The following is a 72,089-nucleotide window of genomic DNA, read 5'->3' as shown; positions in this document are numbered from 1 at the left end:
GCCCGTAAGGTGACTGTTACTGTATATTGTCTCTGTTCTTGTCTGATCTACTACTTTTAGGCTCTCTCTTTGCTTAGAGGACTGCTTTCAATATTTCCTGTAGAGCTGGTTTCATGTTTGCAAATTCTTTCAGTTTTTGTTTGTCCTGGAAGCTTTTTTTTTTTATCTCTCCTTCTATTTTCAATGATAGCCTAGCTGGATAATATTCCTGGCTGCATGTTTTTTCTCATTTAGTGTTCTGAATATATCATGCCAGTTCTTTCTGGCCTGCCAGGTCTCTGTGGATAAGTTGGCTGCCAATCTAATATTTTTACCACTGTATGTTACAGACTTCTTTTCCCGGGCTGCTTTCAAGATTTTCTCTTTCTCACTAAGACTTGTAAATTTTACTATTAGGTGACGGGGTGAGGACCTATTCTTGTTGATTTTGAGGGGGGTTCTCTGCATCTCCTGGATTTTGATGCTTGTTCCCTTTGCCATATTAGGGAAATTCTCTCCAATAATTTGCTCCAGTATACCTTCTGCTCCCCTCTTTCTTTCTTCTTCTTCTGGAATCCCAGTTATTCTAATGTTGTTTCATCTTATGGTGTCACTTATCTCTCGAATTCTCCCCTTGTGGTCCAGTAGCTGTTTGTCCCTTTTTTGCTCAGCTTCTTTATTCTCTCACTTGGTCTTTTATATCACTAATTCTTTCTTCTGCCTCATTTATCTTAGCAGTAAGAGCCTCCATTTTTTATTGCATCTCACTAATAGCTTTTTTGATTTCAACTTGGTTAGATTTTAGTTCTTTTATTTCTCCAGAAAGGGCTTTTATCTCTCCAGAGAGGGTTCCTCTAATATCTTCTATGCCTTTTTTGAGCCCAGGTAGAACCTTGAGAATCGTCATTCTGAACTCTATATGTGACATATTACCAATGTCTGTATTGATTAGGTCCCTAGCCTTTGGTACTGTCTCTTGTTCTTTTTTTGTGGTGAGTTTTTCCACCTTGTCATTTTGTCAAGATAAGAGTATATGAAGGAGCAAATAAAATACTAAAAGGGTGGCAAAGACCCCAGGAAAATCCGCTTTAACCAAATCAGAAGAGACCCCAAATCGTGGGGGGGGGGGGGGTGGGTAGAAAGGGGATAAAAAGAAATTCAGAAAAAAAAATTAGAAAAAGAAAACAAATAAAGAAAAAATATATATTAGATAAACTAGTTAAATAACATTAAAAAAGAAAAGGGCAAACGTTAAAAAAAATTTAGCAGAGGGAAAAAAATAAAATTAAAAAAAAATTTTAATTAACCGCAAGACTAAAGAATCATGGGGAGAAATCCATGAGTTCCATGCTTTGCTTTTCTCTTCTTTTGGAATTCTGCTGCTCTCCTTGGTAGGTGAACTTGGTCTTGGGTGTATTTCTTGTTGATCTTCTAGGGGAGGGACCTGTTGTTGTGATTCTCAAGTGTCTTTCCCTGAGGCAGAATTGCACCGCCCTTACCAGGGGCCGGGCTAAGTAATTCGCTCAGGTTCGCTTTCCAGAGCTTTTGTCCCCTGAACGCTTTCTGTAGAGTTCTGGAGGACGGGAATGAAAATGGCGGCCTCCCAGTCTCTGGCCTGGAGGAGCTGAGAGCTTGGGGCCCCACTCCTCAGTGTGCCCTCAGAGAAAAGAGCCAAATCACCCCCATCTCCCTGGCCTCTGGCCGCGCTCCGAGCTCACCCAGCCTGCAACCGGTTCAAGGTAACCCCGAGCTGAGAGCTCACTCCTCGGCTCTGTCTCTGTAGCCAGCTTCCCCAGTCTAATACCTGCGAGCTCTGTGACACTCAGACACCCCCAATCCTTCTATGACCCTGTGGGACCTGGGGCAATACTGACCCCGCATGGGCTTCTCCCCAGTTTAGCCTCTGGAGCGATGTCCCTCAGTGGAGCAGACTTTTAGAAGTCCTGATTTTGTGCTCCATTGCTCCGCCACTTGCCGGGAGCCGGCCCCTCCCCCTGGCGGTCCATCTTCCCATCACTTTGGATTCACTTCTCCGCTGGTCCTACCTTTCAGGAAGTGGTCAATTTTCTGTTTCTAGAATTGCTGTTCTTCTTCTCTTCGATCTCCTGTTGGATTTGTAGGTGTTTGCAATGGTTTGATAAGCTATCTAGCTGATCTCCTGCTACCTGATGTAGTCTCATCCTGCTACTTCTCCGCCATCTTGACTCCTCCCCCTATTTCCATGAATTTTTTAACTCTTCTTTAATTTCCTGGTTGACCCTTCATTGTTTAGTAGGATGCTTATTAGCCTTCATGTATTTAAGTTCTTTCCAAATTTCTTCTGTGATTGAGTTACAGTTTAAAAGCATTGTGGTCCAAAAATATGCAGGGAATGATCCCAATCTTATACCATTTGAGAACTGGTTTGTGATCCAGTATGTGATCTATTCTGGGAAATATTTCATGTGCACATGAGAAGAATGTGTATTCTGTTGCTTTAGGATGGAATGTCCTGAAAACATCTGTGAAGTCCATCTGGTCCAGTGTCATTCAAAGCCCTTGTTTCCTTGTTGATCTTCTGCTTAGATGATCTGTCCTTTGCAACGAGTGGAATTTTAAAGTCCCCTAGTATTATTGTGTTATTATCATTGTGTTTCTATAGTTTTGATATTAATTGGCTTATATATTTGGCTGCTCCCTTGTTAGGGGCTAAATATTTACAGTTGTTGGATCTTCTTTTTGGATAGACCCTTTCATTATTATAGTGTCCTTCTTTGTCTGTTATTACAGTCTTTGGTTTAAAATTTAGTTTGTCTGACAGAAGGATTCCCACCTCAGCTTTCTTTTGATGTCCATTAGCATGATAAATAGTTTTCCATCCCCTCATTCTAAATCTGGAGGTGTCTCTGGGTCTAAAATGAATCTCTTGCAGACAGAATAATGATGGATCTTGCTTTTTAAAAATCCAATCTGATAGCCTGTATCTTTTCATTGGTGTATTTGGCCCATTTACATTCAGAATAACTGTTGAAAGATACGAATTTATTGCCATTGCATTACCGATATACTGACTGTTTCTGTACATTGTCTTTGTTTCTTTCTGGTCTGTGTTGCTTTAGCACTCTCTTTTTGCTTAAAGCATCCATTTTAATATTTCATGTAGGTCTGATTTGGTGATCATAAATTCTTTTAGTTTCTCTTTGTTCTGGAAGCTTTTTTATCACTCCTTCCATTTTGAAAGACATCCTAGCTGGATAGAGTATTCTTGGTTGCAGTTTTCTCATTTAGCACCCATGCCTTTCTGGCCTGCCAAGTCTCTGTGGATAGGTCTTTGGTCAATCTAATGTTTCGACCTTTGTAGGTTACAGACCTCTTGTCCCAAACTGCTTTGAAGATTTTCTCTTTGTCTCTGAGATTTGCAAGTTTCATTATTTTATGTCAGGGTGTTGACCTATTTTTATTGATTTTGAGGGGGATTTTCAGTGCCTCCTGGACTTGGATGTCTCTTTCCTTCCCCAAATTAGGGAAGTTCTCTGCTATAAGTTGCTCTAATATGCCTTCTGCCCTTCTTGCTCTTTTCCTGTTCTCCTGGGATCCCAATTATTTTAATATTGTCTCACTTTATTATATCACTTATTTCTCAAATCCTCCCCTTGTGACCAACAGTTGTTTATCTCTCTTTTTCTTACCTTATTTACTGTATATCATTTTGTTTTCTGTATAACTAATTCCCTCTTCTGCCTCATTTATCATAGCAGTTAGAGCGTCCTTTTTTTTTTTTTTTGCTGTATCTTATTAATAGCTTTTTGATTAGATTTGGTTAGATTTCAGTTCTTTTATTTCTCCAGAAAGGGATTTTATTTATCCAAAAAGGGATTCTGTAGTATCTTCCATGCTTTTTTCAAGCCCAGCTAGCACCTTGATAATTGTCACTCTGAACTCTAGTTCTGACATGTTACTAAAGTCTGTATTGATTAGGTCCCTAGCCATAGGTACTGGCTCTTGTTCTTTCTTTCTTTTCTTTTCTTTTTTTTTTTTTTTATGAGTTTTCCTGCCTTGTCATTTTATCCAGATAAGAATAGATGAATGAGAGAACAAAATACTAAAGGGGTAGCAAGGACCTCAGAAAAATATATACTAACCAAATCAGCTGAGACCCGAAACTGTGGGGAGAAGAAAGGGTTAAAAAAAGAAAAAAAAGTATATATATTAGAGGGTGAATAGAACAGAGCCACACACTTGATTTTGGGGGTGTTTTGGTCTGTTAGAAGAAACTACCTCCCAAAATTTTAAAGAAAGAAAAAAAAATATATATACACACACACACAAATAAGGGTAAACACAATGAAGGGATGGAATATGACTATAGAAATGAAAATTTAAAAATATTCTAAAAAGGAATTGATAAGATAAGAAGTTGGTTGAAAAAAGGCAAAAAAAAAAAAAAGAAGGAAAGAATATGATCAGTCTGGAAACTAGAACAAAGCCATGCACTAGATTTAGGGTATATTTTGATCTATTAGAAGAAACAGTATCCCAAAATTTTAAAGAAAAAAAAAACCTATATGTATACAAAAAATAAGTTTAAATACAATGAAGGGATAAAATATGACTATCACAACAAAAATTAAAGATTTTTGAAAGGGTATTGATCAGGTAAAATGGTTAAAAAACTTTAAAATAGGAAAGAGGAAAAATTAAAAAAAATAGAATAAGAAAAAATAAAATTAAAAAATTTAACTTTAAAAGACTAAAAGATCATGGGAAAGAAGCCATAAATTAATTCCATGTGTTTGCTTTCCCCTAGGTCTGGAATTCTGCAGTTCTTTTTTTTTTTAAATTAAATTTTTAATTTATTTTCAGTGTAACAGTATTCATGGCTTTTTCACCACACCCAGTGCTCCATGCAATCTGTGCCCTCCCTAATACCCACCACCTGGTTCCCCAACCTCCCACCCCGCCCCTTCAAAACCCTCAGGTTGTTTTTCAGAGTCCATAGTCTCTCATGGTTCACCTCCCCTTCCAATTTCCCTCAACTCCCTTCTCCTCTCCATCTACCCTTGTCCTCTATATTATTTGTTATGCTCCACCAATAAGTGAAACCATATGATACTTGACTTTCTCTGTTTGACTTATTTCACTCAGCATAATCTCTTCCAGTCCCGTCCATGTTGCTACAAAAGTTGGGTATTCGTCCTTTCTGATGGAGGCATAATACTCCATAGTGTATATGGACCACATCTTCCTTATCCATTCATCCGTTGAAGGGCATCTTGGTTCTTTCCACAGTTTGGCGACCGTGGCCATTGCTGCTATAAACATTGGGGTACAGATGGCCCTTCTTTTCACTACATCTGTATCTTTGGGGTAAATACCCAGCAGTGCAATTGCAGGGTCATAGGGAAGATCTATTTTTAATTTCCTGAGGAATCTCCACACTGTTCTCCAAAGTGGCTGCACCAGTTTGCATTCCCACCAACAGTGTAAGAGGGTTCCCCTTTCTCCACATCCTCTCCAACACACGTTGTTTCCTGTCTTGCTAATTTTGGCCATTCTAACTGGTGTAAGGTGGTATCTCAATGTGGTTTTGATTTGAATCTCCCTGATGGCTAGTGATAATGAACATTTTTTCCTGTGTCTGGTAGCCATTTGTATGTCTTCCTTGGAGAAGTGTCTGTTCATATCTTCTGCCCATTTTTTAATATGATTATCTGTTTTGTGTGTGTTGAGTTTGAGGAGTTCTTTATAGATCTTGGATATCAACCTTTTATCTGTACTGTCATTTGCAAATATCTTCTCCCATTCCGTGGGTTGCCTCTTTGTTTTGATGACTGTTTCTTTTGCTATGCAGAAGCTTTTGATCTTGATGAAGTCCCAAAAGTTCATCTTTGCCTTTGTTTCCTTTGCCTTTGGAGACATATCTTGAAAGAAGTTGCTGTGGCTGATATCAAAGAGGTTACTCCCTATGTTTTCCTCGAGGATTCTGATGGATTCCTGTCTCACGTTGAGGTCTTTTATCCATTTCGAGTTTATCTTTGTGTACGGTGTAAGAGAATGGTCAAGTTTCATTCTTCTACGTATAGCTGTCCAGTTTTCCCAGCACCATTTATTGAAGAGACTGTCTTTTTTCCACTGGATATTTTTTCCTGTTTTGTCAAAGATTATTTGACCATAGAGTTGAGGGTCCATATCTGGGCTCTCTACTCTGTTCCACTGGTCCATGTGTCTGTTTTTATGCCAGTACCATGCTGTCTTGGTGATCACAGCTTTGTAGTAAAGCTTGAAATCAGGTAACGTGATGCCACCAGTTTTATTTTTGTTTTTCAACATTTCCTTAGCAATTCGGGGTCTCTTCTGATTCCATACAAATTTTAGTATTATTTGCTCTAGCCCTTTGAAAAATACTGGTGGAATTTTGATTGGAATGGCATTAAAAGTATAGATTGCTCTGGGCAGTATAGACATTTTAACGATGTTTATTCTTCCGATCCAAGAGCATGGAATGGTCTTCCATCTTTTTGTGTCTTCTTCAATTTCTTTTAGGAGTGCTCTGTATTTCCTCGAGTACAGATCTCTAACCTCTTTGGTTAGGTTTATTCCGAGGTATCTTATGGTTTTTGGTGCTATAGTAAATGGAATCGATTCTCTAATTTGCCTTTCTGTATTTTCATTGTTAGTGTATAAGAAAGCCACTGATTTCTGGACATTGACTTTGTATCCTGCTACATTACTGAATTGCTGTATGAGTTCTAGTAGTTTGGGGGTGGAGTCTTTCGGGTTTTCCATATAAAGAATCATGTCATCTGCGAAGAGAGAGAGTTTGACTTCTTCATTGCCAATTTGGATACCTTTTATTTCTCTTTGTTGTCTGATTGCTGTTGCTAGGACTTCTAATATTATGTTAAACAAGAGTGGTGAGAGTGGGCATCCTTGTCGTGTTCCTGATCTCAATGGGAAGGCTGCAAGCTTTTTCCCATTGAGGATGATATTTGCTGTGGGTTTTTCATAGATAGATTTGATGAAGTTCAGGAATGTTCCCTCTATCCCTATACTCTGAAGCGTTTTAATCAGGAACGGATGCTGGATTTTGTCAAAAGCTTTTTCTGCATCAATGGAGAGGATCATGTGGTTCTTCTCTCTTCTCTTATTGATTTGTTCTATCACATTGATTGATTTGCGAATGTTGAACCATCCTTGTAACCCAGGGATGAATCCTACCTGGTCATGGTGGATAATCTTTTTAATGTGCTGTTGGATCCTGTTTGCTAGGATCTTGTTGAGAATCTTAGCATCCATATTCATCAGTGATATCGGTCTGAAATTCTCCTTTTTGGTAGGGTCTTTGCCTGGTTTGGGGATCAGGGTAATGCTGGCTTCATAAAAAGAGTCTGGAAGTTTTCCTTCTGCTTCAATTTTTTGAAACAGCTTCAGGAGAATAGGTATTATTTCTTCTTTGAAAGTTTGATAGAATTCCCCAGGGAATCCGTCAGGACCTGGGCTCTTGTTTTTTGGGAGGTTTTTGATCACTGCTTCAATCTCGTTACTAGATATCGGTCTATTCAGGTTGTCAATTTCTTCCTGGTTCAATTTTGGGAGTTTATAGTTTTCCAGGAATGCATCCATTTCATCTAGGTTGCTTAGCTTATTGGCATATAACTGTTGATAATAACTTCTGATGATTGTTTCTACTTCCTTGGTGTTAGTTGTGATCTCTCCCTTTTCATTCATAATTTTATTAATTTGGGCTTTCTCTCTTTTCTTTTGGATTAGTGTGGCCAATGGTTTATCGATCTTATTGATTCTTTCAAAAAACCAGCTTCTAGTTTCGTTGATACGTTCTACTGTATCTCTGGTTTCTACCTCGTTGATCTCTGCTCTAATCTTGATTATTTCCCTTCTTACGTGTGGAGTTGGTTTGATTTGTTGTTGATTCTCTAGTTCTTTAAGGTGTAGAGACAGCTGGTGTATTCTGGATTTTTCAATTTTTTTGAGGGAGGCTTGGATGGCTATGAATTTCCCCCTTAGGACCGCCTTTGCTGTATCCCATAGGTTTTGGAGTGAAGTGTCTTCGTTCTCATTGGTTTCCATAAATTGTTTAAGTTCTTCTTTGATCTCCTGGTTGATCCAAGCATTCTTAAGCAAGGTGGTCTTTAGCTTCCAGGTATTTGAGTTCCTTCTGAACTTTTCCTTGTGATTGATTGAGCTCCAGTTTCAAAGCATTGTGATCTGAGAATATGCAGGGAATAATCTAGTCTTTTAGTATCGGTTGAGCCCTGATTTGTGACCCAGTATGTGGTCTATTCTGGAGAAGGTTCCATGTGCACTTGAGAAGAATGAGTATTCTGTTGTTTTAGGGTGGAATGTTCTGTATATATCTATGATGTCCATCTGGTCCAATGTGTCATTCAATGCTCTTATTTCTTTATTGATTTTCTGCTTCGATGATCTGTCTATTTCTGAGAGAGGCATGTTAAGATCTCCTACTATTAATGTATTCATATCAATATGACTCTTTATCTTGATTAATAGTTTTCTTATGTAATTGGCTGCTCCCATATTGGGGGCATAGATATTTACAATTGTTAGATCATCTTGGTGGATAGTCCCTTTAAGAATGATGTAGTGTCCTTCTGTATCTCTGACTACCGTCTTTAGTTTAAAATCTAATTTATCTGATATGAGAATCGCTACCCCGGCCTTCTTTTGAGGCTCATTGGCATGAAAGATGCTTCTCCATCCCTTCACTTTCAGTCTGGGTGTATCTTTAGGTTCAAAATGGGTCTCTTGTAGACAACATATGGATGGGTCCTGTTGTTTTATCCAATCTGCAACCCTGTGCCGTTTTATGGGTGCATTTAGGCCATTCACATTGAGAGTGATTATTGAGAGATAGTTTTTATTGACATTGTGTTATCTTTGAAGTCTTTCTTTCTGTCGATTGTCTCTAAATTTCTGTTCAATGCTATTCTTAGGATTTTTCCTGTTTTATAGAGCCCCCCTTAATATTTCCTGCAGTGTCGGCTTGGTGGTTGCATAGTCTTTTAAGCCTTGCCGGTCTTGGAAACTCTTTATCTCTCCATCCATTTTGAATGTCAGTCTTGATGGATAAAGTATTCTTGGCTGCATGTTCTTCTCATTTAGTGCCCTGAATATATCTTGCCAGCCCTTTCTGGCTTGCCAGGTCTCTGTGGACAGGTCTGACGTTATTCTGATGGGCTTTCCTCTGTATGTAAGGAGCTTCTTTGTCCTAGCAGCTTTCAAGAGATTGTATCTACAATTATGATTCCTCAATTTTACTATGAGGTGCCTGGATTTTTTTTTGAATTTATAATCTTGGCGGGGGGACCTTTTTACTTCTAGTACATGAACACTTGTTCCATTCGCAAGATTGGGAAAATTTTCATGAAGAACTTGTTCCACTATATCTTCTAGACTTCTTTCTTTCTCCTCCCCTTCAGGGATTCCAATAATTCTGACATTGGAACGTTTCATGGCATCATTTATTTCCCTGATTCTGTTTCCGTGGCTTCTAAGCTGTTTGTTCCAGGCTTCCTCCTGATCCTTTCTCTCTATCTGTTTGTCCTCCAGATCACTAATTCTATCTTCTGTCTCAGTTACCCTAGCTTTTAGAGAATTTAGATTAGATTGGAACTCATTGAGAGCGTTGTGAACCTCATCCCTGGTGGCCTTCAGCTCTGCCCTAACATTATGAACCTCCTCCCTGGTCGCTTTCAATTCTGCCCTAATCAATTCTGTTTGGTCATCCATGGCTTTCTCCAACCTAGCTATTGCCTGGATAATTGTTAGCCTGAATTCTCTTTCTGACATATTGTCTATGTTGATAGCTGTTAGCTCTGTTGCAGAAGGCCCATCCTCTGTATTTTTCTTCTGTTGGGGATTCCTCCTCCTAGTCATTTTGGTGAGAGATGACTGGACAGATGTAGCTGGATGTATCGACCATGGTACAGTCAAGGTGCACCCTGGAACGCTTCTGAGCACTCAGGATTCCCCACCCAAACGAGTGAAAAAAGAAAAGAAAAAGGAAAAAGAGGGAGAGAGAGAGACAGGAAAAAGAGGGAAGATAAAAGAGAAGGTTCAGCCCAAATGGGCCCCAGGGTAAGATTTATGACGTATACAAACAAAAACAGACAAACAAAAAGACTGATAAAAGTATATGATGAGAGAAAAAAATATATATATATATAAGCAAAAAAAGGAGGAGCCTTGCCAAGAAGAACCCCGAGGATAAGATTTATATACTATCAGGACAAACATAAATACAGAGACACTGGCAGAAGAAAAAGGTGGGAGCATGGTTATAGATTCTCGGTGTGGGCGAGGAAGGTTATTTTGATTCTTCCTGGATCTATCTTGATATCTTTGTTAAAGGACTCAACTTTCCTAAGAAAAAGGGGGATTAAAAATTGGTTCACCTATAGGGGTAGCATTGCTTGGAGAAAGGGGGTTACCTTGAAGTTTAACTCTATATGAATATTAGAAAATAAAAATAAAAAAGGAATAAACTGGACTAAACTAAACTAAAAATTTTTTTAAAAATTAAGAAAATAGAAAAGCAAAAGAAAAACACATGTGTATGTATCAAAAAATTCAGGTTAGAAGTTTATTATGGAATTTGATGTACTGGACATCTCACTGTGATTGTAAATAGGTTAAAAAATTATCTATATAAAAAAAGAAAAAAAGTGAACCAGAATAGTGGGAAAGAATTAAAAATAAAAGTTGTATCTATGAAGTAGTGGTGGTTGTTCTCTTGTAGTCTTTTTTTTTTTTTTCCTTTCCTGATTTGTTTTCTGGGGGAGGGGGCTGCCACGTGGGTTTTCAGTCAATGATGATCCCTGAGTTAAGTCCTCCCGACCCCCTCAAGGGGGTGGGCTCTGAGAAAAACAGTTTTTTCAGGTTTTTGTTCTCTGGAGGTTTTTATGTTTGTTCACTTCTTTTCTCTTGCCTTGACAGCTTTTGATGGTTTTTGGAGGTTTAGAGGAAAGAAAACTGCACCCCAACCTCCCTCTCAGAGAGAAGCCTCAGTCTGCTCCCCTGCAGGTGCTGCAGCCGCTGGGCCGCTAGCAGAGCAGGTTCTGAGTCGTGGTCCCTGGGGACGCAGGATCTCCTGCTTATACGCAAAACCAAGGCAGCTGTGGCTGTCTGGGCAGCTCCAGACCGCTAGAGAGGTTCCAAGCAGCGATCGCACACTGAGATTTTCCCGCTGGCTGGGGCTAAGAGCGCCAGGCTTGCGCGCACCTCTCCCAGGGGAGGGTTTGGGGCGTGGTGTCTCCAAGTCTATCGGCTCTATCGGCTCTATCACCGCATGGGTCCGAGAACACTAGGCTGGGCGTTCGTGCACCTCTTTCAGGGGAGGGTGAGGCACGCGAGCATCTCCAGTAAGGTGCGTGTTCTGCCATCTGGTGTGGCTCCCAGCCCCTCACGGGAGCCGGACTCCACCCGTTCTCGGGCGCACTGGCCGCTCAGGGACAAAGACCAGGTTTCTCTGCCGCACTCTCTGGCTCAGCGCCAGGGGAGGCTGTCCTGGGTCTGGGGACTTAAGCCCCTGTCCCTAGCCGCCCCGATTCCCACAATTTCCCTGCGCGATCCTCTGCTCTTTTGAGTGCTTTCAACAAGACTCCAAGTTAATGCTGGTCCCCAGATGCAGGGCACTCTCGTATTGGGGTATTATTTTCCAATCGGTTGCCTCTGGTGGCTCCCTCCCCCTTTTGTTTATCTTCCGATATCAGTCCGACGTTCCCACTCCACTTTACCTGCCCACTGGCGTCTTCTGGCCCCCGTAGAGATCCAGACGTGTATAATTCTGATCTCAGGCTGATTTCATGGGTGATCGGAGTTCTTTGGTAGGTAATCAGCTCACTTTAGGGTACAGGTTGAAAAGGCGTCTCCTCCTATTTCCCCACCATCTTGTCTCCCCCCTGGAATTCTGCAGTTCTCATTACTCAAGGAACTTGGTCTTGGCTGGATGTTCTTGCTGATCTTCTGGGGGAGGGGCCTGTTGCAGTGATTCTCAAATGTCTTTGCCCAAGGCAGAATTGCACTACCCTTGCCAGGGGCTAGGCTAAGCAATCTCCTCGATTTTGCTCTCAGTAGCTTTTGTTCCCTGAAAGCTTTCTTTACAGTTTTGGAGGATGGGAATGAAAATGGCAGCCTCCCAATCTCCCGCACCTTAGGAGTTGGGAGATCAGGGCCCTACTCCTCAATGCGTTCTCAGAGAAAAGCAGTCAACCCCTCCCCTCACCCTGGTCTCCGGTCACACTCTGAGCTCACCCAGCCTGTGACTGAGCTTTTCTATCTCTGGCACAGGGCCCTGTTTGGAGTCTCCAAACTCAGATTCCTGAGTGCACTCCTTAACCACTCCTTCCAGAGGAGGAAGGAGGGGGTCTCTCTGGATCTGCCACTTGTGAGGTTCCTCCTCCAAGAACAGTGGCCTGACTCCCTCGGATCATGGTTTAAGGTAACCCCAAGCTGAGATCCCAGTCCTTGGTTCCATCTCTGCAGTCGGCTTCCCTGCTCTGATACCTGGGAGCTCTGCCACACTCAGACACCCCTGGTCCTTTTGTGACCCCATAGGTTCTGGGACCACACTGTCCCTGCAAGGTCTCCACCACTTGCTTAGCCTAGGGAGCGACATCCCTCAGTGAAGCAGACATCTAAAAGTTCCAATTTTGTGCTCTGCTGCTCTCACTTGCTGGGAGCTGGCCCCACTTCCCATGGTCTTTCTTCCCATATGTTGCCTCAGATTCACTTCTCTGCACATCCTACCTTCCAGAAAGTGGTTGATTTTCTGTTCCTAGACTTGTGCCCTTCTCTTATCTCTCCTGTTGAGTTTGTAGCTATTCAGAATGGTTTGAAAACTATCTAGCTGAACTCCTGGAACCTGATGATATTTAGATCTCCTACTCCTCTGTCATCTTGCTCCTCTGCTAATTCTATTTTATGTGTAAAGAAGTTGATGCTCACTGTGAGCATCATTTGGTCAAGGTCAGAGAAGCTAATCTTTGGTAGACCCTGGATTTAAATACAAACGCATCTAATTCCAAGTCTGAGCTCTAACAATTATGCTGTGGTAGCAGTTAGACGATGTTTCTGTGATGTGTCTCATGCACTGGGAATGATTGGCATCAGGGTACAGATTCAGACCCTGGGGGATTATGTAGAGTCTCTGGTTCTCCCAGCAGTGGCAGGCAGGACACATTCCTCAGAGAGATCCTAGATGCCTCAGTGACCATAAGGAGAGCCACAGAGAAAGGAGGACACTTTTTATCTTCCTTTCCTACCTTGGCTCCAATCTGAGAGATCTGCTTAAACATTATCTTAGAAGTCGTGTTTCTTGAAATTTCCTGATGCCTGCAGAGTGGAAGGAAGACCAAGTAGATGTTCAGACTGAGGACCAAGGACATCCTCTACATGAATGGGGTGTGGTGGTTTCCTAGAGAAATAATAAACCAAAACCATAACCGTGGGTGAGATACCCAGTTCTTCTATTTACAAGATTCTATGTATGTCATTTCACTTACTAGAACCTGAAAAAGAGCCCTATATAAATGGACATTATTGGGAAGAATACTGGAAGATTGCATATTAGTTCATCTGATGTACATTCATTCTATGTATAACACAGAACATAATTAGAAAATATTTTCTGAAATGAATTGAGAAAAATTTTTGCATTTTCTACCATTGTGATACTGTTGCCTAGTATTCATTGAATCCTGGCTAAGCTTTGGGAGCTTGGCTATGTTACTTACCTTCCATATGCATCAGTTTCCTTTTCTGAAAAATAGAGATAACATTATCTCATGGAGTTGTTACAAGAATGCAATTAGTCACTGAGTGGAACATCAGCCTGTGGGTGAATATTTTTTGGGAAGGGTGAAACCTGATATGTTGACATGCCAGGGGATAAATCTAAGAAGGAAGTGTGGGGGGTGGGGGAAGGGCAGAGAGAGAGATAGATTAGAGACGTTGGGAGAGCAGTCAGTGGAGGCAAATTAGGTGTGGCAGTCACTGTCACCCACAGAGTGGCTATTTCCCAGCTTCTTTCTTTTCTTTCTTTTTTTTTTTTTTACTGTTTAGGTTTTTATTTATTTATTTATTTTTAAATTTATTATTTAATTTAATTTTTCAGTGTAACAGAATTCATCGTTTATGCACCACAACCAGTTCTCCATGCAATACGTGTCCTCCATAATACCCACCACCAGTCTCCCCCAACCTCCCACCCCCACCCCTTTATAACCCTCAGATTGTTTTTCAGAGTCCATAGTCTCTCATGGTTCATCTCCCCCTCCAATTGCCCTCAACTCTCTTCTCTTCTCCATCTCTCCATGTCCTCCGTGTTATTTCTTATGCTCCACAAATAAATGAAACCATATGATAATTGACTCTCTCTGCTTGACTTATTTCACTCAGCATAATCTCTTCCAATCCCATCCATGTTACTACAAAAGTTGGGTATTCATCCTTTCTGATGGAGGCATAATACTCCACAGTGTATATGGACTACAATTTCCTTAATTATTTGTCCGTTGAAGGGCATCTTGGTTCTTTCCACAGTTTGACGACCGTGGTCATTGCTGCTATAAACATTGGGGTACAGATGGCCCTTCTTTTCACTACATCTGTATCTTTGGGGTAAATACCCAGTAGTGCAATTGCAGGGTCATAGGGAATCTCTATTTTTAATTTCTTGAGGAATCTCCACACTGATCTCCAAAGTGGCTGCACCAACTTGCATTCCCACCAACAGTGTAAGAGGGTTCCCCTTTCTCCACATCCTCTCCAACACACGTTGTTTCCTGTCTTGCTAATTTTGGCCATTCTAACTGGTGTAAGGTGGTATCTTAATGTGGTTTTAGTTTGAAACTCCCTGATGGCTAGTGATGATGAACATTTTTTTCATGTGTCTGATAGCCATTTGTAGTCTTCATTGGAGAAGTGTCTATTCATGCCTTCTGCCCATTTTTTGACATGATTATCTGTTTTGTGTGTGTTGAGTTTGAGAAGTTCTTTATAGATCCTGGATATCAGCCTTTTGTCTGTACTGTCATTTGCAAATATCTTCTCCCATTCTGTGGGTTGCCTCTTTGTTTTGTTGACTGTTTCCTTTGCTGTGCAGAAGGTTTTGATCTAGATGAAGTCCCAAAAATTCATTTTGGCTGTTGTTTCCTTTGCCTTTGGAGACATATCCTGAAAGAAGTGGCTGTGGCTGATATTGAGGAGGTTATTGCCTATGTTCTCCTCTAGGATTCTGATATATTCCTATCTCACATTGAGGTCTTTTATCCATTTCGAGTTTATCTTTGTGTACGGTGTCAGAGAATGGTTGAGTTTCATTCTTCTACACATAGTTGTCCAATTTTCCCAGCACCATTTATTGAAGAGACTGTCTTTTTTCCACCAGCTTCTTTCTTTCTAAGGAAACTCCATTTCTTCCAGTGTTGGGGAAAGTGTGACCTATACTCAGGTCATAGTTGTGACATTGGATTAGTCTAAAAAAATTATGGTAATGCCCTCCTCTTTTCAGTGATCAGTTTAAGGGCAGGCATGTGACAAAATTTTGGCCAAGGAGAGAAAAGAAAAACTATAGGATTTCTTCTGGGTGATGCTTCTCTGTTCCTAAAAAGAGAATTAGGAGAATAATTTATCTTTCCTAGTAATGCCTTCCAGAAGGGATGTCAGAATTGCCACCCAGAGATGCATCAGTGGGGCTTTTGAACTGGGAAGTTGCCTCAAACAGCCAAAGAGTGTACAGTTTACAAGGTGATGGCTAGGTTGTTACTGGACTTTTTCAAACTGCTTTTATGTTTACTGAAGGATATAACTTTATTTTGAGATGTGAAATACCCATAAGTCCCGGGATATATCAGATAATCATTCTAGTAGGGAGGAAAATGAACAGAAAATTTATTTTATTAATTAGAAATATAAGTACAGGATTTGTGAAAGAGGGAACCCATTGCACACATGAACAAGTGACTGCCTTGCCTTTGAGCCCTACATTAGATCCTCCTGTGGAGTTACTTACCCTCATAGCTGAATGGGTCCTTCCCTATGATCAATTTATGGTGGGTGCCTATTTCGTGTATAGATGGTGTCTTCAGTGTGGGGAGCCATCACTCAGTCTGAAAAGTGGCTGAATGGAAGCTGATTATTGAAAAGGAAACTATAGATCCACTCAGTGTGTTAAGAATGGTGTTCTTTTGGTACCAGAAGATCCAGATTATAACTATAGTGATCTAGTATGACTTTTCTTAGGTTTGGGCAATAGTCAATGGGCTGGCAATGAAGTCTGTGACAGGAGACTTGGATGACTGGAAGATGTGGAAAACCCAGGGTTATATCAAATGAGGGGTCTGAGTGAAAATTAAATCGATAGCAAGAAGTAATTTTTGTTAGAAAGGGAGCATCCAGGGCGCCTGGGTGGCTCAGTGGATTAAGCCGCTGCCTTCGGCTCAGGTCATGATCTCAGGGTCCCGGGATCAAGCCCCACATCGGGCTCTCTGCTCCGTAGGGAGCCTGCCTTCCCCCTCTCTCTCTGCCTGCCTCTCTGCCTACTTGTGATCTCTGTCTGTCAAATAAATAAATAAAATCTTTAAAAAAAAAAAAAGAAAGGGAGCATCCAATCAGTAATAGTGTAACTGTTATTTGGTTTAATATTATCATTTATAATTGGTAGGATTAATTTGATTTCAACAAAATCTGTAATACTTAAATTGATGATCAAATGTATTAGGAAGTGGAATTAACATCTTTCATGATGTTCTTTCAATGAAATCTGATTGGTTAGAGGAGGAACTAGAGTTAGTTAACAGCTAATTGTTACACTAAATCTACCAATTGATACTTTTCATACAATTTTAATTTCTTTAGTCAAGGGAGATTAAATAGTTCTCCAACTTGTGCTTGTGATTAAGTTTATGGTGGAATATTTGGTTAGCTGAAATGCTTCTTTAAACAATACCAATCCTTTATTTGATGATACAAGTTATTAACACTTTGCACTTGGTCTATTATTTTACCTGCTGCATAAATCATGCAAAACTTGCAGGAGAAGGAATGATTATGAGTGATTTAATCTTGACCAAGAGTCAGAGAGTGGAGTGTGTAGGAAAGGGTTATTTTACTAGTCAATAGGAAAGTCTTAACTCTGGTCATGCAGGGCTTTGACGATTATATAGGATAAGACGAGTGGAATTTTTGATATATTTTTAAAGTCCCAAACTCCCCTGATGATGCCAAGAATCTTTTCTTTTCTTTTCTTTTCTTTTTTTACTGTTGGATTTTACTTAGCATGACTGACTTGACCAGAGGGCCATGAATACCTCATGGCAAACTTCTTCCCTGAGCTTTCACGAAGCCCAGGCTTATCTCATGCTGGTCTTGATGGTTCAACTAGAGATGAAGCTTGTTTGTCTGTGTGAACAAAGACTGTTGGGCAATTGTTTGGGCATCTCTTCGACCTTCAGTGCTTGCCTGTACTCTGTTTCTCAGTTCTCAGTATCATTGTTCTTCAAAAAAATGCATTATATGATTATGCTTTGTGATTTCTTGTGAGTCCCTTCAAATATGCCAACTTGTGCTATCTTTGCAGTTGATGTCTCCACAAAAAGTGATTTTAGGGTTAGTTTGGATAAAATGAGATGCACAAAGATACAATTCCACAATGTTAAATCTTCACTCTTTCACAATATTTTTGCTTTGTGTTGCCTGACACAGATCACCATTACTTGTTTAAATTTATGTATACTGAGGGAAGCTAATATTGATGCCCAACTCACAATATCTTTGAAATTAAATTTGAAAACAGTTATTCCTAAGATATTTTAGGGTGGATCATAACCTCATCCCAACTGCAAATGTAGCCCCATTTCCAAGTGTCAAGATCAGTCCTTTGATTCCTTTGTTACCAGAGATGAGGATATCTGCCTGGGTGCGTGCCCAAAGATGTATTAGCATAGCTCCTGTTATAGTCAGTCCCGTGGAAAAATGGAAAAATTTTATGGTTGAGCTCAAAAATGAAGGGGGGTAAATCAGAGGGGGAGACAAACCATGAGAGATGATGCACTCACGGAAACAAAGTGAAGGTCTCAGATGGGAGGGAGGTGGGGAAATGGGTTAGCCTGGTGATGGGTGTTAAGGAGGGCACATGTTGCATGGAGTACTGAGTGTTATATGCAAACAATGGATCATGGAACACTACATCAAAAACTAATGAAGTACTGTATGGTGACTAACAAAACAGAATAATAATAAAATTTTTTAAAAAAGTGAATAAGCCACTTAGCAAAAAAGAAAAAAGGAATTTAATATTGAAGTGTAACTGATGTAAAATGTTATCAAGGTTGACCTGTACCATGTAGGGATTTGACAGTTCTATACTTTCAGTGCTCACCAAGGTAAGTATAGCCACCCATCTGTCACCATACAACAGTATTACAATATTATTGATTATATTCCTTATGCTATACTTTTTAACTCTTTGACGTATTTATTTTATAGTGAAGTTTGTACCTTTTAATCTCCTTTACCTATTTCACTCTTCTCCCCACAACCACCTCTGGCATCCACCCCTGGTAACCACCACTTTGTTCTCTTACTTGAGTTTGTTTGCTTGTTCTGGGACAACATATATATGAGAAGGGAAAGGGTCAGAGGGAGAAGCAGACTCCCCACCAAGCAGGCAGACTGATGCGGGACTCGATCCAGGGATTCCAGGATCATGACCTGAGCCGAAGTCAGTTGCTTAACCAACTGAGCCACCCAGGCACCCAGGACAACATATATTTTTAAAAGGCCTTCATGTACAGTTAGATATAACCTGATCTAAAATCCTGAGAACATGAGAAATGTCAGCATCACATGATGTTCAATCCCTGGTTGTGAAATCACCCTCTGAAGACAAGTTTCTGAGCTCTTCCTCAGGAATCCCAAGCTCTGTGCAGAGATATGTCTGTTGGTTTCTGGCACTGCATTGGCTCTCCCTTTTCCTCCCTTGAGAGCAGCAGTAGGGGGAATCCATTATTAGTGAGAGCTTTTGAAATAAGTTCCGCTTAGACATGTCATGGTTGCTCCAGCTAGCTCCTTGATTGGTTATTGCAGAGATGTTTAAGGGCATTTGTATCCCACACTAGAGAATTGGTGGTGGGCTAGCTTTCAGTGTCCAGAGATCTGCTCACAGGTCCCATTAGTTTCCTCATATACAGATGCCTTTTATGACATTTGAAGTACAGTGAGGTGGCATAGATGTTTGGCCTTCCTGTGATCATGGTTAGTGAATGATGGTTGGTAGTGATGTTCTTGGGCTCCTCTTGTCAGCAATCATTGACCCTGGCTTACTTTCTTTACTGGTGACATCTCAGAAGGCTGTAACTGTATCTGAGCAATATCACTAGTTTTTAGCCGATCCATTTTTTCAATCTAAATTGTTTAATTCTTACAACCAGAGATTAGTTGTTCCAGTAACACCCAGTAACACCCAGTGCTCCATGCAATACATGCTCTCCTAAATACCCACCATCAGGCTAACCCATTTCCCCCACTCTCCACTCCAAGAAACAAACCCTCAGTTTGTTTCTTGGAGTCCACAGTCTGTCATGGTTGGTCTCCCCCTCCATCTCCCCCTTTCACTTTTCCTTTCCTTAACCTAATATCCTCCATGTTATTCCTTATCCTCCACAAGTAAGTGAAACCATGTGATAATTGGCTTTCTCTGCTTGACTTATTTCACTCAGCATAATCTCCTGCAGTCCCAACCATGTTGATGCCAAAGTTGGGTATTCGTCCTTTCTGATGGCTGAGTAATATTCCATTTAAATTAATATTAATATTAAAATTAAAATTAATATTAAATTAATATTCCACAACTTTAACATACAGTTATTTTCTGCCTTAACTCTACAAACTTGATCAGTTATATTTCTTTTGCATCAGCCAATTCTGCCTCTAATTCTTCTGTAGACAATTGTATACTGCAGGGAATGGTGGTGATGTAAGTTTTTAAATGTACCTTTGTGTCCAAGTGTTCTCTTATTGGGACTGCGAGAAATAAAGAATTCTTTATTGCTGTGGTGCAGGAATATTTATTAACATCTCAAATTCAGGAAGATAAGAAAAAGTATATTTGGATGTAAGTACTTGAAAACTCACTGGCTTTCTATATATTATTGTATATATAGTACTTTTCCTCTTATAAAATAAAACTTCATTCTAGCTGTAGTGCAGGGTGTAGAGAGTATTGAAAATATTGCTGCAGAACCATTTCATACCAACAATCAGGGCAACATTATGACTTCTGTGGCCTCTTTCTACTTTGGCCTCATGAGTCCTTTTCCATAAAAATTATTAAAGGCTGTATTTTACGAATGCATTGGTATGATGATGACATACTCCAAGTTGAATTTGGATTATATTCATTTTTTTTCTTCTTATTTAAAGAGAAATTAAGCATTTCAAGGGATCCTAGAATTATTGTGGGCTCTAGGCACTATGCCTGCTCTTTCTGGATGGATATGTTGACCCTGTCCACAAAATATATGATCCTGAAGAAAAGTGATTCAGACAGGAAAATTGACTGTCCCATGTTTCATCAACTAGAAAAGTGAATAAATCTCTCTAAATTACCACCTGATATTTTTAATGTAAATACTCTAATCCCAAGTTTCATTATCACCAATTTTCGTTATTTGCCTCCAGAGTTTCTTCATGACATTTTTCACTTCTGCATTTCTGAGGGTGTAGATTAAAGGGTTCAACATGGGTGTGACTAGGGTACAAAACACAGTCACAGCCTTGTCAGCGGGGAAGGAGGTCATGGGTCTCAGGTACAGGAATGAACAAGGTACAAAGAATAAGATGACAACAGTGACATGAGAAGCACAGGTAGACAGGGCTTTGCGACGCCCTTCAGAGCTTTTAGTCCTCAGGGAGCGTAGGATGACAATGTAAGAAGCAACCAGCATAGAAAAAATGAGCAGACATAGTGACGCACTGTTGGCAGCAATCAGGGGCCCCAAAGTGTGAGTATCTGTACAGGCTAGTTCCAAGAGAGGTATTAAATCACACATAAAATGGTCAATAACATTGGGGCCACAGAATGGTAACTGGACCATGAACAGAACCTGGATCCCTCCATGAATAAAGCCTGAAAGCACAGCCATTCCCACCAAGAAAGCACAGACAGGTCGGCTCATGGTGGTCGTGTAATGCAAGGGCTTACAGATGGCTACATAGCGGTCATAGGCCATGGCAATTAATAAGATGATCTCAACTCCCCCAAAGAAATGTTCAGCAAAGAGCTGAGTCATACAGCCACTGAAGGATATGGTGTTCTTGTCAGAGATCAAGTCAAAGATCATTTTGGGTGCTATGGATGAAGAATAGAAACCATCTATAATGGATAAATAGGACAGAAAAAAGTACATGGGAGATCCCAGAGCTGGGCTGATGAAGATGGTGATGGAGATGAGGAGGTTACCTGCCAGTGTGATCACGTAGGTGATTAAAAGCACAGCAAATAGGAATTTCTGCAGTTCTGGATTCTGGGTCAGGCCCAGCAGAATGAATTCTGTTACATTGCTCGTCCTTCCCATGGAGTCAGCTTGAGTTATGAGCCTATGGTCCATCTGGAAGGATCAACATTTCTGAGTAGTATTTTGAATTCAACAGTGAAATCTTCCATCACCTCTTTAGTCCTGGCCTCTGGGGTTGCTGGAGCCACACTTTCCACTCACCTCAACCACTTTGGAGACTGTTATAAAAGAGAGTCGATAGAGGTAGATAGAGGTTAAGTTTCTCTTACTCACCTAAATTTTATAATGACAATATGTTTCAAACACCAGAATAAAAGGAAAATGATATTATGACGGTTGACTCCTGATTGACTTCAAAGCTCTGGCTCTAAAATCTTATGGATGTCTCTTTTTCCTCTGCTTTTGATACAGATTTCATCAATAGCAATTATTCTGAGGTTATAGTTGCCCATTGACATGAATATTTATGGGTATATGAATACAATATTCTTTAAAATGTGAAATGTACAGCAGATAGGAAAGTGCCATCCTTTCTATATCTATACTATCAGTGCTTTTTGAGCTACATTTCCTGTCAAATGAATGCACATGCACACTGAGAAACAGACTTACAGATGGTATGTTTCCCCTTCAGGATGCTAAGGGCCCATTTTTATAACAGCTCTTTGAGCTTCATTCACTCCACTGCCCTGGATATTGTATCTGACTCTATACTCACTCTTTTCACATCCTTGGATGCAGATATGGAAGCGGTCCAAAGTTCTCTGAAAACCCCTCAGTAGTTCTTAAGTTAATTTTCTGTGCAACTGGTCTTTCATCACATAGAATAATGGTCTGGTGCAGAAAAGGTGGTTTTATTAAAGCACGGGCACATGGCCTGTGGGTAAAAAGAACTGCTGCACCAGTTGTGAGGGGTGGTTGCTTGTATACTTGGGAGTTGGTGGAGATAAGGAAAGAGGAGGTTTCAAAAAGATTTTCCTATGTTAAAGACTCAGGATCCTGGAGGCTTTGCCTTTGTCAAGTTAATGTTGTTTTTCCCTCTAGCAAGGCATTAACATTAAGACATTTGGGAGCTTCCTGTCACCCATATCCCACCTCTGAAATAGATGAATAATTATTATTAATAATAATTAACAATCCTAGTCATATTTTACAAATGGGATTAAATGAGTCATGAAGTTTCCCTGAATTTCCTATTGTTTTGGGAAAAGTGTTATCTAAGATAATATAAGTTTTTCTTTTGACACTAAGTTTAATCATGTAAGATGCACTTGAAAGTTTCATTGCTGATTGGTTGAAAAATTGAATATAGACAAGAATATATTCTTTTTTTGAATGATCTGTACAGGGATTTTCCATAGTGAGTACATGTTACACATGATCATAGGAGATTTAATTCCTTCTACCCTTCTCTTTCTCCTTTCCTTATCCCTGCTGAAAAAGTAACAACTTATTTTTCCTCAAAAGTTTCTGGACACAGAAGTCAGCAGTCAGCATCGTGACCTTTCAGCTTCAATTAAGGTGAAGAGAGGTACCTGGTTGGCTCAGTCTGTCAAGTGTCTGACTTTGGGTCAGGTCATGATCCTGAAATCCCAGGACTGAGTCCTTGGATTGAGTCTCGCATTGGGCTCCGTGCTTCTCCTTCTGCCCTTCACTGTGCTTTGCTCTCTCTCTCTCAAATAAATAAATAAAATATTAAAGAAATAAAAGTGAGGAAAGCATCTTTTGTTTTCCAGAAAGCTCAGTCTCTTTAGTTTGTTCTCTATCCATGGCTGCTATAGGTGGAAACTATGTGCTTTATCATTCCTAATAGATTTACTCTACTAATTCTAACTTTAGTATGGCAACAGAAGTCGTGAAAAGGGGAGCCAACTTGAAATAATCACATATAGAAACCTACCAAAGCGATCCACTTCTACATACACATTAACCATAATATGTTAAAAGTGACCTTAGTTGTTCTCAACAGCATCTTGTGTGGCAGCATTACAGATCACGTTTTAGTGGTATTTTCATGTCATCATGTTCAAATTCATTTGAAGAGAAAAAGGTTAACTTCACTTCATAGAATCTAGCTATAAAAACTATTCATAAATGTTGAAAAAGAAAAACAAAACTTTGGGCATCACGTTGCCTGATTTCAAGCTTTGCTTCAAAGCTGTGATTACCAAGATAGCATGGTACTGGCTCAAGAACAGACACAGAGACCAGAGGAACAGTGAAGAAAGCCCAGATATGGGCCCTCAAATCTGTGTTCAAATAATCTTCGACAAAGCAGGTAAAAATATCCAGTGGAAAAAAGACAGTCTCTTCAATAAAAGGTGCTGGGAAAATTGGACAACTATGTGTAGAAGAATGAAACTCAACCATTCTCTTACACCATACACAAAGATAAACTCAAAATGGATAAAAGACCTCAACGTGAGGCAGAAATCTATCAAAATCCTAGAGGAGAACATAGGCAGTAACTTCTTTGACATCGGTCACAGCACTTGTTTCAAAATATGTCTCCAAAGGCAAAGGAAACAAAAGCAAAAATGAACTTTTGGGACTTCATCAAGATCAAAAGCCTCTGCACAGCAATGGAAATAGTCAACAAAACAAAGAGGCAATCCACGGAATGGGAGAAGGTATTCGCAAATGACAGTACAGACAAAGAACTGATAACCAAGATCTATAAAGAACTCCTCAAACTCAACACACACAAAACATATAATCACGTCAAAAAATGGGCAGAAGAGATGAACAGACACTTCTCCAAAGAAGAGAGACAAGCGGCTAACAGACACATGAAAAATGTTCATCATTATTAGCCACCAGGGAGACTCAAATCAGAACCACATTGAGATATCACCTTACACCAGTTCCAATGGCCAAAATCAGCAAAACAGTAAACAACAGGTGTGGAGGATGTGGAGTAAGGGGATGTGGAGAAAGGGGAACCCTCTTACACTGTTGGTGGGAAGGCAAGTTGGTGTAGCCACTTTGGAAAACAGTGCGGAGATTCCTTAAGAAATTAAAAATAGAGCTTCCTTATGAGCCTGCAATTGCACTACTGGGTATTTACCCCAAAGATACAGATGTTGTGAAAAAAAGGGCCACCTGTACCCCAATGTTCATAGCAGCAGTGGCCACAATTGCCAAACTGTGGAAAAAACCAAGATGCCCTTCAACGGACGAATGGATAAAGAAGACATAGTCCATATATACGGTGGAGTATTATGCCTCCATCAGAAAGGATGAATACCCAACTTTTGTATCAACATGGACAGAACTGGAGGAGATTATGCTGAGTGAAATAAGTCAATCAGAGGGAGTCAATTATCATATGGTTTCACTTACTTGTGGAGCATAAGGAATAACCTGGAGGACATTGGAAGATGGAGAGGAGAAGTGATTTGGCAGAAATCGGGATTGTGGGGGGCAAACCATGAGAGACTGTGGATTCTGAGAAACAAACTGAGGGTTTTTGGGGTGGTGGGGTGTGGTGTACAAACAATTAATTTTGGAACACTGAAAAAAATAAAAAAAACTAATCATTAAAAGTAATTTGGGAAAATTAAGTTAGTCTATTTAAAATTTGTGGAAAAAGGTTTAATTATTACTGACCTAGATCTAGTTGGTTGTGGATTCCAGTGTTTTTACATTGCACCCAGTCACTGTTTTCTTTCCCTGAGAGCATAGCCCCATAGCTGCAAATATACTTTAAGAACTAACAAGTGGGTCACTAGAATTCTCCCTCTGAGAACTCTCCCAGTCTTGGTCAATTTAGTCTATTGTAGTTCCCATTATCAATCTGAATTTACCCAGAAAATGAGCTGTTTTTGTTAGGAAACTTCAATACTTTAGGATAAATTTCTACTCACTTTTTGGCCTCCAATGAAAGTGTAAACACATCTTCAAAATACATATATTTTTCAAAGATCAGAAGTACATGTAATCTATAGTAAGAATAACGGAACAAAGAAAAAGCTTCATCAGAAAAAGCTAGTATATAGAACTATAACGTAGAAGGGCAACTGCTTGATTGGATATATATATTTTTTCAAATCTTGCCAAATTTATGTTTCCCAGCAAGTCCAAGAATAGTGTGGAGAGAATTCTTTTTATTCCCACTTTTAACCTGCTAAGGTTGAGAGCATGTCTCCTATGAATCTCAAGCTTGTTGGTACATGCTCTGCCTCTGTCATTTACTTAAATGTCCTGTAATTCTTCCTCATAGACTCTAGAGAAATATTTAAATAGACTTTCATGAAGTGCAGGATTTGCTAACGCATTGACCTCATAAGTCCTCAGAGGATTAGTAATTGGTCCTGTTGGAATCTTTACTGGAAGCCTCAGCCACAGTTTTTTGCTTTCCCTACTTGGCACTCAGAAACATCATTAGAAGCCAGTTTTAGAAATGGGGGTGTGCTTTGGTGAGACAGTGTCTGTGGCTATAGTTTAGGGTGAGATTTTGTTAAGACAATAGGAAAGCTTCCTGATAGGGCTTTGTTGCTCATTTCGGCATTGTTGAGCCTGGCACAGGATGGGGGTGGTTTAGGCATAGGTCAGAGTTCAGAGGATGGATTTCTCTCTGAACATGTGACTGTTCTAAGTTTATAGTTGTCCTGAGAGTAGAAATGCCAGTTTTCAAGGTTATGTGCTATGTCATTGTGGGAGACTGACATTTTTATTAGTTGCAACAATGGAGACTCATATGGAAGAATTCTCAGCTACCAAAGATTGGATAATTTATGAGCCATAGATCTGTCAACTTCCTTTGGTGTGTGTATCTAGGTGAAGGATTCTCATGATTTGTTCATGGGAATATAGCTTTTCTCTCTATAGCTCACAGAAGGAATTGTGCAGATTTGCAGGAAAGAACAGTATTTCCACATGGTAGGGGTTGAGAAAATCCCACTGAGCCAAACATTGTGCATGAAGACATTCAGAGGTAGAGGATGGAAAAACTACAGAAAGGAGGCTCCAGTACATTCTTTTCTCCCTCAGCTTCTGGGGTGTTGAGGAGCTGGTTGAAATCCTGCACCAAATCACCTTGAAAAAGTCAACATTGGATTGGGATTTCGATAGGGATTATACTGACTCTAGATCACTTTGGACAGTATGAACATTTTGACAACTTTGAATCCTACAATTCACAAAGACATGATGTCTTTCTTTTATTTGCTTTTTTATTTTTGTTTTAACTTTCTTTCATAAATGTTTTGTTGTTTTCAGTTTGCAAATCTTTTAAACTTTTTAGTTCTGTTTCTTTCTTTCTTTCTTTCTTTTTTTTTAAAAGATTTTATCTGTTTATTTGACAGAAATCACAAGTAGGCAGAGAGGCTGGCAGAGAGAGAAGAAGGGAAGCAGGCTCCCTGCTGAGCAGAGAGCCCTACGTGGGGCTCGATCCCAGGACCCTGGGATCATACCTGAGCCGAAGGCAGAGGCTTTAACCCACTGAGCCACCCAGGCGCCCCAGTTCTGTTTATTTCTAAGTATTTCATTTTTTTGGTAATAGTAATTCTGGCCTTATAAAGGAAGTTCAGGTGTGTTCTTCCTTTTCAATTTTTCAATTTCCTTTTCAATTTTTTAGAAGTGTTTGAGGATTGGCATTTATTCTTTTTTAATGTTGTATTGTAGATTTCACCAGTGAAGTCCTCTAGTCTTGGGGTTTTCTCTCTTCGGAGGTTTCTCCTTATGAATTTAGTTTTCTTGTTCATTATTGATCTGTTCAGGTTATATATTTCCTCATGCGTCAGATTTCATAGATTCTATGTTCCTCGGAATCTATCTATTTCTTCCAGGTTCTTTAGTATATAATTTTTTAGTATATAATTGTAGTAGTGTCTTATAATCCTTTTATACTGTGGCATGAGTTTTAGTGTCCCCTCTTCCATGTGTGATCTCTTCTTAGTCCACCTAAAGTTTGTCAATTTTGTTTTACTTTAAAAACTACTCTTGGTTTCAGTGATATTTTTCTTCTGTTTTCCTAGTCTCCATTTCATTGATTTCCACTGTCATCTTAATTATTCCTTCCTCTGGAAACTTTGGACTTATTTTTTTTTTTTTCATACTGTTAGGTCACTTGAGATCTTTCTAAATGTAGGTGTTCATTGCTAAAAATTTCTGCCTTAGTATTGCTTTTCCTGTATCATGTGTAGTTTTCCTGTATAGTGTGTAGTTTTAATTTTTTTGTTTTGACATATTTCTAAGTCTGCTTTTTATTTCTTCTTTGACCCAAAGGTTGTACAATAATGTGTTATTTAATTGCCGTGCTTTTGTGAATTTTTCAGTTTTCCTTCTGCTATTGATTTTGTTTCACTTCACTGTGCTCAGAAAAGATACTGTATATGGATTCAACCTTCTTAAGTTTTTGAAGACTTATTTTGTGACCTAACATATAATCTTTCATAATCTTCCTTGTACACTTGAGAAGCATGTATTTTCCACTGCTATTGGATCAAGTGTTCTATACGTGTTTGCTAGGTTCATTAAGGAACAGTTTTATTCAAATCCATTTTGTTCTTAGTGACCTTTTTGTCTATATATGTTCTATCCATTGTTGAAGGTGGAATATTGAAATCTCTTACTATTACTGTGGTGTTGTCTATTTCTGCACTTATATCTGTTAATATCTGCTTGATGCATTTAGGTATTCTGATGTTGGGTGTATAAGTATTTATAATTATTATATCTTGCTGGCAAACTGACCCTTTTATCATTATATAAAGTTCTTATTTTTGACAGTTCTTGTTTTAGAGTCTATTTCATCGGACATAGGTATAGTCCTGCCCTCCTGCCCTCTTTCATTAGCCATTTGCAAAGAATGATTTTTCTCATCACTTTACTTTGAGACAATGTGTGTCCTTAAATCTTAAGTAAGTCTCTTGCAGACAGCATAGAATGGGATTTAAAAAATCCATTTAGCCAGTCTAAGTCTTTTGACCGGGGAGTTTAACCCATTTACATATAAAATAATTATTTATAGGTAAGGACTTAGTCTTGCCATTTTGTTTTCTGTGTGTCTTGTAGTTCTCCTCTCCTTTTTCCCCCCTTCCTTCCTGTCTTCATTCCTTTGTATTTTGTTGATTTTTTGGTATTGTTATGCTTTCATGATTTTCTCTTTCTTTTGCAGAACTTTTGTCTTGGATCAAATTTGGATCTCCTTTTATTTGAGTTCTTTCTCTTAGAATGGTACTGTGTCTTTATCTCAGATTACTTCCCATTGCATTGATCTGCAAGTGTTCTAAATGCTGGCTTTCCAATTTGGATGTGTAGACTTTTTGTCTTCTTACTCAATTATCATTAACTCTCTCTTTTTTACTGGATACTTTTGTTCCTATCACCTAAGGCAGAAATCCCTATAATAACAGCTAGTTCAGAGGTGAAGTTGTCTAGAGTATGTCTTTGATAAAAAATATTCTACAGTTGTCTTCTGCGTAGCAAACGTGCAAGATTGTGCCATTGCTATATCAAGAAGAATTTTATATTTCTTTTTGGCTGTAGGAAGGGAAAATAATTTGTTCTAGGAAGAGCCCAGATTTCAGTATAAATGGTGCCCACGGAATTGTGCAACAAGGCAGCATTAATTTTGGGATGAATCCTCTTGCATGATTCAATACTCATTCATTTCTGGTTAATCTTTATTTCTCAACCCAATAAATATTCTTTGACTACATAGTTGGGAGTGAAACCATGAATTTTCAGCAGAATACTTAGACGTTATGCCTTTTGTTTAAATATATTAGCTGTCCTATTGGTATATAATCTAACCCAAAGCTTTATAGAGAATTATTCCACTAAATACATAACTCAGAGATTTTTCTATACATGTGACATTTTTATGCTGATTAGCAATGTCCCTTTGATCAGCAGCTTGTAAATGCATAGAGGTTTGTAATTGGAAGAGACTAGAGTCATCATTTAGTCAAATATTGATATGAAAGAGGAACCATTAAAGATTAAAGAAAGCAAGGGGAGCACACTATACTTAAACTCACTAAACTCACGTAGTTTGACGTCAAGGCCATCATTCTTTCTATGAGTCATATTGTTCTTAATATATGAATGAAGTTTTTGTTTCTTCTCTGGTCACGTGAATTATTACCCAAGATTACTCTGTGGCTCCCAAGCTTCCTCATGGCATTTTTCACTCCTGAGTTTCTGAGGGTGTAGATTAAAGGTTTATTAACATGGGTGTTAATATGGTCTAAAACACCGCCACTGCTTTGTCAATGGGGAAGGTGACCATGGGCCAAAGGTACATGAATAGGCAGGATACAAAGAACAGGATAACTACAGTAACAGGGGAGGCGTGGGTGGACAGGGCCTTATGCTGTCCTTTATTACTGTGAGTTCTTAGGGAGTAAAGGACGAGGACATAGGAGGTGGCAAGAATAGAAAAAATGAGAAGACACATCAGCCCACTGTTGGTGGCAACAAAAAGTCCAAAAATGTGAGTGTCAGTGCAAGAGAGTTTTAGTAGAGGGAAGAGGTCACAGATGAAGTGGTCATTGACGCTGGGGCTACGGAATGGTAAGCAGACCTTAAAAAGAATTTGAATCAGAGTGTGAAGAGATTCCCCAGCCCAGGCCATGGCTACCATGTGGCCACACATTTTCCTGTTCTTTGCAATCCTGTAGTGTAGGGGCTTACAGATGGCCAGGTAGTGGTCATAGGCCATCACTGTGAGCAGGATGATCTCCACTCCTCCAAAGAAATGCTCTGCAAAGAGCTGAGTCATGCACCCACTGAAGGAGACAGTTTTCTTTTCCGTGAGTAAGTCAATTATCATTCTGGGAACCATGATAGAAGAGCAGCAGCTGTCTACAAAGGACAAGAAAGACAGAAAGAAATACATGGGGGAGCCCAGGGCTCTGCTGGATTTGATTGTCATGTCAAGGAGTATGTTGCCTGCCCCAGTGAGAAAGTAGATGATTATAAACATGGGGCGCCTGGGTGGCTCAGTGGGTTGAGGCCTCTGCTTTTGGCTCGGGTCATGATCCCAGGGTCCTGGGATCGAGCCCCACGTCGGGTTCTCTGCTCAGCGGGGAGCCTGCTTCCTCCTCTCTCTCTGCCTGCCTCTCTGCCTACTTGTGATCTCTGTCTGACAAATAAATAAATAAAAAATAATAAACACAGTGCACAAGAGTTTCTGCACATCTGGGTTCTGTGTCAGGGCAAGCAGGAAGAATTCTGTCACATTGTTCATTTGTTCGTAAATCCACTTTGGCATCTGGATAATTGGTTTGTCTATGAATAGCACAGGGACTGCAATTGTGGCAGATGAATTCTGATCAAGCAAATCACTTCTGTCAGGGTTGCTTTCTTTGAGACTAAAGGCAACTCCAGGCAGTTAAACTCAGACTTAAAGTTGGGCCTTGTTACTAACTATAATGAACACATTGCCTCTTCACCCTCTGACTGACGCACAGACATATGTGTGCATACATTCATGCATACACTCATTCATATCCACAAATACAGTTTTACAAATGCACGTTCCTTTTTGTAATTACACATGGTTGGATATTCTTCATACCATCACCAAAAAAAAAAAAAAAAAGAAAAAGAAAGAAAGAAAGAAAAAAAAAGGGAAAAAAAGGAGAAGAAAGAATAGAGTGCATTAATGCCTTCAAATAAAATAAAGATTTAAGAAAAAAAGTATATATGTAATTTCTGGCTGAAGAAGAGCACATTAAGCAGATGCAATGGTATGAGAAACAGGACAGATTAACGGATTCAGTTACATCAAGGTCGTGAACACCCTGGAAAAATACTTGAAACAAGTAAAACAAGTATATGGAAGTGGTTTTTACAAAAAAGGTCTACTTACACCATTGTGAAAATAAGGGCAAAACTAGTAAGTAGAAAACTCTAAGATTTAAGGAATAGATCTAAAATAATCCTCTATTTCACAAGTCATCAAAGAAGTACCATTTAAACACAGTGAAATGCATTTGACACAAAACTTGGCTAAGATCTATGATAGTTATGTTACCCAGTGCTGGTGGCTGTGTGTTGATATAAAATCTTCTGGAAAGAATTTTGACAACATGTAATAAGGTTTATAATGTAATGTAATAAGGTTTATAACTGGTTATGTCAGGTACTCCTTCGGCTTGGGAATCTATTCCAGATAAAAAATATGGATAAAAATTAGTCATACAGGTTGTATTCCATAATTTTTTGATGATAATAAATAAGTGAACATATTCCAAATATTTGCATTAATATGAATAATTAAGTGAATTATGGTAATGAAATATCAGGAGGACATTGAAGTTATTTACAAGAGTTTATAGTGTGGAAAGATCCTTCTTCCAATATAATATGGAGTGGAAACCACAAAATATAAAACAGTTTATAATGATATAATGATATAATGATATCATTATATCATTATAGTATAATGATCTAAAATGTCTAAAATGTCCAAAATGACATGTATACATAGAAAAGTATCTGAAACAAAACACAATATAAAGATTAATAGTGTTTACTCGAATTATGAGTTAAGGGCATTTTTACATTCTTCAAAAAATTTTTTGATCCAGGTTTTCTCCAGTAGATTACCTTTATAATCAGCGAAAAAATTTAGTAAAAGTAATGTTATTTTCTTACCTCTGGTGTGGGTTCATAATCTCCTGAGTGACTGTGCTTTTTTTAATAGACTAAGTATAGTCATTATGCATAAAATTCTGTGAAAGTAGGTACACATATTTAAATCTAACTCACCTTAGGGACCTAGTATTACCTTGATAAAAAACTGCTAATAAAAAATCAGTGTACCTACCTGTCTGTATGCCTTTGAGAAAGAAAGAACAGATTCATTCCAGAACAGGTGTCTTCTCTTAGAGCACACTTGGTATGGAGGTTGCTGTCACTACCCATTCCCAGCAACTGCTCTGCAAGTTCAACCATTTTTATCTTAGGTCTCTTTCTTTTGCTCACTTAGTTCCTTGAAAATTATTGCTGAGAGAGACTTCCTAAATAATCGAGTTTATTAGCTGGGTTTAGTTTTGGATTCTAGGGTCACACCTTCCTGTGAGTGTCATCCACGTGCATCGTAGGTCAGACACTTACTCTTTACTTAGCTTCTAAAGTGTTGGACTTCATAAGAAATTGAGGGGGAAAGCCTAACAACTGGGGGGACATCTCTCTCCAGCCCACCGTACCTCACATTTGCCAGTATTTTTTTGTGTATGTGTGACAAGATGAAGTATATTATAAAGACTACTTGATCTGAGATCCACACTGATATAAAGCCCTGAAAATGGTATACTGTGTTAAAGCACAAACATTAGGAATTGCAAGCAGCATACAATCAGCAACAAATGCAAGATGCCTTGGAGTAGCAGGCAAGTTTGCTGCAGTTAGCTCTTATAAGTCTTTTTTCCTTAGTAAGCCTGTGCTCAGCCCAGAGTTATTTTTTTGGTCCTTGGGAGACTGGATCCAGCTATGTTGGAAACTCAGAACCAAACAGCTTCTGTGATGTGTGGCTGGTTATTTTTATGTGGTCTTCCTGGGTCCATCTTTATTAATATTTTCATAGATGGTTTTAGGGAAGTTTTAAAATGGATATTAGGCATGAGGGAGGCTCTGACCTCTCAGCTCCCAGAGGATTAGAATTAGCAGCTTCAACCAAGATGGCAGCCAGGTCAATTTTTCATTTCTCTCTGGGGGCCATGGCATCTGTGACAAAGGGTGTTGGGGAGAGCCATCTGGGCTGGGCTAGCAGCCCCTCTATGATTGTGTTTAGGAAGTGGTCCTTGGGGCTGGGATAAAGGCACAGAATGTTCTATTCATGGGGGCATGGGTGCATGAGCCAGTCAGAGTCTATAAAATAGCCTTAATAGGGATGCCTGGGTGGCTCAGTGGGTTAAGCCACTGCGTTCGGCTCAGGTCATGATCCCGGGGTCCTGGGATCGAGTCCTGCATCAGCCTCCTTGCTCAGTGGGGAGCCTGCTTCTCTCTCTGCCTCTGCCTGCCACTTTGCCTGCTTGTGCTCTCTCTCTCTGACAAATAAATAAAATCTTAAAAAAAAAAAGCCTTAATAATACCTATCTCACAGAGCTCTCGGGGGGGGGGGGTGGTTTGAGCAAGATGACACAGGATAACCTCTAAGCCAGTGAAAAATGCTATTCTAATGCTAATGCCCCAATGGTCTACACCTGTAGGCTAGAGAAGGTGCTCTTAAAATAGAAATCTGAATCATTCTGAAGAGAAAAATTTTGCTGGTTCTTCTCTTTGCTAACTGTGTGACACTGGACAAGTTCCTTAGCCTTTTTACAGCTGAGTTCCCACATTTGTAAAAAGGGGTTGATAATGGTACCTATCAGAGGACTGTAGTAGGGTTCTACAAGATAAAGAGCAAGGATTCACTGCTGTCTGTTTTTTCTGTGCAGATATCAAAGCTCATGGTGTGACCAGTTTGGGTTCCTGACAAGAATTGTTTCAACTACACACACACACACACACACACACACACACACACACTATCTTATTTTCATTAGTCTTTTGGTTGTTAGAATCTGTGCATATACAGAAAGTAGAGAAGATCTATTTAAAGTATCAAATACTGATTCATATAATTCTAAATCTTTCTAAAATCTAATTTTAGAAATTATAATTCTAAAATCTTTTTTTTAAATTTCTTTTCAGCATAACAGTATTCATTGTTTTTGCACCACACCCAGTGCTCCATGCAATATGTGCCCTCCCTAATACCCACCACCTGGTTCCCCCAACCTCCCACCTATGCCTCCATCAGAAAGAATGAATACCCAACTTTTGTAGCAACATGGACGGGACTGGAAGAGATTATGCTGAGTGAAATAAGTCAAGCAGAGAGAGTCAATTATCATATGGTTTCACTTATTTGTGGAGCATAACAAATAACAGGGAGGACATGGAGAGATGGAGAGGAGAAGGGAGTTGAGGGAAATTGGAAGGGGAGGTGAACCATGAGAGACTATGGACTCTGAAAAACAACCTGAGGGTTTTCCAAAATCTTTTAATGAACATTTGATTTGTCATGACTAAAGAAATCTGACAGTGAAGTTGGGAGTACCTGAAAAAACTGTAGGAATAAAGGAAAAATGGACACAATGAGAACTGACAAGTAATAAATTAATGTCACTCTGCTAAGTATGGTATTTTATATAATTCTTAAATAATCCCAAGAGGACAGTACTGCTAATTCTGCTTTATGTGTAAAGAGGTCGATGTTCACTGTGAGCATCGTTGGTCAAGATTGGAGAAGATAATCTTTAGTAGAGCTTGGATTTAAATACAAATGGATCTAATTCTAAGCCTGAGCTCTTACAATTATGCTGTGGTACCAGGTAGACACTGGTTCTGTGATGTGTCTCATGCACTGGGAATGATTGGCATCAGGGTACAGATTCAGACCCTGGGGGATTATGAAGAGTCTCTGGTTCTCCCAGCAGTGGCAGGCAGGACATATTCCTCAGACAGATCCCAGGTGCCTCAGTGACTATGAGGAGAGCCACAGGAAAAGGAGGACATTTTTTAATCTTCCTTTCCTACCTTTGGCTCCAATATGAGAGATCTGCCTAAACATTGTCTTGGAAATTTTCTCTCTGAAAATTTCCTGATGCCTGCAGAGTGGAAGGAAGACCAAGTAGATGTTCAGACTGAGGAGCAGGGACATCCTCTACATGATTGGGGTGTGGTAGGTTCCCAGAGAAGTAATACATCAAAGCGATGAGCCTAGGTGTGAAACCCAGTTCTTCTATTTACAAGATTCTATGTATGTCATTTCACTTGCTAGAGTCTGAAAAAGAGCCCTATATAAATTGACATTATTGGGAAGAATACTGGTAAAATGAGTGTGTTATACATAGACCATACTTAGAAAATACTTTTCTGAAATGAATTGAGAGAAATTTTTGCATTTTCTACTATTGTGATACTGATGGCTAATATTTGTTGAATCCTGGCTAACTTTGGCAGCTTCGTTATGTTATTTACCTTCCACATGCATCAGTTTCCTTTTCTGCAAAATAGAGATAACATTATTTCATAGAGTTGTTACAAAAATGAAATTAGTCACTGAGTGGAACATCAGCATGTGGGTGAGTTTTTTTTTTGGGGGGGGTGGGAGAAACTTGGTATATTGAAATGCTGGGGTATAGAGCTAAGAAGGAAGGTTGGGGGAAGAGGATAGAGAGAGATTGATTAGAGATGTAGGGAGAGTGGTCAGTGGAGGCACATTAGGTGTGGCAGACACTGTTACCCACAGAGTGGCAATTTCCCAGCTTCTTTCTTTCTAAGGAAACTCCATTTCTTCCAGTGTTGGGGAAAGTGTGGTCCATCCCCAAGCCATAGTTGTGACTCTGGATTAGTCTAATACAGTTATGGTAATACCTTCCTCTTTTTAGTGATCAATTTAAGGGCTGGCATGTGACAAAATTTTGACCAATGGGAGACAAGAAAAACTGGGATTTCTTTTGGGTGATGCTTCTCTGTTCCTAAAAAGAGAATCAGGACAATAATTTCTCTTTCCAAGTAATGCCTTCTGTAAGGGATGTCAGAATTGCCACCCAGAGATGCATCAGGGCGCTTTTGAACTGGGAAGTTGCCTCAAACAGCCAAAGAGTGTACAGTTTACAAGGTGATGGCTAGGTTATTACTGGACTTTATTTGAAACTACTTTTATGTTTACTGAAGGATATAACATTATTTTGAGATGTGAAATACCCATAAGTCCTGGGATATATAAAATAATCATTCTAGTAGGGAGGAAAATGAACAGAAAATTTATTTTATTAATTAGAAATATAAGTACAGGATTTGTGAAAGAGGGAACCCATCGCACACATGAACAAGTGACTGCCTTGCCTTTGAGCCCTACATTAGATCCTCCTGTGGAGTTACTTACCCTCATAGCTGAATGGGTCCTTCCCTATGATCAATTTATGGTCGGAGCCTATTTTGTGTATAGGTGGTGTGTTCAGTGTGGAGAGCCATCACTCAGTTTGAAAAATGGCTGAATGGAAAATGATTATTGAAAAGGAAACTATAGATCCACTCAGTGTGTTAAGAATGGTGTTCTTTTGGTACCAGAAGATCCAGATTATAACTATAGTGATCTAGTATGACTTTTCTTAGGTTTGGGCAATAGTCAATGGGCTGGCAATGAAGTCTGCAACAGGAGACTTGGATGACTGGAAGATGTGGAAAACCCAGGGTTATATCAAATGAGGGGTCCGAGTGAAAATTAAATCGATAGCAAGAAGTAATTGTTGTTAGAAAGGGAGCATCCAATCAGTAATAGTGTAACTGTTATTTGGTTTAATATTATCATTTATAATTGGTAGGATTAATTTGATTTCAACAAAATCTATAATACTTAAATTGATGATCAAATATATTAGGAAGTGGAATTAACATCTTCCATGATGTTCATTCAATGAAGTCTGATTGGTTAGAGGAGGAACTAGGATTAGTTAACAGCTAATTGTTACACTAAATCTACCAATTGATACTTTTCATACAATTTTAATTTCTGTAGTCAAGGGAGATTTAACAGTTCTCCAACTTGTGCTTGTTTGTGATTAAGTTTATGGTGGAATATTTGGTTAGCTGAAATACTTCTTTAAACAATACCAATCCTTTATTTGATGATACAAGTTATTAACACTTTGCACTTGGTCTATTATTTTACCTGTTGTATGAATCATGCAAAACTTGCAGGAGAAGGAATGATTTTGAGTGATTTAGTCTTGACCAAGAGTCAGAGAGTGGAGTGTGTAGGAAAGGGTTATTTTACTAGTCAATAGGAAAGTCTTAACTCTGGTCATGCAGGGCTTTGACCATTGTATAGGATAAGACGAGTGGAATTTTTGATATATTTTTAAAGTCCCAAACTCCCGATCTCAATGGGAAGGCTGCAAGCTTTTTCCCATTGAGGATGATATTTGCTGTGGGTTTTTCATAGATAGATTTGATGAAGTTCAGGAATGTTCCCTCTATCCCTATACTTTGAAGCGTTTTAATCAGGAACGGATGCTGGATTTTGTCAAAAGCTTTTTCTGCATCAATGGAGAGGATCATGTGGTTCTTCTCTCTTCTCTTATTGATTTGTTCTATCACATTGATTGATTTGCGAATGTTGAACCATCCTTGTAACCCAGGGATGAATCCTACCTGGTCATGGTGGATAATCTTTTTAATGTGCTGTTGGATCCTGTTTGCTAGGATCTTGTTGAGAATCTTAGCATCCATATTCATCAGTGATATTGGTCTGAAATTCTCCTTTTTGGTAGGGTCTTTGCCTGGTTTGGGGATCAGGGTAATGCTGGCTTCATAAAAAGAGTCTGGAAGTTTTCCTTCTGCTTCAATTTTTTGAAACAGCTTCAGGAGAATAGGTATTATTTCTTCTTTGAAAGTTTGATAGAATTCCCCAGGGAATCCGTCAGGACCTGGGCTCTTGTTTTTTGGGAGGTTTTTGATCACTGCTTCAATCTCGTTACTAGATATCGGTCTATTCAGGTTGTCAATTTCTTCCTGGTTCAATTTTGGGAGTTTATAGTTTTCCAGGAATGCATCCATTTCATCTAGGTTGCTTAGCTTATTGGCATATAACTGTTGATAATAGCTTCTGATGATTGTTTCTACTTCCTTGGTGTTAGTTGTGATCTCTCCCTTTTCATTCATAATTTTATTAATTTGGGCTTTCTCTCTTTTCTTTTGGATTAGTGTGGCCAATGGTTTATCGATCTTATTGATTCTTTCAAAAAACCAGCTTCTAGTTTCGTTGATACGTTCTACTGTATCTCTGGTTTCTACCTCGTTGATCTCTGCTCTAATCTTGATTATTTCCCTTCTTACGTGTGGAGTTGGTTTGATTTGTTGTTGATTCTCCAGTTCTTTAAGGTGTAGAGACAGCTGGTGTATTCTGGATTTTTCAATTTTTTTGAGGGAGGCTTGGATGGCTATGAATTTCCCCCTTAGGACCGCCTTTGCTGTATCCCATAGGTTTTGGAGTGAAGTGTCTTCGTTCTCATTGGTTTCCATAAATTGTTTAAGTTCTTCTTTGATCTCCTGGTTGATCCAAGCATTCTTAAGCAAGGTGGTCTTTAGCTTCCAGGTATTTGAGTTCCTTCTGAACTTTTCCTTGTGATTGAGCTCCAGTTTCAAAGCATTGTGATCTGAGAATATGCAGGGAATCATCTCAGTCTTTTGGTATCGGTTGAGCCCTGATTTGTGACCCAGTATGTGGTCTATTCTGGAGAAGGTTCCATGTGCACTTGAGAAGAATGAGTATTCTGTTGTTTTAGGGTGGAATGTTCTGTATATATCTATGATGTCCATCTGGTCCAATGTGTCATTCAATGCTCTTATTTCTTTATTGATTTTCTGCTTCGATGATCTGTCTATTTCTGAGAGAGGCATGTTAAGATCTCCTACTATTAATGCAGATGTAGTGAAAAGAAGGGCCATCTGTACCCCAATGTTTATAGCAGCAATGGCCACAGTCGCCAAACTGTAGAAAGAACCAAGATGCCCTTCAACGGATGAATGGATAAGGAAGATGTGGTCCATATACACTATGGAGTATTATGCCTCCATCAGAAAGGACGAATACCCAACTTTTGTAGCAACATGGACAGGACTGGAAGAGATTATGCTGAGTGAAATAAGTCAAACAGAGAAAGTCAAGTATCATATGGTTTCACTTATTGGTGGAGCATAACAAATAATATAGAGGACAAGGGTAGATGGAGAGGAGAAGGGAGTTGAGGGAAATTGGAAGGGGAGGTGAACCATGAGAGACTATGGACTCTGAAAAACAACCTGAGGGTTTTGAAGGGGCGGGGTGGGAGGGTGGGGGAACCAGGTGGTGGGTATTAGGGAGGGCACAGATTGCATGGAGCACTGGGTGTGGTGAAAAAACAATGAATACTGTTACGCTGAAAATAAATAAAAAATTAAAAAAAAAAAAAGTAAAAAAAAAAAAAAGTCCCAAACTCCCCTGATGATGCCAAGAATCTTTTTTTCATTTTATTTTACTTTATTTTATTTTTTTTTACTGTTGGCTTTTACTTAGCATGACTGACTTGACCAGAGGGCCATGAATACTGCATGGCAAACTTCTTCCCTGAGCTTTCACGAAGCCCAGGCTTATCTCATGCTGGTCTTGATGGTTCAACTAGAGATGAAGCTTGTTTGTCCGTGTGAACAAAGACTCTTGGGCAATTGTTTGGGCATCTCTTCGACCTTCGGTGCTTGCCTGTACTCTGTTTCTCAGTTCTCAGTATCATTGGTCTTCAAAAAAATGCGTTATATGATTATGCTTTGTGATTTCTTGTGAGTCCCTTCAAATATGCCAACTTGTGCTATCTTTGCAGTTGATGTCTCCACGAAAAGTGATTTTAGGGTTAGTTTGGATAAAATGAGATGCACAAAGATAGAATTCCACAATGTTACATCTTCACCCTTTCACAATATTTTTCCTTTGTGTTGCCTGACACAGATCACCATTACTTGTTTAAATTTATGTATACTGAGGGAAGCTAATATTGATGCCCAACACACAATATCTTTGAAATTAAATTTGAAAACAGTTATTCCTAAGATATTTTAGGGTGGATCATAACCTCATCCCAACTGCAAATGTAGCCCCATTTCCAAGTGTCAAGATCAGTCCTTTGATTCCTTTGTTACCAGAGATGAGGATATCTGCCTGGGTGCGTGCCCAAAGATGTATTAGCATAGCTCCTGTTATAGTCAGTCCCGTGGAAAAATGGAAAAATTTTATGGTTGAGCTCAAAAATGAAGGGGGGTAAATCAGAGGGGGAGACAAACCATGAGAGACTATGCACTCACGGAAATAAAGTGAAGGTTTCAGATGGGAGGGAGGTGTGAGAATGGGTTAGCTCGGTGATGGGTATTAAGGAGGGCACATATTGCATGGAGTACTGGGTGTTACATGCAAACAGTGGATCATGGGACACTACATCAAAAACTAATGAAGTACTGTATGGTGACTAACAAAACAGAATAATAATAAAATTTTTTAAAAAAGTGAACAATAAGCCACTTAGCAAAAAAGAAAAAAAGGAATTTAATATTGAAGTGTAACTGATGTAAAATGTTATCAAGGTTGACCTGTACCATGTAGGGATTTGACAGTTCTATACTTTCAGTGCTCACCAAGGTAAGTATAGCCACCCATCTGTCACCATACAACAGTATTACAATATTATTGATTATATTCCTTATGCTATACTTTTTAACTCTTTGACGTATTTATTTTATAGTGAAGTTTGTACCTTTTAATCTCCTTTACCTATTTCACTCTTCTCCCCACAACCACCTCTGGCATCCACCACTGGTAACCACCACTTTGTTCTCTTACTTGAGTTTGTTTGCTTGTTCTGGGACAACATATATATGAGAAGGGAAAGGGTCAGAGGGAGAAGCAGACTCCCCACCAAGCAGGCAGCCTGATGCGGGACTCGATCCAGGGATTCCAGGATCATGACCTGAGCTGAAGTCAGTCGCTTAACCAACTGAGCCACCCAGGGACCCAGGACAACATATATTTTTAAAAGGCCTTCATGTACAGTTAGATCTAACCTGATCTATAGTCCTGAGAACATGAGAAATGTCAGCATCACATGACATTCAATCCCTGGTTGTGAAATCACCCTCTGAAGACAAGTTTCTGAGCTCTTCCTCAAGAGTCCCAAGCTCTGTGCAGAGATAGGTCTGTTGGTTTCTGGCACTGGGCTTTCCCTTCTCCTTCTCCCAGAGCAGCAGAAGGAGATCCATCATCAGGGAGAGGTTTTGAAATAAGTTCTGCTCAGACATGTCACGGCTGCTCCAGCCAGCTCCCCCTTGGTTATTGCAGAGATGTTTAAGGGCATTTGTGTCCTAGACTAGGGAGTTGGTGGGGGGCTGGCTTTTAGTGTCCAGAGATCCGCTCACAGTTCCCATTAGATTCCTTGATGAGAAAACTCACTGCTATGCAGTTCCTACTAATATACAGATGCCTTTTATGGCATTTGAAGTACAGTGAGGCTGGCATAGATGTTTGGTCCTCCTGTGATTATGGTTAGTGAATGATGGTTGGTAGTGGTGTTCTTGGGCTCCTCTTGTCAGCAACCATTGACCCTGGCTTACTTTCTGTGCTGGTGACATCTCTGAAAGCAGTAACCATATCTGAGCAATATCACTAGTTTTTAGCTGATTCATTTTTTTCAATCTAAATTGTTTAATTTTTACAACCTGAGAGTATGCAATGCTATTTCCATTTTACAGGTTGAAAAAATCAGTAGAGAAATGAAGCACAATGGTTACATTGACAAAGGTAATTAATGCAGGAGACAAGATGAGTAATCAAATCCGGTTGATCCAAAGCTTTTAATCTCTGACTTCAAAGCATCTATTTCTTAATTATCCTTGAATTTCCTTATACAAATGTTATGAATTATTTTCTGTAATCCAGATCTGTGGTCATTGTTGTTCAGTTTTGTGACACAGACTTATTCCTATGTCACTTATAATTTCCTGTCCCAGCTGTTCAGACTCTTTCTTTGTCCATGTCTAAAATGCAACTTATTTATTTATTTATTTATTTTATTATATTAGTTGCCATACAATACATCATTAGCTTTTGATGTATTGCTTAAGATTGGTTGTTTATATATAACACCCAATGCTCCATGCAATATATGCTCTCCTAAATACCCACCACCAGGCTCACCCATCCCCCCAGTTCTCCACCCCTCTAAAACCCTCAGTTTGTTTCTTGGAGTCCACAGTCTGTCATGGTTGGTCTCCCCCTCTGGCTCCCCCCTTCACTTTTCCTTTCCTTAACCTGATATCCTCCATGTTATTCCTTATCCTCCATAAGTAAGTGAAACCATGTGATAATTGGCTTTCTCTGCTTGACTTATTTCACTCAACATAATCTCTTCCAGTTCCATCCATGTTGATGCCAAAGTTGGGTATTCGTCCTTTCTGATGGCTGAGTAATATTCCATTTAAAACACAACTTTAACATACAGTTATTTTCTGCCTTAACTCTACAAACTTGATCAGTTATATTTCTTTTGCATCAGCCAATTCTGTCTCTAATTCTTCTGTAGACAATTGTATACTGCAGGGAATGGTGGTGATGTAAGTTTTTAAATGTACCTTTGTGTCTAAGTGTTCTCTTATCGGGACTGCAAGAAGTAAAGCATTCTTTATTGCTGTGGTGCAGGAATATTTATTAACATCTCAAATTCAGGAAGATAAGAAAAAGTATATTTGGATGGAAGTACTTCTTGAAGACTCACTGGCTTTCTATATATTATTGCATATATAGAACTTTTCCTCATAAAATAAAACTTCCTTCTAGCTGTAGTGCAGGGTGTAGAGAGTATTGAAAATACTGCTGCAGAACCATTTCATACCAACAATCAGGGCAACCTTATGACTTCTGTGGCCCCTTGCTACTTTGTCCTCATGAGTCCTCCTCCATGAAAATTATTAAAGATCATATTTTATGAATGCATTGATATAACGATGACATACCCCAGCCTGGATTTGGATTATATTCATTTTTTTCTTCTTATTTTAAAAGAAATTAAGCATTTCAAGGGATCCTAGAATTATTGTGGGCTCTAGGCACTGTGCCTACTGTTCCTGGATGGATATGTTGACGCTGTCTACAAAATATATGATCCTGAAGAAAAGCTATGCAAACAGGAAAATTGACTGTCCCACATTTAATCAAGTAAGAAGGGGAATAAATCTTTCTAAATTTTCACTAGATATGTTTATGTAAATACTCTAATCCCAAGATTCATTATCACCAATTTTCATTATTTGCCCCCAGAGCTTCTTCATGACATTTTTCACTTCTGCATTTCTGAGGGTGTAGATTAATGGGTTCAACATGGGAGTAACTAGGGTACAAAACACAGTCACAGCTTTGTCAGCGGGAAAGGAGGTCATGGGTCTCAGGTACAGGAATGAACAAGGTACAAAGAATAAGATGACAACAGTGACATGAGAAGCACAGGTAGACAGGGCTTTGCGACGCCCTTCAGAGCTATTAGTCCTCAGGGAGCGTAGGATGACAACGTAAGAAGTAACCAGCATAGAAAAAATGAGCAGACATAGTGACCCACTGTTGGCAGCAATCAGGGGCCCCAAAGTGTGAGTGTCTGTACAGGCTAGTTCCAGGAGAGGTATTAAATCACACATAAAATGGTCAATAACATTGGGGCCACAGAATGGTAACTGGACCATGAACAGAACCTGGATCCCTCCATGAAGAAAGCCTAAAAGCACAGCCATTCCCACCAAGAAAGCACATACAAATCGGCTCATGATGGTCATGTAATGCAAGGGCTTACAGATGGCTACATAGCGGTCATAGGCCATGGCAAATAATAAGATGATCTCAGCTCCTGCAAAGAAATGTTCAGCAAAGAGCTGAGTCATGCAGCCACTGAAGGATATGGTGTTCTTATCAGAGAGCAAGTCAAAGATCATTTTGGGTGCAATGGATGAAGAATAGAAACCATCTATAATGGATAAATAGGACAGAAAAAAGTACATGGGAGATCCCAGAGCTGGGCTGATGAAGATGGTGATGGAGATGAGGAGATTACCTGCCAGTGTGATCAAGTAGGTGATTAAAAGCACAGCAAATAGGAATTTCTGCAGTTCTGGATTCTGGGTCAGGCCCAGCAGAATGAATTCTGTTACATTGCTCATCCTTCCCATGGAGTCAGCTTGAGTTATGAGCCTATGGTCCATCTGGAAGGATCAACATTTCTGAGTAGTATTTTGAATTCAACAGTGAAATCTTCCATCACCTCTTTAGTCCTGGCCTCGGGGGTTGCTGGAGCCACACTTTCCACTCACCTCAACCACTTTGGAGACTGTTATAAAAGAGAGTCGATAGAGGTAGATAGAGGTTAAGTTTCTCTTACTCACCTAAATTTTATAATGACAATATGTTTCAAACACCAGAATAAAAGGAAAATGATATTATGACGGTTGACTCCTAATTGACTTCAAAGCTCTGGCTCTAAAATCTTATGGATGTCTCTTTTTCCTCTGCTTTTGGTACAGATTTCATCAATAGCAATTATTCTGAGGTTATAGTTGCCCATTGACATGAATATTTATGGGTATATGAATACAATATTCTTTAAAATGTGAAATGTACAGCAGATAGGAAAGTGCTATCCTTCCTATATCTACACCAGCAGTGCTTTTTGAGCTAGGATTCCTTTCTGTCAAATGAATGCACATGCACACTGAGAAACAGACCTGCAGATGGTATGTTTCCCCTTCAGGATGCTAAGGGCCCATCTTTATAACAGCTCTTTGAGCTGCATCCACTCCACTGCCCTGGATATTGTATGACTCTATAAGACTGATACACACTCACTCTTCTCACATCTTTGGATGCAGAAATGGAAGCGGTCCAAAGTTCCCTGAAAACTCCTCAGTAGTTCTTAAGTTAATTTTCTGTGCAACTGGTCTTTCATCACATAGAATAATGGTCTGGTGCAGAAAAGGTGGTTTTATTAAAGCACGGGCACATGGCCTGTGGGTAGAAAGAACTGCTGCACCAGGTGTGAGGGGTGGCTGCTTGTATACTTGGGAGTTGGGGGAGATAAGGAAAAAGGAGGTTTCAAAAAGATTTTCCTATGTTAAAGTCTCAGAGGTTCCTGGAGGCTTTGCCTTTGTCAAGTTAATGTTGTTTTTCCCTCTAGCAAGGCATTAACATTAAGACATTTGGGAGCTTCCTGTCACCCATATCCCACCTCTGAAATAGATGAATAATTATTGTTAATAATAATTAATAAATCTAGTCATATTTTACAAATGGAGTTAAATGAGTCATGAAGTTTCCCTGAATTTCCTATTGTTTTGGGAAAAATGTTATCTAAGATAATATAAGTTTTTCTTTTGACACTAAGTTTAATCATGTAAGATGAACTTGAAAGTTTCATTGCTGATTGGTTGAAAAATTGAATCTAGACAAGAATATATTCTTTTTTTGAATGATCTGTACAGGGATTTTCCTAGTGCATACATGTTACACGTGATCATAGGAGATTTAATTCCTTCTACCCTTCTCTTTCTCCTTTCCTTATCCCTGCTGAAAAAGTAACAACTTATTTTTCCTCAAAAGTTCCTGGACACAGAAGTCAGCAGTCAGCATCGTGACCTTTCAGCTTCAATTAAGGTGAAGAGAGGTACCTGGTTGGCTCAGTCAGTCAAGTGTCTGACTTTGGGTCAGGTCATGATCCTGAAATCCCAGGACTGAGTCCTTGGATTGAGTCTCGCATTGGGCTCCACGCTTCTCCTTCTGCCCTTCACTGTGCTTTTCTCTCTCTCTCTCTCAAATAAATAAATAAAATATAAAAGAAATAAAAGTGAGGAAAGTATCTTTTGTTTTCCAGAAAGCTCAGTCTCTTTAGTTTGTTCTCTATCCATGGCTGCTATAAGTGGGAACTATGTGCTTCATCATCCCTAATAGATTTACTCCACTAATTCTAACTTCAGTGTGGCAACGTAAGTCATGAAAAGGGGAGCCAACTTGAATAATCACATATAGAAACCTACCAAAGCGATCCACTTCTACATACACATTAACCATAATATGTTAAAAGTGACCTTAGTTGTTCTCAACAGCATCTTGTGTGGCAGCATTACAGATCACGTTTTAGTGGTATTTTCATGTCATCATGTTCAAATTCATTTGAAGAGAAAAAGGTTAACTTCACTTCATAGAATCTAGCTATAAAAACTCTTCGTAAATGTTGAAAAAGAAAAACAAAACTGGGGGCATCACGTTGCCTGATTTCAAGCTTTGCTTCAAAGCTGTGATTACCAAGATAGCATGGTACTGGCTCAAGAACAGACACAGAGACCAGAGGAACAGTGAAGAAAGCCCAGATATGGGCCCTCAAATCTGTGTTCAAATAATCTTCGACAAAGCAGGTAAAAATATCCAGTGGAAAAAAGACAGTCTCTTCAATAAAAGGTGCTGGGAAAATTGGACAACTATGTGTAGAAGAATGAAACTCAACCATTCTCTTACACCATACACAAAGATAAACTCAAAATGGATAAAAGACCTCAACGTGAGGCAGAAATCTATCAAAATCCTAGAGGAGAACATAGGCAGTAACTTCTTTGACATCGGTCACAGCACTTGTTTCAAAATATGTCTCCAAAGGCAAAGGAAACAAAAGCAAAAATGAACTTTTGGGACTTCATCAAGATCAAAAGCCTCTGCACAGCAATGGAAATAGTCAACAAAACAAAGAGGCAATCCACAGAATGGGAGAAGGTATTCGCAAATGACAGTACAGACAAAGAACTGATAACCAAGATCTATAAAGAACTCCTCAAACTCAACACACACAAAACATATAATCACATCAAAAAATGGGCAGAAGAGATAAACAGACACTTCTCCAAAGAAGAGAGACAAGCGGCTAACAGACACATGAAAAATGTTCATCATTATTAGCCACCAGGGAGACTCAAATCAGAACCACATTGAGATATCACCTTACACCAGTTCCAATGGCCAAAATCAGCAAAACAGTAAACAACAGGTGTGGAGGATGTGGAGTAAGGGGATGTGGAGAAAGGGGAACCCTCTTACACTGTTGATGGAAGGCAAGTTGGTGTAGCCACTTTGGAAAACAGTGTGGAGATTCCTTAAGAAATTAAAAATAGAGCTTCCCTATGAGCCTGCAATTGCACTACTGGGTATTTACCCCAAAGATACAGATGTTGTGAAAAAAAGGGCCACCTGTACCCCAATGTTCATAGCAGCAGTGGCCACAATTGCCAAACTGTGGAAAAAACCAAGATGCCCTTCAACGGACGAATGGATAAAGAAGACATAGTCCATATATACGGTGGAGTATTATGCCTCCATCAGAAAGGATGAATACCCAACTTTTGTATCAACATGGACAGAACCGGAGGAGATTATGCTGAGTGAAATAAGTCAATCAGAGAAAGTCAATTATCATATGGTTTCACTTACTTGTGGAGCATAAGGAATAACCTGGAGGACATTGGGAGATGGAAAGGAGAAGTGATTTGGCAGAAAACGGGGTTGTGGGGGGCAAACCATGAGAGACTGTGGATTCTGAGAAACAAACTGAGGGTTTTTGGGGTGGTGGGGTGTGGTGCACAAACAATTAATTTTGGAACACTGAAAAAAATAAAAAAAACTAATCATTAAAAGTAATTTGGGAAAATTAAGTTAGTCTATTTAAAATTTGTGGAAAAAGGTTGAATTATTACTGACCTAGATCTAGTTGGTTGTGGATTCCAGTGTTTTTACATTGCACTCAGTCACTGTTTTCTTTCCCTGAGAGCATAGCCCCATAGCTGCAAATATACTTTAAGAACTAACAAGTGGGTCACTGGAATTCTCCCTCTTGAGAACTCTCCCAGTCTTGGTCATTTTAGTTCCCATTCTCAGTCTGAATTTACCCAGAAAATGAGCTGATTAGTTAGGAAACTTCAATACTTTAGGATAAATTTCTACTCACTTTTTGGCCTCCAATGAAAGTATAAACACGTCTTCAAAATACATATATTTTTCAAAGATCAGAAGTACATGTAATCTATAGTAAGAATAACGGAACAAAGAAAAAGCTTCATCAGAAAAAGCTAGTATATAGAACTATAATGTAGAAGTGCAACTGCTTGATTGGATATATATATTTTTTCAAATCTTGCCAAATTTATGTTTCCCAGCAAGTCCAAGAATAGTGTGGAGAGAATGTCTCCTATATGAATCTCAGGCTTGTTGGTACATGCTCTGCCTCTGTCATTTACTTAAATGTCCTGTAATTCTTCCTCATAGACTCTAGAGAAATATTTAAATAGACTTTCACGAAGTGCAGGATTTGCTAACGCATTGACCTCACAAGTCCTCAGAGGATTAGTAATTGGTCCTGTTGGAATCTTTACTGGAAGCCTCAGCCACAGTTTTTTGCTTTCCCCCACTTGGCACTCAGAAACATCATTAGAAGCCAGTTTTAGAAATGGGGGTGTGCTTTGGTGAGACATGTGTCTGTGGCTATAGTTTAGGGTGAGATTTTGTTAAGACAATAGGAAAGCTTCCTGATAGGGCTTTGTTGCTCATTTCGACATTGTTGAGCCTGGCACAGGATGGGGGTGGTTTAGGCATAGGTCAGAGTTCAGAGGATGGATTTCTCTCTGAACATGTGACTGTTCTAAGTTTATAGTTGTCCTGAGAGTAGAAATGCCAGTTTTCAAGGTTATGTGCTATGTCATTGTGGGAGACTGACATTTTTATTAGTTGCAACAATGGAGACTCATATGGAAGAATTCTCAGCTACCAAAGATTGGATAATTTATGAGCCATAGATCTGTCAACTTCCTTTGGTGTGTGTATCTAGGTGCAAGATTCTCATGAATTGTTCTTGGGTATATAGCTTTTCTCTCTATAGCTCACAGAAGGAATTGTGCAGATTTGCAGGAAAGAACAGTATTTCCACATGGTAGGGGTTGAGAAAATCCCACTGAGCCAAACATTGTGCATGAAGACATTCAGAGGTAGAGGATGGAAAAACTACAGAAAGGAGGCTCCAGTACATTCTTTTCTCCCTCAGCTTCTGGGGTGTTGAGGAGCTGGTTGAAATCCTGCACCAAATCACCTTGAAAAAGTCAACATTGGATTGGGATTTCGATAGGGATTATACTGACTCTAGATCACTTTGGACAGTATGAACACCTTCACAACATTGAATCTTACATTCCAGAAAGATATATCTTTCCATTTATTTGCGCTTTTTTTGTTTTAATTTCCTTTCATAAATGTTTTGTTGTTTTCAGTTTGCAAATCTTTTAAACTTTTTAGTTCTGTTTATTTCTAAGTATTTCTTCTTCTTTTTTTTTCTTGTAACAGTAATTCTGGCCTTATAAAGGAAGTTCAGGTGTGTTTTTCCTTTTCAATATTTTAGAAGTGTTTGAGGATTGGCATTTATTCTCTTTTAATGTTGTGTTGTAGATTTCCCCAGTGAAGTCCTCTAGTCTTGGGGTTTTCTCTCTTCGGAGGTTTCTCCTTATGAATTTACTTTTCTTGTTCATTATTGATCTGTTCAGGTTATATATTTCCTCATGCGTCAGATTTGATAGATTCTATGTTCCTCGGAATCTATCTATTTCTTCCAGGTTCTTTAGTATATAATTTTTTAGTATATAATTGTAGTAGTGTCTTATAATCCTTTTATACTGTGGCATGAGTTTTAGTGTCCCCTCTTCCATGTGTGATCTCTTCTTAGTCCACCTAAAGTTTGTCAATTTTGTTTTACTTTAAAAACTACTCTTGGTTTCAGTGATATTTTTCTTCTGTTTTCCTAGTCTCCATTTCATTGATTTCCACTGTCATCTTAATTATTCCTTCCTCTGGAAACTTTGGACTTATTTTTTTTTTTTTCATACTGTTAGGTCACTTGAGATCTTTCTAAATGTAGGTGTTCATTGCTAAAAATTTCTGTCTTAGTATTGCTTTTCCTGTATCATGTGTAGTTTTCCTGTATAGTGTGTAGTTTTAATTTTTTTGTTTTGACATATTTCTAAGTCTGCTTTTTATTTCTTCTTTGACCCAAAGGTTGTACAATAATGTGTTATTTAATTGCCGTGCTTTTGTGAATTTTTCAGTTTTCCTTCTGCTATTGATTTTGTTTCACTTCACTGTGCTCAGAAAAGATACTGTATATGGATTCAACCTTCTTAAGTTTTTGAAGACTTATTTTGTGACCTAACATATAATCTTTCATAATCTTCCTTGTACACTTGAGAAGCATGTATTTTCCACTGCTATTGGATCAAGTGTTCTATACGTGTTTGCTAGGTTCATTAAGGAACAGTTTTATTCAAATCCATTTTGTTCTTAGTGACCTTTTTGTCTATATATGTTCTATCCATTGTTGAAGGTGGAATATTGAAATCTCTTACTATTACTGTGGTGTTGTCTATTTCTGCACTTATATCTGTTAATATCTGCTTGATGCATTTAGGTATTCTGATGTTGGGTGTATAAGTATTTATAATTATTATATCTTGCTGGCAAACTGACCCTTTTATCATTATATAAAGTTCTTATTTTTGACAGTTCTTGTTTTAGAGTCTATTTCATCGGACATAGGTATAGTCCTGCCCTCCTGCCCTCTTTCATTAGCCATTTGCAAAGAATGATTTTTCTCATCACTTTACTTTGAGACAATGTGTGTCCTTAAATCTTAAGTAAGTCTCTTGCAGACAGCATAGAATGGGATTTAAAAAATCCATTTAGCCAGTCTAAGTCTTTTGACCGGGGAGTTTAACCCATTTACATATAAAATAATTATTTATAGGTAAGGACTTAGTCTTGCCATTTTGTTTTCTGTGTGTCTTGTAGTTCTCCTCTCCTTTTCCCCCCCTTCCTTCCTGTCTTCATTCCTTTGTATTTTGTTGATTTTTTGGTATTGTTATGCTTTCATGATTTTCTCTTTCTTTTGCAGAACTTTTGTCTTGGATCAAATTTGGATCTCCTTTTATTTGAGTTCTTTCTCTTAGAATGGTACTGTGTCTTTATCTCAGATTACTTCCCATTGCATTGATCTGCAAGTGTTCTAAATGCTGGCTTTCCAATTTGGATGTGTAGACTTTTTGTCTTCTTACTCAATTATTATTAACTCTCTCTTTTTTACTGGATACTTTTGTTCCTATCACCTAAGGCAGAAATCCCTATAATAACAGCTAGTTCAGAGGTGAAGTTGTCTAGAGTCTGTCTTTGATAAAAAATATTCTACAGTTGTCTTCTGCGTAGCAAACGTGCAAGATTGTGCCATTGCTATATCAAGAAGAATTTTATATTTCTTTTTGGCTGTAGGAAGAGAAAATAATTTGTTCTAGGAAGAGCTCAGATTTCAGTATAAATGGTGCCCACGGAATTGTGCAACAAGGCAGCATTAATTTTGGGATGAATCCTCTTGCATGATTCAATACTCATTCATTTCTGGTTAATCTTTATTTCTCAACCCAATAAATATTCTTTGACTACATAGTTGGGAGGGAAACCATGAATTTTCAGCAGAATACTTAGACGTTATGCCTTTTGTTTAAATATATTAGCTGTCCTATTGGTATATAATCTAACCCAAAGCTTTATAGAGAATTATTCCACTAAATACATAACTCAGAGATTTTTCTATACATGTGACATTTTTATGCTGATTAGCAATGTCCCTTTGATCAGCAGCTTGTAAATGCATAGAGGTTTGTAATTGGAAGAGACTAGAGTCATCATTTAGTCAAATATTGATATGAAAGAGGAACCATTAAAGATTAAAGAAAGCAAGGGGAGCACACTATACTTAAACTCACTAAACTCACGTAGTTTGACGTCAAGGCCATCATTCTTTCTATGAGTCATATTGTTCTTAATATATGAATGAAGTTTTTGTTTCTTCTCTGGTCACGTGAATTATTACCCAAGATTACTCTGTGGCTCCCAAGCTTCCTCATGGCATTTTTCACTCCTGAGTTTCTGAGGGTGTAGATTAAAGGTTTATTAACATGGGTGTTAATATGGTCTAAAACACCGCCACTGCTTTGTCAATGGGGAAGGTGACCATGGGCCAAAGGTACATGAATAGGCAGGATACAAAGAACAGGATAACTACAGTAACAGGGGAGGCGTGGGTGGACAGGGCCTTATGCTGTCCTTTATTACTGTGAGTTCTTAGGGAGTAAAGGACGAGGACATAGGAGGTGGCAAGAATAGAAAAAATGAGAAGACACATCAGCCCACTGTTGGTGGCAACAAAAAGTCCAAAAATGTGAGTGTCAGTGCAAGAGAGTTTTAGTAGAGGGAAGAGGTCACAGATGAAGTGGTCATTGACGCTGGGGCTACGGAATGGTAAGCAGACCTTAAAAAGAATTTGAATCAGAGTGTGAAGAGATTCCCCAGCCCAGGCCATGGCTACCATGTGGCCACACATTTTCCTGTTCTTTGCAATCCTGTAGTGTAGGGGCTTACAGATGGCCAGGTAGTGGTCATAGGCCATCACTGTGAGCAGGATGATCTCCACTCCTCCAAAGAAATGCTCTGCAAAGAGCTGAGTCATGCACCCACTGAAGGAGACAGTTTTCTTTTCCGTGAGTAAGTCAATTATCATTCTGGGAACCATGATAGAAGAGCAGCAGCTGTCTACAAAGGACAAGAAAGACAGAAAGAAATACATGGGGGAGCCCAGGGCTCTGCTGGATTTGATTGTCATGTCAAGGAGTATGTTGCCTGCCCCAGTGAGAAAGTAGATGATTATAAACATGGGGCGCCTGGGTGGCTCAGTGGGTTGAGGCCTCTGCTTTTGGCTCGGGTCATGATCCCAGGGTCCTGGGATCGAGCCCCACGTCGGGTTCTCTGCTCAGCGGGGAGCCTGCTTCCTCCTCTCTCTCTGCCTGCCTCTCTGCCTACTTGTGATCTCTGTCTGACAAATAAATAAATAAAAAATAATAAACACAGTGCACAAGAGTTTCTGCACATCTGGGTTCTGTGTCAGGGCAAGCAGGAAGAATTCTGTCACATTGTTCATTTGTTCGTAAATCCACTTTGGCATCTGGATAATTGGTTTGTCTATGAATAGCACAGGGACTGCAATTGTGGCAGATGAATTCTGATCAAGCAAATCACTTCTGTCAGGGTTGCTTTCTTTGAGACTAAAGGCAACTCCAGGCAGTTAAACTCAGACTTAAAGTTGGGCCTTGTTACTAACTATAATGAACACATTGCCTCTTCACCCTCTGACTGACGCACAGACATATGTGTGCATACATTCATGCATACACTCATTCATATCCACAAATACAGTTTTACAAATGCACGTTCCTTTTTGTAATTACACATGGTTGGATATTCTTCATACCATCACCAAAAAAAAAAAAAAAAAAAGAAAAAGAAAGAAAGAAAGAAAAAAAAAGGGAAAAAAAGGAGAAGAAAGAATAGAGTGCATTAATGCCTTCAAATAAAATAAAGATTTAAGAAAAAAAGTATATATGTAATTTCTGGCTGAAGAAGAGCACATTAAGCAGATGCAATGGTATGAGAAACAGGACAGATTAACGGATTCAGTTACATCAAGGTCGTGAACACCCTGGAAAAATACTTGAAACAAGTAAAACAAGTATATGGAAGTGGTTTTTACAAAAAAGGTCTACTTACACCATTGTGAAAATAAGGGCAAAACTAGTAAGTAGAAAACTCTAAGATTTAAGGAATAGATCTAAAATAATCCTCTATTTCACAAGTCATCAAAGAAGTACCATTTAAACACAGTGAAATGCATTTGACACAAAACTTGGCTAAGATCTATGATAGTTATGTTACCCAGTGCTGGTGGCTGTGTGTTGATATAAAATCTTCTGGAAAGAATTTTGACAACATGTAATAAGGTTTATAATGTAATGTAATAAGGTTTATAACTGGTTATGTCAGGTACTCCTTCGGCTTGGGAATCTATTCCAGATAAAAAATATGGATAAAAATTAGTCATACAGGTTGTATTCCATAATTTTTTGATGATAATAAATAAGTGAACATATTCCAAATATTTGCATTAATATGAATAATTAAGTGAATTATGGTAATGAAATATCAGGAGGACATTGAAGTTATTTACAAGAGTTTATAGTGTGGAAAGATCCTTCTTCCAATATAATATGGAGTGGAAACCACAAAATATAAAACAGTTTATAATGATATAATGATATAATGATATCATTATATCATTATAGTATAATGATCTAAAATGTCTAAAATGTCCAAAATGACATGTATACATAGAAAAGTATCTGAAACAAAACACAATATAAAGATTAATAGTGTTTACTCAAATTATGAGTTAAGGGCATTTTTACATTCTTCAAAAAATTTTTTGATCCAGGTTTTCTCCAGTAGATTACCTTTATAATCAGCGAAAAAATTTAGTAAAAGTAATGTTATTTTCTTACCTCTGGTGTGGGTTCATAATCTCCTGAGTGACTGTGCTTTTTTTAATAGACTAAGTATAGTCATTATGCATAAAATTCTGTGAAAGTAGGTACACATATTTAAATCTAACTCACCTTAGGGACCTAGTATTACCTTGATAAAAAACTGCTAATAAAAAATCAGTGTACCTACCTGTCTGTATGCCTTTGAGAAAGAAAGAACAGATTCATTCCAGAACAGGTGTCTTCTCTTAGAGCACACTTGGTATGGAGGTTGCTGTCACTACCCATTCCCAGCAACTGCTCTGCAAGTTCAACCATTTTTATCTTAGGTCTCTTTCTTTTGCTCACTTAGTTCCTTGAAAATTATTGCTGAGAGAGACTTCCTAAATAATCGAGTTTATTAGCTGGGTTTAGTTTTGGATTCTAGGGTCACACCTTCCTGTGAGTGTCATCCACGTGCATCGTAGGTCAGACACTTACTCTTTACTTAGCTTCTAAAGTGTTGGACTTCATAAGAAATTGAGGGGGAAAGCCTAACAACTGGGGGGACATCTCTCTCCAGCCCACCGTACCTCACATTTGCCAGTATTTTTTTGTGTATGTGTGACAAGATGAAGTATATTATAAAGACTACTTGATCTGAGATCCACACTGATATAAAGCCCTGAAAATGGTATACTGTGTTAAAGCACAAACATTAGGAATTGCAAGCAGCATACAATCAGCAACAAATGCAAGATGCCTTGGAGTAGCAGGCAAGTTTGCTGCAGTTAGCTCTTATAAGTCTTTTTTCCTTAGTAAGCCTGTGCTCAGCCCAGAGTTATTTTTTTGGTCCTTGGGAGACTGGATCCAGCTATGTTGGAAACTCAGAACCAAACAGCTTCTGTGATGTGTGGCTGGTTATTTTTATGTGGTCTTCCTGGGTCCATCTTTATTAATATTTTCATGGATGGTTTTAGGGAAGTTTTAAAATGGATATTAGGCATGAGGGAGGCTCTGACCTCTCAGCTCCCAGAGGATTAGAATTAGCAGCTTCAACCAAGATGGCAGCCAGGTCAATTTTTCATTTCTCTCTGGGGGCCATGGCATCTGTGACAAAGGGTGTTGGGAAGAGCCATCTGGGCTGGGCTAGCAGCCCCTCTATGATTGTGTTTAGGAAGTGGTCCTAGGGGCTGGGATAAAGGCACAGAATGTTCTATTCATGGGGGCATGGGTGCATGAGCCAGTCAGAGTCTATAAAATAGCCTTAATAGGGATGCCTGGGTGGCTCAGTGGGTTAAGCCACTGCGTTCGGCTCAGGTCATGATCCCGGGGTCCTGGGATCGAGTCCTGCATCAGCCTCCTTGCTCAGTGGGGAGCCTGCTTCTCTCTCTGCCTCTGCCTGCCACTTTGCCTGCTTGTGCTCTCTCTCTCTGACAAATAAATAAAATCTTAAAAAAAAAAAAAGCCTTAATAATACCTATCTCACAGAGCTCTCCGGGGGGGGGGTGGTTTGAGCAAGATGACACAGGATAACCTCTAAGCCAGTGAAAAATGCTATTCTAATGCTAATGCCCCAATGGTCTACACCTGTAGGCTAGAGAAGGTGCTCTTAAAATAGAAATCTGAGTTTATCTTTGTGTACGGTGTAAGAGAATGGTCAAGTTTCATTCTTCTACATATAGCTGTCCAGTTTTCCCAGCACCATTTATTGAAGAGACTGTCTTTTTTCCACTGGATATTTTTTCCTGTTTTGTCAAAGATTATTTGACCATAGAGTTGAGGGTCCATATCTGGGCTCTCTACTCTGTTCCACTGGTCCATGTGTCTGTTTTTATGCCAGTACCATGCTGTCTTGGTGATCACAGCTTTGTAGTAAAGCTTGAAATCAGGTAACGTGATGCCACCAGTTTTATTTTTGTTTTTCAACATTTCCTTAGCAATTCGGGGTCTCTTCTGATTCCATACAAATTTTAGTATTATTTGCTCCAGCTCTTTGAAAAATACTGGTGGAATTTTGATTGGAATGGCATTAAAAGTATAGATTGCTCTGGGCAGTATAGACATTTTAACGATGTTTATTCTTCCCATCCAAGAGCATGGAATGGTCTTCCATCTTTTTGTGTCTTCTTCAATTTCTTTTAGGAGTGTTCTGTAGTTCCTCGAGTACAGATCTTTAACCTCTTTGGTTAGGTTTATTCCGAGGTATCTTATGGTTTTTGGTGCTATAGTAAATGGAATCGATTCTCTAATTTGCCTTTCTGAATTTTCATTGTTAGTGTATAAGAAAGCCACTGATTTCTGGACATTGACTTTGTATCCTGCTACATTACTGAATTGCTGTATGAGTTCTAGTAGTTTGGAGGTGGAGTCTTTTGGGTTTTCCATATAAAGAATCATGTCATCTGCGAAGAGAGAGAGTTTGACTTCTTCCTTGCCAATTTGGATACCTTTTATTTCTCTTTGTTGTCTGATTGCTGTTGCTAGGACTTCTAATACTATGTTGAACAAGAGTGGTGAGAGTGGGCATCCTTGTCGTGTTCCTGATCTCAATGGGAAGGCTGCAAGCTTTTTCCCATTGAGGATGATATTTGCTGTGGGTTTTTCATAGATAGATTTGATGAAGTTCAGGAATGTTCCCTCTATCCCTATACTTTGAAGCGTTTTAATCAGGAACGGATGCTGGATTTTGTCAAAAGCTTTTTCTGCATCAATGGAGAGGATCATGTGGTTCTTCTCTCTTCTCTTATTGATTTGTTCTATCACATTGATTGATTTGCGAATGTTGAACCATCCTTGTAACCCAGGGATGAATCCTACCTGGTCATGGTGGATAATCTTTTTAATGTGCTGTTGGATCCTGTTTGCTAGGATCTAAACTCGAAATGGATAAAAGACCTCAACGTGAGACAGGAATCCATCAGAATCCTCGAGGAGAACATAGGGAGTAACCTCTTTGATATCAGCCATAGCAACTTCTTTCAAGATATGTCTCCAAAGGTGAAGGAAATAAAGGCAAAGATGAACTTCTGGGACTTCATCAAGATAAAAAGCTTCTGCACAGCAAAAGAAACAGTCATCAAAACAAAGAGGCAACCCACGGAATGGGAGAAGATATTTGCAAATGAAAGTACAGATAAAAGGTTGATATCCAGGATCTATAAAGAACTCCTCAAACTCAACACACACAAAACAGATAATCATATTAAAAAATGGGCAGAAGATATGAACAGACACTTCTCCAATGAAGACATACAAATGGCTACCAGACACATGAAAAAATGTTCATCATCACTAGCCATCAGGGAGATTCAAATCAAAACCACATTGAGATACCACCTTACACCAGTTAGAATGGCCAAAATTAGCAAGACAGGAAACAACGTGTGTTGGAGAGGATGTGGAGAAAGGGGAACCCTCTTACACTGTTGGTGGGAATGCAAACTGGTGCAGCCACTTTGGAGAACAGTGTGGAGATTCCTCAGGAAATTAAAAATAGAGCTTCCCTATGACCCTGCAATTGCACTGCTGGGTATTTACCCCAAAGATACAGATGTAGTGAAAAGAAGGGCCATCTGTACCCCAATGTTTATAGCAGCAATGGCCACGGTCGCCAAACTGTGGAAAGAACCAAGATGCCCTTCAACGGATGAATGGATAAGGAAGATGTGGTCCATATACACTATGGAGTATTATGCCTCCATCAGAAAGGACGAATACCCAACTTTTGTAGCAACATGGACAGGACTGGAAGAGATTATGCTGAGTGAAATAAGTCAAACAGAGAAAGTCAAGTATCATATGGTTTCACTTATTGGTGGAGCATATCAAATAATATAGAGGACAAGGGTAGATGGAGAGGAGAAGGGAGTTGAGGGAAATTGGAAGGGGAGGTGAACCATGAGAGACTATGGACTCTGAAAAACAACCTGAGGGTTTTGAAGGGGCGGGGTGGGAGGGTGGGGGAACCAGGTGGTGGGTATTAGGGAGGGCACAGATTGCATGGAGCACTGGGTGTGGTGAAAAAACAATGAATACTGTTACGCTGAAAATAAATAAAAAATTTAAAAAAAAAAAAAAAAAAAAAAAAATAGAAATCTGAATCATTCTGAAGAGAAAAATTTTGCTGGTTCTTCTCTTTGCTAACTGTGTGACACTGGACAAGTTCCTTAGCCTTTTTACAGCTGAGTTCCCACATTTGTAAAAAGGGGTTGATAATGGTACCTATCAGAGGACTGTAGTAGGGTTCTACAAGATAAAGAGCAAGGATTCACTGCTGTCTGTTTTTTCTGTGCAGATATCAAAGCTCATGGTGTGACCAGTTTGGGTTCCTGACAAGAATTGTTTCAACTACACACACACACACACACACACACACACACACACACACTATCTTATTTTCATTAGTCTTTTGGTTGTTAGAATCTGTGCATATACAGAAAGTAGAGAAGATCTATTTAAAGTATCAAATACTGATTCATATAATTCTAAATCTTTCTAAAATCTAATTTTAGAAATTATAATTCTAAAATCTTTTTTTTAAATTTCTTTTCAGCATAACAGTATTCATTGTTTTTGCACCACACCCAGTGCTCCATGCAATATGTGCCCTCCCTAATACCCACCACCTGGTTCCCCCAACCTCCCACCTATGCCTCCATCAGAAAGAATGAATACCCAACTTTTGTAGCAACATGGACGGGACTGGAAGAGATTATGCTGAGTGAAATAAGTCAAGCAGAGAGAATCAATTATCATATGGTTTCACTTATTTGTGGAGCATAACAAATAACAGGGAGGACATGGAGAGATGGAGAGGAGAAGGGAGTTGAGGGAAATTGGAAGGGGAGGTGAACCATGAGAGACTATGGACTCTGAAAAACAACCTGAGGGTTTTCCAAAATCTTTTAATGAACATTTGATTTGTCATGACTAAAGAAATCTGACAGTGAAGTTGGGAGTACCTGAAAAAACTGTAGGAATAAAGGAAAAATGGACACAATGAGAACTGACAAGTAATAAATTAATGTCACTCTGCTAAGTATGGTATTTTATATAATTCTTAAATAATCCCAAGAGGACAGTACTGCTAATTCTGCTTTATGTGTAAAGAGGTCGATGTTCACTGTGAGTATCGTTGGTCAAGATCGGAGAAGCTAATCTTTGGTAGAGCTTGGATTTAAATACAAATGGATCTAATTCTAAGCCTGAGCTCTTACAATTATGCTGTGGTACCAGGTAGACACTGGTTCTGTGATGTGTCTCATGCACTGGGAATGATTGGCATCAGGGTACAGATTCAGACCCTGGGGGATTATGTAGAGTCTCTGGTTCTCCCAGCAGTGGCAGGCAGGACATATTCCTCAGACAGATCCCAGGTGCCTCAGTGACTATGAGGAGAGCCACAGAAAAAGGAGGAAATTTTTTATCTTCCTTTCCTACCTTTGGCTCCAATCTGAGAGATCTGCCTAAACATTGTCTTGGAAATTTTCTCTCTGAAAATTTCCTGATGCCTGCAGAGTGGAAGGAAGACCAAGTAGATGTTCAGACTGAGGAGCAGGGACATCCTCTACATGATTGGGGTGTGGTAGGTTCCCAGAGAAGTAATACATCAAAGCGATGAGCCTAGGTGTGAAACCCAGTTCTTCTATTTACAAGATTCTATGTATGTCATTTCACTTGCTAGAGTCTGAAAAAGAGCCCTATATAAATTGACATTATTGGGAAGAATACTGGTAAAATGAGTGTGTTATACATAGACCATACTTAGAAAATACTTTTCTGAAATGAATTGAGAGAAATTTTTGCATTTTCTACTATTGTGATACTGATGGCTAATATTTGTTGAATCCTGGCTAACTTTGGCAGCTTCGTTATGTTATTTACCTTCCACATGCATCAGTTTCCTTTTCTGCAAAATAGAGATAACATTATTTCATAGAGTTGTTACAAAAATGAAATTAGTCACTGAGTGGAACATCAGCATGTGGGTGAGTTTTTTTTTTGGGGGGGGGTGGGAGAAACTTGGTATATTGAAATGCTGGGGTATAGAGCTAAGAAGGAAGGTTGGGGGAAGAGGATAGAGAGAGATTGATTAGAGATGTAGGGAGAGTGGTCAGTGGAGGCACATTAGGTGTGGCAGACACTGTTACCCACAGAGTGGCAATTTCCCAGCTTCTTTCTTTCTAAGGAAACTCCATTTCTTCCAGTGTTGGGGAAAGTGTGGTCCATCCCCAAGCCATAGTTGTGACTCTGGATTAGTCTAAAACAGTTATGGTAATACCTTCCTCTTTTTAGTGATCAATTTAAGGGCTGGCATGTGACAAAATTTTGACCAATGGGAGACAAGAAAAACTGGGATTTCTTTTGGGTGATGCTTCTCTGTTCCTAAAAAGAGAATCAGGACAATAATTTCTCTTTCCAAGTAATGCCTTCCGTAAGGGATGTCAGAATTGCCACCCAGAGATGCATCAGGGCGCTTTTGAACTGGGAAGTTGCCTCAAACAGCCAAAGAGTGTACAGTTTACAAGGTGATGGCTAGGTTATTACTGGACTTTATTTGAAACTGCTTTTATGTTTACTGAAGGATATAACATTATTTTGAGATGTGAAATACCCATAAGTCCTGGGATATATCAAATAATCATTCTAGTAGGGAGGAAAATGAACAGAAAATTTATTTTATTAATTAGAAATATAAGTACAGGATTTGTGAAAGAGGGAACCCATCGCACACATGAACAAGTGACTGCCTTGCCTTTGAGCCCTACATTAGATCCTCCTGTGGAGTTACTTACCCTCATAGCTGAATGGGTCCTTCCCTATGATCAATTTATGGTCGGAGCCTATTTTGTGTATAGGTGGTGTGTTCAGTGTGGAGAGCCATCACTCAGTTTGAAAAATGGCTGAATGGAAAATGATTATTGAAAAGGAAACTATAGATCCACTCAGTGTGTTAAGAATGGTGTTCTTTTGGTACCAGAAGATCCAGATTATAACTATAGTGATCTAGTATGACTTTTCTTAGGTTTGGGCAATAGTCAATGGGCTGGCAATGAAGTCTGCAACAGGAGACTTGGATGACTGGAAGATGTGGAAAACCCAGGGTTATATCAAATGAGGGGTCCGAGTGAAAATTAAATCGATAGCAAGAAGTAATTGTTGTTAGAAAGGGAGCATCCAATCAGTAATAGTGTAACTGTTATTTGGTTTAATATTATCATTTATAATTGGTAGGATTAATTTGATTTCAACAAAATCTATAATACTTAAATTGATGATCAAATATATTAGGAAGTGGAATTAACATCTTCCATGATGTTCATTCAATGAAGTCTGATTGGTTAGAGGAGGAACTAGGATTAGTTAACAGCTAATTGTTACACTAAATCTACCAATTGATACTTTTCATACAATTTTAATTTCTGTAGTCAAGGGAGATTTAACAGTTCTCCAACTTGTGCTTGTTTGTGATTAAGTTTATGGTGGAATATTTGGTTAGCTGAAATACTTCTTTAAACAAAACCAATCCTTTATTTGATGATACAAGTTATTAACACTTTGCACTTGGTCTATTATTTTACCTGTTGTATGAATCATGCAAAACTTGCAGGAGAAGGAATGATTTTGAGTGATTTAGTCTTGACCAAGAGTCAGAGAGTGGAGTGTGTAGGAAAGGGTTATTTTACTAGTCAATAGGAAAGTCTTAACTCTGGTCATGCAGGGCTTTGACCATTGTATAGGATAAGACGAGTGGAATTTTTGATATATTTTTAAAGTCCCAAACTCCCGATCTCAATGGGAAGGCTGCAAGCTTTTTCCCATTGAGGATGATATTTGCTGTGGGTTTTTCATAGATAGATTTGATGAAGTTCAGGAATGTTCCCTCTATCCCTATACTTTGAAGCGTTTTAATCAGGAACGGATGCTGGATTTTGTCAAAAGCTTTTTCTGCATCAATGGAGAGGATCATGTGGTTCTTCTCTCTTCTCTTATTGATTTGTTCTATCACATTGATTGATTTGCGAATGTTGAACCATCCTTGTAACCCAGGGATGAATCCTACCTGGTCATGGTGGATAATCTTTTTAATGTGCTGTTGGATCCTGTTTGCTAGGATCTTGTTGAGAATCTTAGCATCCATATTCATCAGTGATATCGGTCTGAAATTCTCCTTTTTGGTAGGGTCTTTGCCTGGTTTGGGGATCAGCGTAATGCTGGCTTCATAAAAAGAGTCTGGAAGTTTTCCTTCTGCTTCAATTTTTTGAAACAGCTTCAGGAGAATAGGTATTATTTCTTCTTTGAAAGTTTGATAGAATTCCCCAGGGAATCCGTCAGGACCTGGGCTCTTGTTTTTTGGGAGGTTTTTGATCACTGCTTCAATCTCGTTACTAGATATCGGTCTATTCAGGTTGTCAATTTCTTCCTGGTTCAATTTTGGGAGTTTATAGTTTTCCAGGAATGCATCCATTTCATCTAGGTTGCTTAGTTTATTGGCATATAACTGTTGATAATAGCTTCTGATGATTGTTTCTACTTCCTTGGTGTTAGTTGTGATCTCTCCCTTTTCATTCATAATTTTATTAATTTGGGCTTTCTCTCTTTTCTTTTGGATTAGTGTGGCCAATGGTTTATCGATCTTATTGATTCTTTCAAAAAACCAGCTTCTAGTTTCGTTGATACGTTCTACTGTATCTCTGGTTTCTACCTCGTTGATCTCTGCTCTAATCTTGATTATTTCCCTTCTTACGTGTGGAGTTGGTTTGATTTGTTGTTGATTCTCCAGTTCTTTAAGGTGTAGAGACAGCTGGTGTATTCTGGATTTTTCAATTTTTTTGAGGGAGGCTTGGATGGCTATGAATTTCCCCCTTAGGACCGCCTTTGCTGTATCCCATAGGTTTTGGAGTGAAGTGTCTTCGTTCTCATTGGTTTCCATAAATTGTTTAAGTTCTTCTTTGATCTCCTGGTTGATCCAAGCATTCTTAAGCAAGGTGGTCTTTAGCTTCCAGGTATTTGAGTTCCTTCTGAACTTTTCCTTGTGATTGAGCTCCAGTTTCAAAGCATTGTGATCTAAGAATATGCAGGGAATCATCTCAGTCTTTTGGTATCGGTTGAGCCTTGATTTGTGACCCAGTATGTGGTCTATTCTGGAGAAGGTTCCATGTGCACTTGAGAAGAATGAGTATTCTGTTGTTTTAGGGTGGAATGTTCTGTATATATCTATGATGTCCATCTGGTCCAATGTGTCATTCAATGCTCTTATTTCTTTATTGATTTTCTGCTTCGATGATCTGTCTATTTCTGAGAGAGGCGTATTAAGATCTCCTACTATTAATGCAGATGTAGTGAAAAGAAGGGCCATCTGTACCCCAATGTTTATAGCAGCAATGGCCACGGTCGCCAAACTGTAGAAAGAACCAAGATGCCCTTCAACGGATGAATGGATAAGGAAGATGTGGTCCATATACACTATGGAGTATTATGCCTCCATCAGAAAGGACGAATACCCAACTTTTGTAGCAACATGGACAGGACTGGAAGAGATTATGCTGAGTGAAATAAGTCAAACAGAGAAAGTCAAGTATCATATGGTTTCACTTATTGGTGGAGCATAACAAATAATATAGAGGACAAGGGTAGATGGAGAGGAGAAGGGAGTTGAGGGAAATTGGAAGGGGAGGTGAACCATGAGAGACTATGGACTCTGAAAAACAACCTGAGGGTTTTGAAGGGGCGGGGTGGGAGGGTGGGGGAACCAGGTGGTGGGTATTAGGGAGGGCACAGATTGCATGGAGCACTGGGTGTGGTGAAAAAACAATGAATACTGTTACGCTGAAAATAAATAAAAAATTAAAAAAAAAAAAGTAAAAAAAAAAAAAAAGTCCCAAACTCCCCTGATGATGCCAAGAATCTTTTTTTCATTTTATTTTACTTTATTTTATTTTTTTTTACTGTTGGCTTTTACTTAGCATGACTGACTTGACCAGAGGGCCATGAATACTGCATGGCAAACTTCTTCCCTGAGCTTTCACGAAGCCCAGGCTTATCTCATGCTGGTCTTGATGGTTCAACTAGAGATGAAGCTTGTTTGTCCGTGTGAACAAAGACTCTTGGGCAATTGTTTGGGCATCTCTTCGACCTTCGGTGCTTGCCTGTACTCTGTTTCTCAGTTCTCAGTATCATTGGTCTTCAAAAAAATGCGTTATATGATTATGCTTTGTGATTTCTTGTGAGTCCCTTCAAATATGCCAACTTGTGCTATCTTTGCAGTTGATGTCTCCACGAAAAGTGATTTTAGGGTTAGTTTGGATAAAATGAGATGCACAAAGATAGAATTCCACAATGTTACATCTTCACCCTTTCACAATATTTTTCCTTTGTGTTGCCTGACACAGATCACCATTACTTGTTTAAATTTATGTATACTGAGGGAAGCTAATATTGATGCCCAACACACAATATCTTTGAAATTAAATTTGAAAACAGTTATTCCTAAGATATTTTAGGGTGGATCATAACCTCATCCCAACTGCAAATGTAGCCCCATTTCCAAGTGTCAAGATCAGTCCTTTGATTCCTTTGTTACCAGAGATGAGGATATCTGCCTGGGTGCGTGCCCAAAGATGTATTAGCATAGCTCCTGTTATAGTCAGTCCCGTGGAAAAATGGAAAAATTTTATGGTTGAGCTCAAAAATGAAGGGGGGTAAATCAGAGGGGGAGACAAACCATGAGAGACTATGCACTCACGGAAATAAAGTGAAGGTTTCAGATGGGAGGGAGGTGTGAGAATGGGTTAGCTCGGTGATGGGTATTAAGGAGGGCACATATTGCATGGAGTACTCGGTGTTACATGCAAACAGTGGATCATGGGACACTACATCAAAAACTAATGAAGTACTGTATGGTGACTAACAAAACAGAATAATAATAAAATTTTTTAAAAAAGTGAACAATAAGCCACTTAGCAAAAAAGAAAAAAAGGAATTTAATATTGAAGTGTAACTGATGTAAAATGTTATCAAGGTTGACCTGTACCATGTAGGGATTTGACAGTTCTATACTTTCAGTGCTCACCAAGGTAAGTATAGCCACCCATCTGTCACCATACAACAGTATTACAATATTATTGATTATATTCCTTATGCTATACTTTTTAACTCTTTGACGTATTTATTTTATAGTGAAGTTTGTACCTTTTAATCTCCTTTACCTATTTCACTCTTCTCCCCACAACCACCTCTGGCATCCACCCCTGGTAACCACCACTTTGTTCTCTTACTTGAGTTTGTTTGCTTGTTCTGGGACAACATATGTATGAGAAGGGAAAGGGTCAGAGGGAGAAGCAGATTCCCCACCAAGCAGGCAGCCCGATGCGGGACTCGATCCAGGGATTCCAGGATCATGACCTGAGCCGAAGTCAGTCGCTTAACCAACTGAGCCACCCAGGGACCCAGGACAACATATATTTTTAAAAGGCCTTCATGTACAGTTAGATCTAACCTGATCTATAGTCCTGAGAACATGAGAAATGTCAGCATCACATGACATTCAATCCCTGGTTGTGAAATCACCCTCTGAAGACAAGTTTCTGAGCTCTTCCTCAGGAGTCCCAAGCTCTGTGCAGAGATAGGTCTGTTGGTTTCTGGCACTGGGCTTTCCCTTCTCCTTCTCCCAGAGCAGCAGAAGGAGATCCATCATCAGGGAGAGGTTTTGAAATAAGTTCTGCTCAGACATGTCACGGCTGCTCCAGCCAGCTCCCCCTTGGTTATTGCAGAGATGTTTAAGGGCATTTGTGTCCTAGACTAGGGAGTTGGTGGGGGGCTGGCTTTTAGTGTCCAGAGATCCGCTCACAGTTCCCATTAGATTCCTTGATGAGAAAACTCACTGCTATGTAGTTCCTACTAATATACAGATGCCTTTTATGACATTTGAAGTACAGTGAGGCTGGCATAGATGTTTGGTTTTCCTGTGATCATGGTTAGTGAATGATGGTTGGTAGTGGTGTTCTTGGGCTCCTCTTGTCAGCAACCATTGACCCTGGCTTACTTTCTGTGCTGGTGACATCTCTGAAAGCAGTAACCATATCTGAGCAATATCACTAGTTTTTAGCTGATTCATTTTTTTCAATCTAAATTGTTTAATTTTTACAACCTGAGAGTATGCAATGCTATTTCCATTTTACAGGTTGAAAAAATCAGTAGAGAAATGAAGCACAATGGTTACATTGACAAAGGTAATTAATGCAGGAGACAAGATGAGTAATCAAATCTGGTTGATCCAAAGCTTTTAATCTCTGACTTCAAAGCATCTATTTCTTAATTATCCTTGAATTTCCTTATACAAATGTTATGAATTATTTTCTGTAATCCAGATCTGTGGTCATTGTTGTTCAGTTTTGTGACACAGACTTATTCCTATGTCACTTATAATTTCCTGTCCCAGCTGTTCAGACTCTTCCTTTGTCCATGTCTAAAATGCAACTTATTTATTTATTTATTTATTTTATTATATTAGTTGCCATACAATACATCATTAGCTTTTGATGTATTGCTTAAGATTGGTTGTTTATATATAACACCCAATGCTCCATGCAATATATGCTCTCCTAGATACCCACTACCAGGCTCACCCATCCCCCCAGTTCTCCACCCCTCTAAAACCCTCAGTTTGTTTCTTGGAGTCCACAGTCTGTCATGGTTGGTCTCCCCCTCTGGCTCCCCCCTTCACTTTTCCTTTCCTTAACCTGATATCCTCCATGTTATTCCTTATCCTCCATAAGTAAGTGAAACCATGTGATAATTGGCTTTCTCTGCTTGACTTATTTCACTCAACATAATCTCTTCCAGTTCCATCCATGTTGATGCCAAAGTTGGGTATTCGTCCTTTCTGATGGCTGAGTAATATTCCATTTAAAACACAACTTTAACATACAGTTATTTTCTGCCTTAACTCTACAAACTTGATCAGTTATATTTCTTTTGCATCAGCCAATTCTGCCTCTAATTCTTCTGTAGACAATTGTATACTGCAGGGAATGGTGGTGATGTAAGTTTTTAAATGTACCTTTGTGTCTAAGTGTTCTCTTATCGGAACTGCAAGAAGTAAAGCATTCTTTATTGCTGTGGTGCAGGAATATTTATTAACCTCTCAAATTCAGGAAGATAAGAAAAAGTATATTTGGATGGAAGTACTTCTTGAAGACTCACTGGCTTTCTATATATTATTGCATATATAGAACTTTTCCTCATAAAATAAAACTTCCTTCTAGCTGTAGTGCAGGGTGTAGAGAGTATTGAAAATACTGCTGCAGAACCATTTCATACCAACAATCAGGGCAACCTTATGACTTCTGTGGCCCCTTGCTACTTTGTCCTCATGAGTCCTCCTCCATGAAAATTATTAAAGATCATATTTTATGAATGCATTGATATAACGATGACATACCCCAGCCTGGATTTGGATTATATTCATTTTTTTCTTCTTATTTTAAAAGAAATTAAGCATTTCAAGGGATCCTAGAATTATTGTGGGCTCTAGGCACTGTGCCTACTGTTCCTGGATGGATATGTTGACGCTGTCTACAAAATATATGATCCTGAAGAAAAGCTATCCAAACAGGAAAATTGACTGTCCAACATTTAATCAAGTAAGAAGGGGAATAAATCTTTCTAAATTTTCACTAGATATGTTTATGTAAATACTCTAATCCCAAGATTCATTATCACCAATTTTCATTATTTGCCCCCAGAGCTTCTTCATGACATTTTTCACTTCTGCATTTCTGAAGGTGTAGATTAATGGGTTCAACATGGGAGTAACTAGGGTACAAAACACAGTCACAGCTTTGTCAGCGGGAAAGGAGGTCATGGGTCTCAGGTACAGGAATGAACAAGGTACAAAGAATAAGATGACAACAGTGACATGAGAAGCACAGGTAGACAGGGCTTTGCGACGCCCTTCAGAGCTTTTAGTCCTCAGGGAGCGTAGGATGACAATGTAAGAAGCAACCAGCATAGAAAAAATGAGCAGACATAGTGACCCACTGTTGGCAGCAATCAGGGGCCCCAAAGTGTGAGTATCTGTACAGGCTAGTTCCAGGAGAGGTATTAAATCACACATAAAATGGTCAATAACATTGGGGCCACAGAATGGTAACTGGACCATGAACAGAACCTGGATCCCTCCATGAATAAAGCCTAAAAGCACAGCCATTCCCACCAAGAAAGCACATACAAATCGGCTCATGATGGTCATGTAATGCAAGGGCTTACAGATGGCTACATAGCGGTCATAGGCCATGGCAAATAATAAGATGATCTCAGCTCCTGCAAAGAAATGTTCAGCAAAGAGCTGAGTCATACAGCCATTGAAGGATATGGTGTCCTTATCAGAGAGCAAGTCAAAGATCATTTTGGGTGCAATGGATGAAGAATAGAAACCATCTATAATGGATAAATAGGACAGAAAAAAGTACATGGGAGATCCCAGAGCTGGGCTGATGAAGATGGTGATGGAGATGAGGAGATTACCTGCCAGTGTGATCAAGTAGGTGATTAAAAGCACAGCAAATAGGAATTTCTGCAGTTCTGGATTCTGGGTCAGGCCCAGCAGAATGAATTCTGTTACATTGCTCGTCCTTCCCATGGAGTCAGCTTGAGTTATGAGCCTATGGTCCATCTGGAAGGATCAAAATTTCTGAGTAGTATTTTGAATTCAACAGTGAAATCTTCCATCACCTCTTTAGTCCTGGCCTCGGGGGTTGCTGGAGCCACACTTTCCACTCACCTCAACCACTTTGGAGACTGTTATAAAAGAGAGTCGATAGAGGTAGATAGAGGTTAAGTTTCTCTTACTCACCTAAATTTTATAATGACAATATGTTTCAAACACCAGAATAAAAGGAAAATGATATTATGACGGTTGACTCCTAATTGACTTCAAAGCTCTGGCTCTAAAATCTTATGGATGTCTCTTTTTCCTCTGCTTTTGGTACAGATTTCATCAATAGCAATTATTCTGAGGTTATAGTTGCCCATTGACATGAATATTTATGGGTATATGAATACAATATTCTTTAAAATGTGAAATGTACAGCAGATAGGAAAGTGCTATCCTTCCTATATCTACACCAGCAGTGCTTTTTGAGCTAGGATTCCTTTCTGTCAAATGAATGCACATGCACACTGAGAAACAGACCTGCAGATGGTATGTTTCCCCTTCAGGATGCTAAGGGCCTATCTTTATAACAGCTCTTTGAGCTGCATCCACTCCACTGCCCTGCATATTGTATGACTCTATAAGACTGATACACACTCACTCTTCTCACATCTTTGGATGCAGAAATGGAAGCGGTCCAAAGTTCCCTGAAAACTCCTCAGTAGTTCTTAAGTTAATTTTCTGTGCAACTGGTCTTTCATCACATAGAATAATGGTCTGGTGCAGAAAAGGTGGTTTTATTAAAGTACGGGCACATGGCCCGTGGGTAGAAAGAACTGCTGCACCAGGTGTGAGGGGTGGCTGCTTGTATACTTGGGAGTTGGGGGAGATAAGGAAAAAGGAGGTTTCAAAAAGATTTTCCTATGTTAAAGTCTCAGAGGTTCCTGGAGGCTTTGCCTTTGTCAAGTTAATGTTGTTTTTCCCTCTAGCAAGGCATTAACATTAAGACATTTGGGAGCTTCCTGTCACCCATATCCCACCTCTGAAATAGATGAATAATTATTGTTAATAATAATTAATAAATCTAGTCATATTTTACAAATGGAGTTAAATGAGTCATGAAGTTTCCCTGAATTTCCTATTGTTTTGGGAAAAATGTTATCTAAGATAATATAAGTTTTTCTTTTGACACTAAGTTTAATCATGTAAGATGAACTTGAAAGTTTCATTGCTGATTGGTTGAAAAATTGAATCTAGACAAGAATATATTCTTTTTTTGAATGATCTGTACAGGGATTTTCCTAGTGCATACATGTTACACGTGATCATAGGAGATTTAATTCCTTCTACCCTTCTCTTTCTCCTTTCCTTATCCCTGCTGAAAAAGTAACAACTTATTTTTCCTCAAAAGTTCCTGGACACAGAAGTCAGCAGTCAGCATCGTGACCTTTCAGCTTCAATTAAGGTGAAGAGAGGTACCTGGTTGGCTCAGTCAGTCAAGTGTCTGACTTTGGGTCAGGTCATGATCCTGAAATCCCAGGACTGAGTCCTTGGATTGAGTCTCGCATTGGGCTCCACGCTTCTCCTTCTGCCCTTCACTGTGCTTTTCTCTCTCTCTCTCTCAAATAAATAAATAAAATATAAAAGAAATAAAAGTGAGGAAAGTATCTTTTGTTTTCCAGAAAGCTCAGTCTCTTTAGTTTGTTCTCTATCCATGGCTGCTATAAGTGGGAACTATGTGCTTCATCATCCCTAATAGATTTACTCCACTAATTCTAACTTCAGTGTGGCAACGTAAGTCATGAAAAGGGGAGCCAACTTGAATAATCACATATAGAAACCTACCAAAGCGATCCACTTCTACATACACATTAACCATAATATGTTAAAAGTGACCTTAGTTGTTCTCAACAGCATCTTGTGTGGCAGCATTACAGATCACGTTTTAGTGGTATTTTCATGTCATCATGTTCAAATTCATTTGAAGAGAAAAAGGTTAACTTCACTTCATAGAATCTAGCTATAAAAACTATTCATAAATGTTGAAAAAGAAAAACAAAACTGGGGGCATCACGTTGCCTGATTTCAAGCTTTGCTTCAAAGCTGTGATTACCAAGATAGCATGGTACTGGCTCAAGAACAGACACAGAGACCAGAGGAACAGTGAAGAAAGCCCAGATATGGGCCCTCAAATCTGTGTTCAAATAATCTTCGACAAAGCAGGTAAAAATATCCAGTGGAAAAAAGACAGTCTCTTCAATAAAAGGTGCTGGGAAAATTGGACAACTATGTGTAGAAGAATGAAACTCAACCATTCTCTTACACCATACACAAAGATAAACTCAAAATGGATAAAAGACCTCAACGTGAGGCAGAAATCTATCAAAATCCTAGAGGAGAACATAGGCAGTAACTTCTTTGACATCGGTCACAGCACTTGTTTCAAAATATGTCTCCAAAGGCAAAGGAAACAAAAGCAAAAATGAACTTTTGGGACTTCATCAAGATCAAAAGCCTCTGCACAGCAATGGAAATAGTCAACAAAACAAAGAGGCAATCCACAGAATGGGAGAAGGTATTCGCAAATGACAGTACAGACAAAGAACTGATAACCAAGATCTATAAAGAACTCCTCAAACTCAACACACACAAAACATATAATCACATCAAAAAATGGGCAGAAGAGATAAACAGACACTTCTCCAAAGAAGAGAGACAAGCGGCTAACAGACACATGAAAAATGTTCATCATTATTAGCCACCAGGGAGACTCAAATCAGAACCACATTGAGATATCACCTTACACCAGTTCCAATGGCCAAAATCAGCAAAACAGTAAACAACAGGTGTGGAGGATGTGGAGTAAGGGGATGTGGAGAAAGGGGAACCCTCTTACACTGTTGGTGGAAGGCAAGTTGGTGTAGCCACTTTGGAAAACA

General features: G+C 39.1%; 5 protein-coding genes across 5 annotated transcripts; all 5 read right to left on the bottom strand.

Annotated features, from left to right (window-relative positions):
• Positions 1 to 20,630: 20,630 nt before the first annotated feature.
• Positions 20,631 to 21,605, bottom strand: LOC308350786 (olfactory receptor 4C45-like; the record flags this gene model as incomplete). The annotated part of the gene is made up of 1 exon (XM_080816276.1): positions 20,631 to 21,605. One exon carries the CDS (start codon positions 21,603 to 21,605, stop codon positions 20,631 to 20,633), a length of 975 nt encoding a protein of 324 aa, XP_080672402.1.
• An 8,101-nt stretch (positions 21,606 to 29,706) lies between these two features.
• LOC308350785 (olfactory receptor 4C5-like) lies at positions 29,707 to 30,393 on the bottom strand (the record flags this gene model as incomplete). The annotated part of the gene is made up of 1 exon (XM_080816275.1): positions 29,707 to 30,393. The coding sequence occupies one exon, from the start codon at positions 30,391 to 30,393 to the stop codon at positions 29,707 to 29,709; it is 687 nt and encodes a 228-aa protein (XP_080672401.1).
• Positions 30,394 to 43,307: 12,914 nt separating this feature from the next.
• On the bottom strand, positions 43,308 to 44,282 carry LOC308350784 (olfactory receptor 4C45-like; the record flags this gene model as incomplete). The annotated part of the gene is made up of 1 exon (XM_080816274.1): positions 43,308 to 44,282. The coding sequence occupies one exon, from the start codon at positions 44,280 to 44,282 to the stop codon at positions 43,308 to 43,310; it is 975 nt and encodes a 324-aa protein (XP_080672400.1).
• Positions 44,283 to 52,117: 7,835 nt separating this feature from the next.
• Positions 52,118 to 52,855, bottom strand: LOC308350300 (olfactory receptor 4C5-like; the record flags this gene model as incomplete). Its single annotated transcript, XM_080815437.1, has 1 exon — positions 52,118 to 52,855. The coding sequence occupies one exon, from the start codon at positions 52,853 to 52,855 to the stop codon at positions 52,118 to 52,120; it is 738 nt and encodes a 245-aa protein (XP_080671563.1).
• Positions 52,856 to 68,196: 15,341 nt separating this feature from the next.
• On the bottom strand, positions 68,197 to 69,171 carry LOC308350783 (olfactory receptor 4C45-like; the record flags this gene model as incomplete). The annotated part of the gene is made up of 1 exon (XM_080816273.1): positions 68,197 to 69,171. One exon carries the CDS (start codon positions 69,169 to 69,171, stop codon positions 68,197 to 68,199), a length of 975 nt encoding a protein of 324 aa, XP_080672399.1.
• Positions 69,172 to 72,089: the final 2,918 nt, after the last annotated feature.

Source organism: Martes martes (assembly GCF_963455335.1).
Source record: "Martes martes genome assembly, chromosome: 10".
NCBI classification, from domain to species: Eukaryota; Metazoa; Chordata; class Mammalia; order Carnivora; family Mustelidae; genus Martes; species Martes martes.
Note: the sequence above shows the minus strand (reverse complement) of the source record. Positions and strands in the feature narration are given on the sequence as shown.